This window comes from Urtica dioica, chromosome 2 (genome assembly GCF_054948205.1).
Source record: "Urtica dioica subsp. dioica isolate 48M chromosome 2, U.dioica_male_clone48M_v1_H2, whole genome shotgun sequence".
NCBI classification, from domain to species: domain Eukaryota; kingdom Viridiplantae; phylum Streptophyta; class Magnoliopsida; order Rosales; family Urticaceae; genus Urtica; species Urtica dioica.
The window spans coordinates 32889359-32961447 of NC_142757.1; the positions used below are offsets into that span (position 1 = coordinate 32889359).

At 36.7% G+C, this 72089-nt stretch overlaps 4 protein-coding genes and 1 pseudogene across 6 annotated transcripts in view; 2 read left to right on the forward strand and 3 right to left on the reverse strand.

Moving 5' to 3' along the window:
* The first annotated feature begins 22650 nt into the window (after positions 1-22650).
* LOC149404436 (LIMR family protein At5g01460) lies at positions 22651-27734 on the forward strand. The gene is made up of 14 exons (XM_089603255.1): positions 22651-23368; positions 23449-23534; positions 24497-24609; positions 24761-24871; positions 25104-25202; positions 25331-25453; positions 25702-25764; positions 25849-25913; positions 26087-26196; positions 26274-26388; positions 26509-26574; positions 26911-27021; positions 27123-27189; positions 27272-27734. The coding sequence occupies exons 1-14, from the start codon at positions 23019-23021 to the stop codon at positions 27317-27319; spliced, it is 1527 nt and encodes a 508-aa protein (XP_089459381.1). The 5' UTR covers positions 22651-23018; the 3' UTR covers positions 27320-27734.
* A 417-nt stretch (positions 27735-28151) lies between these two features.
* LOC149404437 (GDSL esterase/lipase CPRD49-like) lies at positions 28152-32236 on the reverse strand. Of its 2 annotated transcripts, none has more exons than XM_089603276.1 (6): positions 31945-32236; positions 29446-29523; positions 29033-29173; positions 28856-28932; positions 28624-28782; positions 28152-28472 (listed from the first exon to the last, which is right to left on the reverse strand). In XM_089603276.1, exons 1-6 carry the CDS (start codon positions 32053-32055, stop codon positions 28244-28246), a joined length of 795 nt encoding a protein of 264 aa, XP_089459402.1. In that variant the 5' UTR covers positions 32056-32236; the 3' UTR covers positions 28152-28243. The 2 variants fall into 2 exon arrangements, with proteins under 2 accessions (XP_089459402.1, XP_089459408.1); XM_089603282.1 differs by having other exon boundaries at positions 28624-28779; positions 31945-32235.
* On the forward strand, positions 31810-36765 carry LOC149404438 (LIMR family protein At5g01460-like; annotated as a pseudogene). Its single transcript, XR_016294175.1, has 15 exons — positions 31810-32036; positions 32149-32247; positions 32551-32624; positions 33593-33705; positions 33861-33971; positions 34204-34302; positions 34431-34553; positions 34802-34864; positions 34949-35013; positions 35187-35296; positions 35374-35488; positions 35609-35674; positions 36009-36119; positions 36221-36287; positions 36370-36765. The product of XR_016294175.1 is annotated as an LIMR family protein At5g01460-like (transcript).
* Positions 36766-37218: 453 nt separating this feature from the next.
* On the reverse strand, positions 37219-39213 carry LOC149404439 (GDSL esterase/lipase CPRD49-like). The gene is made up of 6 exons (XM_089604217.1): positions 38754-39213; positions 38544-38621; positions 38139-38279; positions 37959-38035; positions 37728-37883; positions 37219-37567 (listed from the first exon to the last, which is right to left on the reverse strand). The coding sequence occupies exons 1-6, from the start codon at positions 38862-38864 to the stop codon at positions 37345-37347; spliced, it is 786 nt and encodes a 261-aa protein (XP_089460343.1). The 5' UTR covers positions 38865-39213; the 3' UTR covers positions 37219-37344.
* A 27244-nt stretch (positions 39214-66457) lies between these two features.
* The window catches only part of LOC149404440 (uncharacterized), a 6535-nt gene continuing 903 nt past the window's right edge, over positions 66458-72089 (reverse strand). The window contains exons 2-21 of the mRNA XM_089603308.1: positions 71615-71869; positions 71402-71526; positions 71261-71305; positions 71082-71163; positions 70911-70979; positions 70540-70710; positions 70396-70461; positions 69585-69653; positions 69369-69452; positions 68919-69259; positions 68434-68567; positions 68262-68356; positions 68153-68191; positions 67959-68018; positions 67618-67719; positions 67481-67532; positions 67325-67380; positions 67147-67211; positions 67016-67067; positions 66458-66941 (exon numbers count right to left, since the gene is read on the reverse strand). Coding sequence (XP_089459434.1) covers positions 66864-66941; positions 67016-67067; positions 67147-67211; positions 67325-67380; positions 67481-67532; positions 67618-67719; positions 67959-68018; positions 68153-68191; positions 68262-68356; positions 68434-68567; positions 68919-69259; positions 69369-69452; positions 69585-69653; positions 70396-70461; positions 70540-70710; positions 70911-70979; positions 71082-71163; positions 71261-71305; positions 71402-71526; positions 71615-71869 — 2040 coding nt within the window. The 3' untranslated portion in view covers positions 66458-66863. The remainder of the gene's footprint in view (positions 66942-67015; positions 67068-67146; positions 67212-67324; positions 67381-67480; positions 67533-67617; positions 67720-67958; positions 68019-68152; positions 68192-68261; positions 68357-68433; positions 68568-68918; positions 69260-69368; positions 69453-69584; positions 69654-70395; positions 70462-70539; positions 70711-70910; positions 70980-71081; positions 71164-71260; positions 71306-71401; positions 71527-71614; positions 71870-72089) is intronic.

The following is a 72089-nucleotide window of genomic DNA, read 5'->3' on the forward strand; positions in this document are numbered from 1 at the left end:
CAATTCCACAATTTCAAATGCACACATACCACAATTCATCCTAAGATACCATAATGCACACATATCACAATTTCAAATGCACAGATTCCACAATCAAAATTCAATTCCACAATCAAAATGCAATTCACATTCCATAACTTTGAGCAATTTCTCATATGTATTTGACGTCTAATGTCACTGGTGAGGGCGGCGTATTTGCAACAATTTCTCATATGCAATTGTTGACGTCTAATGTCAACAGTTGCCTTCCAATGTCAACAATGTCAATAGTAGACGTCAATTGTTGGCACTAATGTCAACAGTTGCCTTCCAATGTCAATAATTGATGTCAATTGTTAACATTAGATGTCAACAGTTGACGTCAACAATTGACATCAGATGTCAATAGTTGACGTCAACAGTTTACATCAGATGTCAACAGTTGACGTCAATAGTTGACGTCAACAGTTGACGTCAACTGTTGACATCTAAAACTGATGAACTTCGATGACATTACTATCAACGAAGTTCATCAGTTGTTGACATCAGATGTCAACAGGTGCGTCAACTATTGACATCTGATGTCAACAACTGATGAACTTCGCCTAAAAACAATAAAAATTGCCCAGAACGAAAAGAGTCTCATTTTTTTGGCCAATCTCAAACACACCCATAATAAACATACCCAAAAACAAGGAAAAGTTTGAAAAAAAAAACTAACCTTGGACGAGGATCGGAGCTACGTGCTTGGTCGGAGCTACGTTCTTCGTCGTGACCGGATCTATGAGCTTTGGTCGTGCTTCCTTGAGCGTGTCGGAGCTCAAATCCAAGGGTTTGGGTCAGCTCAACTTTGGTAAGGATTGGGTGAGCTCAAATCTAGGGTTTTGGTTCTCTTTTGGTTTTGAGGTTTTTTTTTTCTTAGCTGCAGAGAGAATGACGAGAGAGAGATGAGATGAACAAGTTATATTAAATGATAAATGAACAAATGATATTAAATGAGGTTATTAATTATAGATATAATAAAATGGTATTAAATGATGTTATTAATTAGTTTTGAGAGGTAGGTGTGAGATTGAAAGAAAATTTCAAGTGGAGGGTAAAATTGGATTTTCACAATGAGCCAACTTGTATTTTTTGCCAAAATTATGTTTTGGTGGATTATTGGAAAAAGTTAGTGAGAAGGTGGTAGTTTGAGCAATTTCTCTACAATATATCAATAACGTGTTTAATAAGTTTTCAGAAGGATTTATCTTCTCTCTCTCTCTCTCTCTCTCTCTCTCTCTTTATCTCTCTCTCTGCGTCTGGTTCTTTCTGGAGGCATTAGAAAAAATGGACAGCAACCAACAAAAAAATGTTGGAGATAAAGGTATGGGCTTAATTTATTGTATGTTTGAGTCATTGTGTATCATTTTCTTTAAAAGTATCAAATGGGTATTGGTTTATCATTTATTTTTGTCCATATTTGTTGACATTCATTTATGTCTCCACACCAAATTTATTGTTTCTTTGAAATTTTTGTGTATTAATTTTTTTAATTGATTATGTTACTCAGCTATACTTTATAATTTTTTATGTAGTAGTTGAGATAAGTTTGTTGAAGCATTTCAAGCGCAAGGCTGAAGACTATTTTATGCCTAATGTCAGAGAGAATAAATCTAGTAAAGTGGATTTCAATCCGACCAAATTGCAAACTGATCTCGGATTGCGTACTCCGATTTTTTAGTATCATCCTAATATACGTGATCAATTTCGTCGAGCATACACTCAAATAGGCCCTTGTTAGCATCGAGACCATTCGTTTTATTTGTTGAATTTTGGGAAACAGTCAAGACGGTTCAATGTGGCTTGGTTTGATGAATACTCTAATAGGATATAATATAGTAAAGATAAAAATGCTATATTTTGTCTTTGTTGCTACTTATTCAAGCCAAATATTGGAGGCCAAGCGGGTGGTGATGCATTTGTTGGAAATAGGTTTCAAAATTTCAAAAAAAAGGAAAAAAAATTCAAGAACACGTAGGAGGTCCATCAAGTTCTCACAATCAAGCATGGATAAAGTATGAAGCCTTGAAGAATGAAAAGCAACATCTTGAATGAATGTTTGCTAGGCAAACTGAAAATATTCACAATGAATATCGACGGAGATTGGAAGCTTAGATTGATTGTGTTCGATTTCTGTTAAGACAAGGGCTTCCATTTCGTGGTAATGATGAATTTGAGAATTCAAACAATCGAGGTAATTTTATCGAGCTTCTACAGTTTCTTGCTAACCATGATTCCGACATCAAATCTGTTGTGTTGGATAAGGCTCCTGATAAACTAAAACTAACATCGCCTGATATCCAAAGAGATATTATTGGTTCTGCAGCGGCTCAAACAATAAAGGTCATTATGGAAGACCTTGGTAGTTCATTGTTCTCAATTTTGGTTGACGAGTTGCGTTATATTTCAATGAAAGAGCATATGGCAGCTGTATTGCGCTATGTGAATAAGGAAGGAGAAGTCATTGAACGTTTTGTCAGGATTGAGCACGTCGCTAGTACTACCGCTTTGTCACTGAAGGCCACAATAGACAAGTTATTTAGTAGATATGGATTGAGTGTGTCGAGATTACGAGGACAACACTATGATGGAGCGAGTAATATGCAATGAGAATTTAAAGGTCTAAAGGCACTAATTTTGAAATAAAACCAAAGTGCTTTTTATGTTAATTGTTTTGCTCATAAACTACAACTCACACTTGTTGCCCTTGCAAAGATACATGTTGAGGTGACTTCATTCTTCATTTTGGCCACGAGCATAGTAAATATTGTTGGGTCTTCATCAAAACGTTGCGATATTATTTGGGAAAAACAAAGATCAATAATTAATGAAGCAATCAAGAATGGCGAGATCCCAAGTGGTCGAGGTCTTAATCAAGAAACTTGTCTCAAGCGCCCCGGTGATACTCGGTGGGGATCACATTACGGTACATTAGTTAACTTGATCATCATGTTTTCATCTATAATCGAGGTTCTTAAAAGTATGGCAAATGATGGTACAAGCTCGGAACAAAGATTAGAAGCGAGTAACTTATTAGATGGGTGTTGTCATTTGAATTTGTGTTCAACTTGTATCTTATGAGAAGTTTTCTCGGGCTACAAACGAGTTGTCAAAAGCTCTCCAAAGGAAAGATCAAGATATTGTCAACACCATGAGCTTGGTGAAAATATGCAAGCAATGGCTACAAAAAATGAGGGACAATGGATGAGATTCTTTTTCCGATCAAGTTTCCATTTTTTGTGGAAAACACGACATAATTGTCCCAAAAATGGAGGAATCATTCATATCTCGAGGCCGATCGCGATGCAAAGCTCAAAAATTCAAAAATTTGCATCACTTTCAAGTGGAGTTATTCTACGCGATCATTGTTATGCAACTCCTAGAATTGAATGACCACTTTAATGAGGTAAACACTGAGTTGGTTCTTTGTCTAGCATGCTTGATTCCAAAGGATTCATTTCCGGCTTATAATCATAGAAACCTCATCCAATATGATTTCTCAACTTCGGAGCTTATGAGATTTGAGGATCAACTTAAGACTTACTTTTTAGATGTAAGTTCCAATGTTGAGTTCATGATTAAAAGGCATTGGTGAACTTACTCAGAAAATGATTCGGACGGGAAAAAATAGTGTATATCCTCGGGTTTATCGACTTTTGACATTAGCCTTAATTTTACCCGTGGCTACTGCCGAATTTGAAAGAACATTTTCTGCGATGCATTTTGTGAAGAACAGGCTACACAACAGACTTGGAGACGAGGTGTTGAATGATGTTTTAATTGTATACATTGAAAAAAATATATTCGATAGTCTTAACAATGAAGTTATTATGCAACACTTTCAAAGGATGAAAACGCGTAGAGGAAAACTGTAATATATATTTTTGATTTATGAAATATATTTTGGAATATTATATTATTAGCCCCCTTGTCGAAATCTCTGGCTCTGTCCCTGGGTAGACCGAGTCGGTCGTTTTTAGTCGGGGATGGATGGAAGACGAAAGTCGTTAGCTAGGTTTTGTGCGACAATGTTCATGGCGAAAGGCAAAGAGACGACTTCCATCATGCCTCAAAATTTTGGGGGTCAAGGATTGAGTGTCTACAAGACCGCGCATTTCATTCCTCAACTATTGGAAGAAGTTCATCTTGTCTATGTCAGCGGGAGTTTCCGCGGGGGCAAGTCGTGTCGTCGTTCCTCTTGGTCGATGAGAGTGATGTATAGAAGAGATAGGTTAGAGGCTTGTTCTCGCTTGGAGGTTTGTTACCTTGTGATGGTGAGGGATTCTGTGGAGCTTTCCAACTTGTGTTGGGTTGTTCTCTCAACTCGTTGATGTGCCTAGGGTGAAACAACCTTCGTGCATCTTTGTTGTTCAACGTTTGCTATTTTAGATGAGTGAATGAAGATGGACAAGGTCATGTTGTTCTTGGTGCGGAGAAATAATGATGGTTATGTGGCCAATGGGGTTCCTTTTGGCAAGTTGTTGTTATATGGGCCTTGCACGCCTCGTGGCGCCAGTGAGGTCTTCCATCTACGGGGTCATATGGCCAAAGTCCCGGATGTTTGAGTCGAGGCGTCACCTCTACTTTCACAACGATCTTCGAGGTCCTCATCCCAGAGATTGATATTGATGCGTGCTTAGGATCTTGCTCGTTGGATCCAAATAGTAAATTCTCCAAAGAGCCTTGTTTGTTCAAGTCTTCTTCGATGATGGCGTCGTGTTGTCTCATTCTTGCAACGATGTTGGTTAGCCAGTGGAGTCTTTTCGCGAGGCAGTCTATCCAAGTGTCACATTCATCGCGGGGTGGCACGAAGACAAAGTTTGTCGATAGAGCTCCAGAGGTGGCGCTCATTGAAGGGGAACCAATAATCAAGGCTCAACATCTTTTCGTGAATGCCTCAAAGTCTTTTGCGGAGGAGATGTGGTGTAATAGTGAAGAGCTTGTGGGTGTTTTGGAGTTGTCGTCATTATAGTGCCAAAATATTAATGCGATTTCTTGGATAACACTTGCAAGACACATGACTGAGTCAATACTTATCGCGAGCGTCACTTAAGGTCTTAAAGGTGGCTTTTCCGGCAGTCTCGAGAAGGTCGTGACTAATTTAGGCAAAACCAATCCATCGCTATCTCAAGAGGGTATTCAAAATCGTGATGAAGATGAAGATTGCTTGCATTTGTCACGAGAAGACTGTGGCTAATTGAGGTTGGATAAACATACACGATTTCCAAGAATCCTCAAAAGAGACGATCGACGTGGTGGTGGTGGTGGTCTTGATCTTCCTTGTCAAAAGTGGGTCTTCTGGTCACCGTCATAAACTATAAGGACGTATAAGTATACATCATTTTTGGTGATTAATGCACCTTAAATAACCAATTTAATGCGGAAAAGAATAATTATGCTAACAAGAGCTAATTATTAACATGATTATTAAATAAGATCTAGATTACTTAATTAATTAATCATAAGAAACTTCATCAAGCAACCTTATCATATAAAAAAACGAGTTTAAGAAAACTTACAGTTTTTGGCTCACGAACCGAAAGCTTTCACAATCCGTCTTAGTCTTGAACGTACAAGCCTCTACACGATCAGATCTGGAACTCCACCTTCAAGGACTCGATATGTGATGACACCAAAGTCTTCCGAAAAGTAATCTCTGAGAATGGAATATCGTATTCAGATCGCACCATGTTTATGAGAATGGAATCACGAAATTCTGAGGGGAAGGGATGAGTCAAAAATTTCGACCATCCCTAGGGTAGGTTGGACGAATTTTTCCTCTATTTTTTGGATGATTTTTGTCCAACTCTAGACCCCCTATTTATAGTGGTAGAGTGGAGAGGTTTTAGGAAACCCTAGTCTCCAATCAAAGATCAACTGTTAGATCTTTATTTAAATTCCTACTTCTCTCTTAAACCTCATATCATAATCTAGGATTCCTTTAAATAATTAATCTATTTTTTAAAAAAATAATTTCTTATTCCCTTTTAAATAGTGAGATAATATCAAATCTAATATTATCTCCTAGATATTAGGAATTTAAATAGAGAGAGAATAAAGACAAATATCTTATTTCTTTTTAAATATTATTCTCTCTTTATTTAAATCATCAAAGAGAAAAATTGGGCACTTTCCCAATATACCCACTATGGGTATTTCGAGTTTTATGTACCCATGAGCAAAATATTTCGTTTTTGGGCCTTTTTCCTAATATACCCACTGTGGGTATGGCGAATTAATTGCTTCTCCATGGGCCAAGGAATTTCGAATTTTGCAATGTCCATAAGGCCCAACTCAAAATTCAATTAATTATTTACTTGATCCAACAACAAATAATTAATTTCACTATAAACAAGTAATTCGACAAATAAACAAATTTCCGAATGTATGCTGCTAATCATATTACAACATGTGAGATTATAATAATAAAAACATTATTATTAGAAAGTTCTTATTCGTCTTTATCGAAGCCGAGTTGGGGACTAAGGACCTAGGATTTGAAGCTTAACAAATCCGATCAAAAAGACGAAAAAAGTCATTTCTCTTTTTCGATCGATTCGTCTAATCTTAGTCAATACTCTACCGTGTAAGCTAAGACTGAACTCTCTTTTAATACTAGAATTATATTTACTCATCGTAACGAGTGTCCACTGATTTAGTTAGTATGTGATCATGACCCTCCAGGTTCTGCCCGTATCGAGATAGGTCAATTTGTTCCGTTATACCTTTCTCGTTACATATAAGCCCTAAGCATCATTGCTTCCCCAGCGAAAGATTCAACCGAACGTAAGCCAACTTCGGAAGTGTGCACAATCAATCGGTTCTAGAATCAACCCTTAGGTGAGAGAACATTAACATTCTTTCAGGAAGGCTGGATTCCGTATCTGTGAAACACTTCCCTTCTACGATCATGTCTCAAGTTCCCAAAACATCCATTTATTCAACCTTTATTGGCCTTTAACGTTATGATTACTTCAGGATATTAGATCAAGCATCACTGTGTCCATCATTTGTGACCCTGGCTAGTGTGTCGTAATGGTTCTTAAACGACACATCTACATCCAAGTTATGTCCGGGTCGTACACTTACCACAAGTGCATAATGCTCCCATTAAGTGATCAACCTTCACTTGTGTTCCACATATATGACTTTAGATAAGGCTTTCCATGCGCATATCAGTCATCGACCAAGTTTTAGTTCACCGTTCGATCTCGGATGCCCAGCATGCGATTCAGTTTGATACGGAGACTATGGATGATAGTTGTTATTGATTCTGAATGTTATTAGACCTCAACCCACTAATCACATGATGCTAATAAAGTAGCTTCTTATCTTATTTTGTAATCATCATCTTCTAGTGGGCAATATTCCTAACAATCTCTCACTTTGACCAGAGAAGATAAATTATCATGAGCGAATTTATTCATAGCCATCGTAAAGATACTTTCAGAAGTTTTGACCCCAGATTGAGATTCCCATGGATTCTCAATTTTATCATACTCCACAAGTTATGTCGTTTTGACTTATATCCACAGTCCATGCTAACATGCAAGTATTCTTGACTTACCTCTTAAGGTCAAGTCATTTTGTTCTTTGTAAATCAATTTACTTTAGAACATTCTAACACTTTGCATGTTTCAGACTATACACCAGACTTCATATCTAAAGATATGAAGTTACCCTATTCGTTGGTGTACATCTATTGGTGCCTTCAACAATTTGCACCGTGGCATGCTCCGATCTCATCACCACTAACCATAGTGTGATTAAATATGTTTCAATAAGAACTTTATTAACTTCTTACATTACTTAGTTATTTATTGTGCATCCTTGTTGGTCAAGTCATATTCAATATACATGACTTTAAGGTTTTACGATTAAATAATTAAGTATCTCACTATTTCCAAAATATTACAGTGTTTTAAAACACTCATTAGTATTCTCGAAAATTTGACGTTGTCAAAAGGGCTAATTTATAGTCACTTATTGACAATGTCATTAGCCTCAACTTTGAGCTCATAACTTATCACAATAAGTATGTTTGAAACATTTATGGAACGAGTTTATCGTTTCTAAACCTCAAGTTTCAGAAATTGTTTTAGCTCAGTCAATCGTATCATCATTAAGTCTATATACACAACGGTAATAACTTTCTCAATGACACATGTATAACAATAACACATATCGATCATTCCAAGAATATCGATTATAACAAAAATCCAAGAGTCATCATGATTATAAAAGGTTCAGTAGTATCTAATTACTTAGATCCAAAGTCAACAAAACATGTTCCTCAAATGATAGTTCATCTTATTTTAAATAAGATCCCAAATGAACTGGTTCGTGGTATCAGAGAAAAGAGCAACATTGTTGCCAATGTCTCTTCTTAAGGGCTCAATCCCTTAAGTACCAATCCGCTTGTTCGAACACATTCATCGTTCAATTTATAGATCTCTCAAATCCTTCAAGCTAATAGCTTGACAGGTTGATCTACTAAATAAGGGTTTATTGACTTAAAACAAGTTAACTTGATCTTCATTATTAAAGATCAATACTTTCATTTAATGAAAGATTCTGTTGATGATTAAAGACAAGGATTCATTAATGGATGCTTTCTACTTAATGGCAAGTAATGCATACTTCCATTTATTGTACGATTTAATATCTTATTAGATTTTATTTAAGAATCTCATCATAAATGATGCATAAAATCATGTGAAGAATTAAGCTATTTTAAATTCATTCAATAGCGGCAAGATTCTAATTAAAGATGCTCCCACTTATTAATTGATTATATATGGCAAATCAATAATTAATTACACTTCCATTCATATTATTGTCATGATAGCAATATTAATCCATATTAAAGGACTCCATCATAAATGATGGTAACAATCATGCGAATGACATTGCTTTTATTATATTGTTCAATAATGACGAGATTCTTATAAAGATGCTCCCATTAAATTCAATGAACATTCATGGCTAGAATCCTTTAAAGGATACTTCCACTCAATAATATGATTCTAGTGACTAGGATGCAATAAAGGATGCTCCCACTTAATCAATTCTAGTGACTAGATTCCATTCAAGGAAGCTCTCACTTAGTTATTGAACTAGAGTGCCTAGGTTCTTATAAAGATCCTCCCACTCAATCAATGTATCATCAATACTAACTTTAAAGTTGTGTTATCTTATTATCTCTTAATCACACAAATCATTTGTCGATATGAGATCATTATTTAGACACTACCAGATCAGTTCTAAATAGTTCTTATTATTTCATAAAACACATTTATAATAGCAATTTTAATAAAGCAATAAAAGCTAATTAAAATTCTAATAGAGATTATTAACTCGGATAATATAATATTGTGAACCTATATAGTTAATGAACGAAAACACAGTCCTTCATATTCTATATTTAATTAAGGTTTAAGCATTTATGCATATTCAAATATCATAAAGGCAATTTAAGGCAATTCATAAATGAGTAAAGAAATATTTAATGACACATTCATATGTTCATAAATAATATAATAAAACATAAAGAAAGAAAAGATTCATCCTATCTGGAATAGTCATAAAAGACTACAGTCCAGAAAACCTCGGATTATTTGTGACACAAAACTTATGTTAAAAAATAAATCCAAAAATGAAAGTAATAAACTAGCGGGATATTTTAGATCTTGAACTGGAGCATGAGCTTCTCAAGAATTTGGGTTTGAATTCGACATTACTCATCAAGCTCACCAACACCATCGTGTTCCTCTAGATCTATTCTGCAACAAGAATATAAGTCTTCTCATGAATAATTATCCTAAAAAACAATTTTAGGATATCATGAATTTTTCGGTACACCACCAGCATTCTTCTTGTTCTTTTCAAGCTCGGCTATGTACAAAGGACAATTCCTCTTCCAATGGCCTTAGTGTTGCAGTAGTGGCACTTGCCCACCACTTCACGCTTATTCTCTTTTCCTTTTCCCCTTCTCTTGAAATCTCTCATTTCCTTGTTAGCGGAAGCTTTCCCTTTCGAAGTACTAGGACGTGCCTTTGATGACCCAGCTCCAGAAGACATGTTCTTCTTAGATTTCGGCAAAGAACTTTTGTCAGCATACAGAGCCGATCCTTTATTCTTTCATTGATGACTGATAGACTCAAAAGTCTGTAACTCATTCAATAGCTTAGACAATCCATACGTCAACTTATTCATGATATAGTTCAACGTGAACTGTATGAAGTCACTCGAAAGGAAATTCATGATAATTCCCACCTGAGTGACCTCATCCATCAAAGTCCCATGGAGTTCAGCTTCTGTGAAGTAATTAGTCATTTTCATGACATGATCCCTCACAGGAGTTCTCGCAATCATCCTAGTGCTAGTGCACTTACGGGTGAGTTCAATACGGGCTTGCTCGCTCTGCATCCCAAACATTTCCTGCAGCGAGTCAAGGATCTCCACAGCAGTCTCCTTACCTTCCAACTTTGTTCGCAACGCATCAGATATGCTCGCGAGTATGTAGATTATGACTTTGTTGTTAGCCACAGTCCACCTGTCAAAATCATCCTTCTGCGAGCGGGATAAATTTGATGTCGGAAAATGAGGTCTCTCTTCAGTGAGGATAAAGCGAATGCTTTCACTCACCAGCACAATATTCATATTAGACTTCCATTTCAGGAAGTTCTCACCAGTCAGGACGTCTTTCGACAACAGCGCCATAATAGGGTTCGACATGATTACTAAAATATAAAAGCACATATATATTAGCAATATGAAAAGATACAAGCTATCAATAAGATTTAGGAAAATAAAAACATAATGCAACCAAGCATGGGATAAAATACTAAAGAAAAGAACCCAATTTTTATATTCCACGATGATCCACCAATAGCCAAAGTTCGTCCCACTATGGTGGCGTAACGGAGTGCACCTAGTGAAAATCGAGAACCATCTCAGATTAGTGAACAATCGTGGTTCATGACACATCAGTTCACTAATACCAATTAATTAGGAATCTTTGACTGCATGAGCAACCACTGGTTGGATTCACGCATGAGTCAACCCAACATTTCAGCAGAAAGAGTATCACTCGAACGCACTGAATTAGCCAGTACACGCCGAACTCAACTCCCCCACTTATCGCTAGAGACACAACCTTGTTATTTGAATCAGAAAAGCCTGTCCTTAGGAGCAGATCACCATGTTTAAAAGACCGCCGATCAAGCAGGGATCTTTCATCCTCACGGTGTTGTGGCAATGTTAGAGGTCTACGACTCAATATACTTTCAGTATTATTTTTTTTATCTCCTAGCATTCACTTTCATCTAGGTGATCCACTCGAATTATCTAATCATATTATTAAAAACTCGAGTGTTTCTAAGCTACTCTTAAAAACAATTAAGTTTCGATATAACTTAGTGATTAGAAGTATCGTGACATCTAGTCTTGATTATTCAAATAGCATTCCTTCATAGAAAAAGCTTCCAGCGAGGAGGGAAGACATAGTCTTTTATAAACCCTCAAGCTTAGTCTTTTATCGGCATGGTGACAAAGCTTCTCCGATCCGTTCAACTCATTTATTAAAAACTATCCTAATCATATTAAATAAGTTACATATAATAAATGAAAGCCCATGATAACCCACAAAACAATTTTTCAAGATACATCATACATGGCAAAGCAATTAATTAAAGAAGCATGACAAAAGCATATATGGTTTTGATTCGGATTGATTGTATCCTAATTGATTCTTATAAATCTAACTTGATGAACTCAATCAAATTAGTTCATGGATTCTTGTTGAGCACATTCTATGTCTCAAGTGAAAAATAAATCAACGTCAAAGGACAACGATACCATGAAAGGACATGAAGGTACCTTACTCTATCTACCATAGTCAAGCTCTGAACAACGATACCATGAAAGGGCTGTTGGAATTGATCTAGGGTTAAGAAAAAGTTTAACGCTTTGAGCAAGCGGCAGAATTTAAAATTTTTCTTTAAAACAAGTAAAACGTTTTTACTAACCTAGACAAAGAGCAAGTACATATAAATTAAAAATATTAAATAGCATTAAATGTTTACTAACCTTTGAGAAGCCTTCTGAAGGTTGAAACGTTCGTCTTCCCTCGCAGCATGTCTCTCTTCTTTCCTTGGGAACTCGAGCAACCACGAAAGCTTCTATCACTAAAATCAGTCGAGAAAGAAAGAAATTAGTGTGTGGGCACTTTTAAACACGACTCCAAGAGCTAAAAAAACTAGGTCAAATGTGGACCTATGTGCCAAAACAAAAATGAAAGAACTTAGAGAGAGAAGGGGAGAAGGGCGACCAAGCTAGAGAAAGAAGCTTTCAATCTCTAAAACTTTGGAATGAATGAAATGAGAAGAATGATGCCTCTATTTATAGGGGAGGGATTACCTTCAATAAGGTAGTTTCCTCTTCTATAGAATATTACATATTCATGAGCAAAATTTGCTCTCCCCTCAATATAGTCACACGGCCAAAACCAATCCAAGCAAGTCCTTGGATTTGTTTTCTTTTATCTTGCTTCTCTCTTTCCTTTGTGTTGGCCGATCTCCCTTTCCTTGTTAGAGGGAATTTGTTTCCTCTTTTTTCTTTTGACAAGTATCTTGATACATTAATGCACAAAATTAGTCTCTCTTTTTCTTTAGGCTGGGCGGCCAAGACCTTCTAGAAGGGCCTTCTAGATTTTACTTCACTTGTTCATGACAACATAAGAAAAGCCCGTTAAGAATTTTCAAGTAAAATTCTATGAAATGAAATTAATCCACAAGGCCCAATGAACTTGTTATGGCCGAGTGATTTAAGTCATCATATGACCATGTCAAAAAAATTTATTGACATTCATTTCATTCTATGTCCAAAAAGACAAAATTACCCTTTAGACAATTTTCGTAAAACTAGTCTCGTTCTTGTTTTGACTTAGCTTCTAGTTTAACTATTCCTACTCGATATGATTTGTGATAGTGACCTCATGGATCCAAATGAACAAAGCTTGAGCTAAAATGCTTGGACTCAAAAGTTCACAAACCTTTTCCAAGTTTAGCTTAATGTCAACTGACTCCACTAAAGAGTTGACACTGGGAATCTCTCGGTTCAAATGAATTTATTTTCTACTCAAGAATTCAACTAAATTGTGATGAGTGGATCCACTGAATATTATATATGTTTACCCTTCATGAATATCATCAGCTAGTTGGGATTTACAAAATTACCATTTTACCCTTCTAGCTGTTATTTCCTCAACTCCTTTGTCGCTTGTTAATAAGTTAGAAACAGTGTATTGACGAGGAGCTAACAAGTCACATTGTTTCATCCAAAAGAGTCAAGACTCAATTTGGACACTGGCCAGTTCATTTATTCACATTCCAAGGAACAAAGCATGAGGTGATATACATTGCACTTCAGCAATCTTGTACATGAATTCCATATCTATGAGATCTTCACAAAGTTACTCATGACATCTTCATAACTTAGTACTTCACGAATAGGTCCTATTAAGAATCACATAGTGAATCAGAACTCTGACTTTCTCAAATGAGAATACGTAAGCTATGAAATGACATGTCTCATTTCAGGATTGAGGTAAGCATGATGCAATTCATACGTAGTGACCTCGAGACATAAGAGGTTAAATGGTTTGTTCTTATCTTGTCTCTAGAAGTGCACTGGTCAATTCAGTACCTTCGGAAGATACCTAGAAGAAATATAGAGTCTCCAACTCTCAATGTCCCATAACCGGACATCATAGATTCTCCTAACAATCGTACTGAGATCAATAGTCATTTGATCCTTAGATTGCGAATATATTGTTTTAAGCAAACCATGAAGAGTTTGTTCATGCAAATCTACATTTGTCTCTTCATGTGTTGTTAGGTTTGTTTATGGACTAAAGACTAAGGTTTTATCATAAAGCTTCACACAAGGAATAATGAATGAACGTTTCAACTTTTTATTAATAAATAAGCAATTACAAGCAAGAGTCTTTGTGAGACTTTATTACATCATATGTACAAAAGTAAAGACTACAACTCTTCTTGTGGGCACCATTGATAACAAGGGCACGGGCCTCCGAATGGGACCTATGAACCTCGGACGAAGACTCGGCGCCACACCTATTGGTGATTCACTCGATTAAATGGCACCAAAAAACAACCATGATGCAGCGGAAGCAATAAAATTACACTAACAATAGCTAATTAAAACATGGTTATTTATATAAGATCTAGATCTACGTTATTTAATGAGAGCAAGCAATATGTCAAGCAACCGATGAGAAAGACGAGTTTAAGAAAACTTACAAGTTTTTGCTCACGAACCGAAAGCTTTCACAATCCGTCTTCGTCTTGAACGTGCAAGCCTCCACCTTCAAGGACTCGATATGTGATGACATCAAAGTCTTTCAAAATGTAATCTCCTAGACAAATAGGACATACGAGTGGGCAGCTTTATCTATCTCACTACGGTCTCGAATATCGTATTCAGATCGCACCGTATTTATGGGAATGGAATCACGAAATTCTGAGGGGAAGGAATGAGGCGAAAATTTCGACCATCCCTAGGGTAGGTTGGACGAATTTTTCCTCTATTTTTTGGATGATTTTTGTTCAACCATAGACCCCTATTTATAGTGGTAGAGTGGAGAGGTTTTAGGAAACCCTAGTCTCCAATCGAAGATCAACCGTTAGATCTTTATTTAAATTCATATTTTCTTTTAACCCTCAGATCATAATCTAGGATATATTATTCCATAATATCATCCTTTAAATAAGGAATCTATTTAAAAATGCAATATCTTATTCCCTTTTAAATAGTGAGATAATACCAAATCTAATATTATCTCCTAGATATTAGGAATTTAAATAGAGAGAGAATAAAGTTAAATATCTTATTTCCTTTTAAATATTATTCTCTCTTTATTTAAATCATCAAAGAGAAAAATTGGGCACTTTCCCAATATACCCACTATGGGTATTTCGAATTTTATGTACCCATGAGCAAAAGATTTCGTTTTTGGGCCTTTTTCCTAATATACCCACTGTGGGTATGGCGAATTAATTGCTTCTCCATGGGCCAAGTAATTTCAAATTTTGCAATGTCCATAAGGCCCAACTCAAAATTCAATTAATTATTTACTTGATCCAACAACAAATAATTAATTTCACTATAAACAAGTAATTCGACAAATAAACAAATTTCCGAATGTATGCTGCTAATCATATTACAACATGTGAGATTATAATAATAAAAACATTATTATTAGAAAGTTCTTATTCGTCTTTATCGAAGCCGAGTTGGGGACTAAGGACCTAGTATTTGAAGCTTAACAAATCCGATCAAAAAGACGAAAAAAGTCATTTCTCTTTTTCGATCGATTCATCTAATCTTAGTCAATACTCTACCGTGTAAGCTAAGACTAAACTCTCCTTTAATACTAGAATTATATTTACTCATCGTAACGAGTGTCCACTGATTTAGTTAGTATGTGATCATGACCCTCCAGGTTCTGCCCGTATCGAGATAGGTCAATTTGTTCCGTTATACCTTTCTCGTTACATATAAGCCCTAAGCATCATTGCTTCCCCAGCGAAAGATTCAACCGAACGTAATCCAACTTTGGAAGTGTGCACAATCAATCGGTTCTAGAATCAACCCTTATGTGAGAGAACATTAACCTTCTTTCAGGAAGGCTTGATTCCGTATCTGTAAAATACTTCCCCTCTACGATCATATCCCGAGTTCCCAAAACATCCATTTATTCAACCTTTATTGGCCTTTAACGTGATGAATCAAAGAAACCGGTAACATGATCTAGAAGTCCATGATTACTTCAGGATATTAGATCAAGTGTCACTGTGACCATCATTTGTGACTCTGGCTAGTGTGTCGTAACGGTCCTTAAATGACACATCTACATGTAAGGTATGTCCGGGTCGTACACTTATCACAAGTGCAGAATGCTCCCACTAAGTGATCTACCTTCACTTGTGTTCCACATATATGACTTTAGATAAGGCTTTTCAGGCGCACACTTCTACATATATAGTTTTCCGGTGCGGATGACTTTTGGGTGCGACTTTTCGCACCCAAAAGTCGCACCTAAAAAGACTTTCGGGTGCGAATAGTCGGACCCAAAACTCAAACAAGCGCTGGAAAATTTTCGCGAATTTTTGTAAAGTTGGGTGCGACTTGTCGCACCCAAAATTCTGTTAAAACTTTTGGGTGCGACTAAGTCGCACCCAATACTTTATCCAAACTATTAGGTGCGACTTAGTCGCACCTAAACGTCCTAAATTTTTCCGCGGCCAAATTTTCCCCCTCTTTTTACAAATATCATTGGGTGCGACACCCAAAAGTGTCATTGGGTGCGACGACAAAGTCGCACCCAAATTCAAAGTTTTATATAAATTAAAGTGCTGCTCGGTTTTCATTCTATCCGAGCCAAAGACCGAAAACCCTTCTCTCTCTCCGATTTCTCTCCTACAATTTCTCCGACCACCACTACACTCCGAGCTCCGTCGCTGCCACCACTCCGACCAGCCCTTTCTCTCTAACCCATTCTCTAACACACATTCTCTCTCAGCCTCCGACCAGCCCTTCGACGAACAGCCCCTCCGCGACCAGCCCCTCCGCTGCTGCCCCTCCGACGAACCAGCCCCTCCGTGACCAGCACCGAGCCTCCGCTGCAGCCCCTCCGACCAGTCTCGAGCCTACCAGCCCCTCCGCTTCATTCGGTATTTTTCATAATTTGATTAGTAGTTTAATTTATAATTAGTTAGTTAGTTTGTAATTGATTTGTAATGAATTAGTTAGTTAGTTTGTAATTGATTTGTAATGAATTAGTTAGTTAGTTTGTAATTAATTTATTAAATGAAATTTGTTCTAATTAGTTTTAGGTTGATTAGTTCAATACTTACATGTTTAGGTTGTTTAGTTTTGATTAGTTTAGGTTAATTGAAATTGTAATTAGTTTAATAATATGTTTAAGTTGTTTAGCTTTGATTAGTTTAGGTTAATTGAAATTGTAATTAATTTAATAATATGTTTAGGTTGTTTAGTTTTGATTAGTTTAGGTTAATTGAAATTGTCAAATTGAAATTGTAATTAGTTTAATAATATGTTTAAGTTGTTTAGTTTTGATTAGTTTAGGTTAATTGAAATTGTAATTAGTTTAATAACATGTTTAGGTTGTTTAGTTTTGATTAGTTTAGGTTAATTGAAATTGTCAAATTGAAATTGTAATTAGTTTAATAATATGTTTAAGTTGTTTAGTTTTGATTAGTTTAGGTTAATTGAAATTGTCAAATTAAAATTGTAATTAGTTTAATAATATGTTTAGGTTGTTTAGTTTTGATCAGTTTAGGTTAATTGAAATTGTCAAATTGAAATTATATTTAGTTTAATAATATGTGTTAAATTATTAATCATGAAATTAAAATTAGTTAAGTTATTGTATAATTTAGTTTTATTTCACATATTTTTCTATAAATGAGTTGAGATTATTGTATTTTTGTTGTAAACGAGCCACGGAGGTTCTGTTTAGGGTTTAGTTGATTATTAGGATAGTTTTGGATGATTTGTATATGCTTTTAAATGAGTTTGCATGTTTTTGGTTTGTTACTATTATAGGGGAAACTCTGCCGAAATTTAGATTGAGTTTCCAGCCTATTATTCTCAAAACCCTAATTTTTTCAATTCGACTTCAAATAACATAAAATTCATAATCTCATCTTCATTCATTCTTCGTCCCGTAGCAATAAGTAATCGACTTCATTCGTCTTTATCAATTAGTAACAACTCTTAATAATTGTTAATTTTCCCTTTCGTTTAGCGAAATCAATGTCCCATACAAGTAGAGATTGGATCACCAAGAACAATCGGTTGTCCTTGTAGTATAAAATTGGAGTTAATGAATTTATCCGCGCTGCAAGAAGATTTCCGAACGATAATGGCGAATATCGGTGTCCTTGCAAGCCTTGCAACAACGTGAGATGGCACGACATTGGGGTTGTAAGGCATCATCTGCTAAACAAAGGGTTTACCCCGGGCTACACAGAATGGTATCATCATGGCGAGGTCGTGCGTTCCGTCTGTCATCTTGAAGAAGTCCCTATCGGAGAAACAGCCCAGAGAGGAGTAGGAGGAATACATGCTGCTGTGGAGGATATAAGAGATCACAAGGATTTCGACGGTGTTACGGAGCCGGCTCCGAGCGAGGTGTGTGCGGAGGAGCAAGTGGAAGACTTGTTCGCCGAGTTGGAAGCTGAATTGTACCCTGGATGCAAGGAGTTTTCGTCTTTGTCATTCTTGGTTCAGTTGATGCACCTTAAAGTCACGAACCATTGGACGAACAAGTCATTCACAGAAATGCTGCAGCTCTTGAGGAAGTCTCATCCAGCCGGTAATCGAATACCGAAGAAGCACTACGAGGCAAAAGCAAAGCTGAAGCGTTTCGGCATGGGATACGAGTTCATTTTATAGGATGTCGACCGCTACAAGTTATGGTGAAGATTCGCCACAGAGACCGGGTTCTCAAGGTCCGCCACAGGAACCTGATTCCCAAGGTACTAAGAAATCAAGGGGACCAACAACCGGCTCGACGTCGGCGCGAGCAACACATGGTGTACCCGGTGCGAAGGTTGTCAAGTGGGACCCAATAAACCAAACCTTCTAACAAGAGATAAGGAAAGAAAATAAAAAGATTGGACTATTTAACAACCGCCTCGGTGCTTTGGTGAAAGCACATATCCCGCCTACGACTCGTGATTGGAGTGAAGTGACGCCCCAGACGTTGGCTGCTATTTTGAGCGCACTTCATTCTGAGTTCAGATTTGTGTACACAGATCCTGATACCGGCGATGATCTTCCTGCGGATTGCTTTCAGAATACGATTGATCAGGCTATCATTCGGAATGCCAAGATCAGGCGACGCAACCAGAAGTCCAAGCTATCAGAGAAGTTCAGGTTGGAGTTTTACGAGAGCAAAGAAAATGCTTTGGCGGAAACACCACCGGGATATAAGAAAGAGGATTGGGAGGCGGTGGTAGACGAGTTCGCAATTGACGATTGGAAGGTACGTAATGTATGATTGTAATAAATCACAATATCTTTATCAGATTGAATAATAACACAATTAATTATTTGCAGAAAAAGTCTAATCGTAACAAGGAGAATTCGAAGAAGAAGAAAACGAGGTCGACTCAAGGATCTCTATCTTTCTTGGCTCATCGTCATTTGAACGTAAGTTATTCTAATTTTGAAATACTTAATTTGAAATAAATTCAATACTTATATTTTCATAACAATTGCAGAGTAAGGATGATGGGACTTTGGGCCCGCGTTAGAGACGTGGGATCAAAAGCACCATAATAGAAAAGGTGAATGGACGATAGATTGGGCGAGACGAGCACATGTAAGTCATATGTGATAATTACGATTACGTTACTTACATAATAATTGATTTTTGATAATTTTTTTTATGTGTAAAGGCGCGGATAGTTACTCTAGTGGCGGATCTTCGGCGACAAGAAGAAGAGCAAGACGTAGTATTTAACCAGGACGACGCAGAGGAGCACGCGATGCTAGAGATTCTCGGGAACCGTCAAGATTGGTATGTTGGAATAGGTCCAGCGGTCCCGAGATCATCTTGGGCTATTGCTCAGGCTCAGGACGAAAGCTCGTCGTCATGTTTGTCATCGCGGCGCGTTCGAGATCCAGTGGTTGGCGAGCTCCAGGCTTAGTTGGCGGCATAACAAGTCGTTATGGAGGAGATGAGGCGAGCCTCGCAACAACAGATGGAGGAGATGCAGCGACAACTGTTCGCGTTCACGCAGCAGTTTTCACCCTTGCCTTAGATGTCGCCCGACGCGATGCCACAGATGCCTCAGATGTAGCCTGGCACGATGCCACAGATGCCTCAGATGTCGCCCGGCATGTTGCCACGGATGCCTCAGACGACGCCGTCGCCTCAGATGCACCCTATGCATCAGACAACGCTGCCATCAGTTTCAATGGCAGATGCTCAGACGACGACGCCAACTTCAGCAGAGTTCCAGCGAGAGCGTACGAGCGGCACTGCACGATGAGGTAACAGCAGTTCCAGAGGAAGATTTGGCGGAAGAGGGAGTAAAACATTCAAGGAGTGGTTTACAAACCAGTTGATGTCGATTTTCAGATCGATCAACAATCACAAATATAGAAAATGAAATAATGGAGTGTTTCAAAGGAGGTTCAGAAAGGCGTCGTATAAGAAACAATTTAATAATATAGATTTATAATAATGTACGATTATTGAATACTTTTATTATTTGGGAGAAGATTACAAACGGACGAGGTGACGAACTCAACAGGTCGAGCTCAAGACCGAAGTAAAAGAGTACAAAATATAAATTTAATTGGAAACTGAGACCGAGAGCTTGCGTGTGTCGAAAATCGTCTCTTCCCCTTCTATTTATAGGCGAGATGGAACCTTCTGGCCGAAGACACGTGTTACTTGATCCACATTCCTCGCCGAGGTCGTAGTCACCCGAGACCCGGTCTTCGTGGCGTGGTCTACTCTTTGACTGACTAATCCTTCTGATCGAGGAGACGTGGTCGAGTTGGGATCCTTCGTCGAAATGGGAAGTGTCATTGGTCTTGGGCCGATCTGGTTCAAGGGCGAATCAGGCCCGTAATTGACTTCGTGGGCCGATCTTCAAACTGATTATGGGCTTTAGTCGAGTCGAAGCCCATTCGAAATAATATTTATATTTTTGGTATTTTTATACCCCCACAAAACCGAGGAAAGGGAAAGGGGGAAAAGATTAAAAAAAAGATTGAACATTTTTTAATTATTTGTCGTACATTATAATTATTATTGTAATCGAAGAACAAACAGTTAATTTTTATTATTATTATGAATATTAATTAATGAATTTTCTAATTAATAAACTATTTAGTACATATTATTTGATTACAATCATAAAATTTATAAGCATAACAAAACAAAAAACAAATTAAAAAAATACTATCGGGTGCGACTATCCGCACCCGAAAATGAAGCGGGTAGACCTTTGGGTGCGAATCGTCGCACCCAAAGGTCAATATTCCCCGCCAAATTATGGCGGGAAGACCATTGGGTGCGACTTTTCGCACTCAAACGTTTGGCGGGAAGGCCATTGGGTGCGACTTTTCGCACCCAAATGTTTGGCGGGTAGGCCATTGTGTGCGATTAGTCGCACCCAAAGGTTTGGCGGGTAGGCGTTTGGGTGCGAAAAGTCGCACCCAATGTCATTCGCGCGGACTTTTTCGAATCTCTTTTCAGACTTATGGGTGCGAATTTGAGTGCGAAAATCCGCACCTAAAAGTCGCACCTGAAAGTCTTGATCATCGGGTGCGACTTTTCGCACCCATGACCTTTAGCTGCGGACTTTTAGGTGCGAAAAAAGTCGCACCCAGTGCTGTTTTTTGTACTAGTGGCATATCAGTCATCGACTAAGTTTTAGTTCACCGCCCGATCTCGGATGTCCAGCATGCGATTCATTTTGATATGGAGACTATGGATGATAGTTGTTATTAATTCTGAATGTTATCAGACCTCAACCCACTAATTATATGATGCTAATAAAGTAACTTCTTATCTTATTTTTGTAATCATCATCTTCTAGTGGGCAATATTCCTAACAATCTTTACCCACGTTTGACGCTCTATATTAGTCCGGAGAGCTTGATATGAGGTGAAGGGTCTAAGTGTTTCTCTTGAGAGAGAGAGAGAGAGAGAGAGAGAGAGAGAGAGAGAGATTTGACGTTAGTTTGCCTTTAAAAAGAGTGAAAACTTACTTCCAATTGATAGATTGGATGAGTATTTATAGTTTTCTAAGGGTGATAGGACACCCGTATGTGATCATTTGGAGGAGGTGCCTAGGTTTGGCGAGGTGGCGAGCTCACCTGGATCATTTGGCAAGGTGGCTAGCTCACTTGCGCCATCTTGGCAGGTGGCAAGCTTGGTTAAGGTTTAGCGGGGTGACTGGCTCGCCCGAACTTTGTGGCGATAAACAGAGGTTGTTGGACCATTTTGGCAATGTGTAGGGCTTGGCCAACAGCTTTGGTGGGGAGAACATCTTGCATGGGCTATCCTGATGAGCATCTTGGCTCGTTTAGGCTTCTCGTTTTTTTTCTAAGGCAGGTGCAGGCGCCTCTGCCCGCTTGGTGGTTGGTACGGGACGCCTTGGCCCACCCGTGCGCTAGTGCGGCTGCCTTGTTCCGCCCGGAGGCTAGCACGGGCGACTTAGCCCATATGGTGTTAGTGCATGGTGAGTCTTTTCCGCGGCGGGTGTGGCTTAGGGTGTGGGACATGCGAGGGCATGCGTGTTGCTAGAAGCGGGGCATGGGAGTCGTGGAATGGTACGCGTTGCGGCGAGCGGCGTGTTGTGCGCGGTGTGGCGTTGAGCATGACGCACAATGTGATGCGCGTGTGAGACAAGGGTGGCGTAGTATGCTTGTTTAAAATTAGCATGACACAATGTGATGAATTATTCTAATCTTTATATAATTTTTTTTTATAGGACTTTCGTTTTCAGTGTCAAACTATTTGTTAAAACTAGATGCGGAATGCATCATTAGAATTCAAAATTTTTTTTTTTTCTCCTATACACACATAAAAACAAGAATATAAATTAAAAAGAAAACTCCCTCTTCCAAATCATCACTACAGGCTGTTCGAAATTCTCACGTTGAATGTCGCGAATTTACGCTAAGCACCCGTTTTTTCTCACCACACATGTCTCTAAATAAACTAATCCTTGAGGGCATTACCGTAACTTTTGAACACCACACGTCAAACTATTCCTCTCTTTTTCCTCACCGGCAAAAAAAAAAAGGGAACCTCTCTCTCTCTCTGTCTCTGCAACCGGATCGGTAGATCTATGAAATCTCAATCGAGCCAGACGAAATAGAAACCCTAAATCGGTGAATCGGAGCTCCGAAAATCGACGGCCATGGGAGATTTCAACCTCGCTCTGGTGATCGTGGCGATAGTGGTGTGCGTGATCGTGTTTCTCTTCAATATCTACCTCCTCGTGAACTACCAGCACCCGGATGACAAGAACCAAGCCTACTTCCCCAAATTCGTCGTTGTTTTCGGACTCTCTGTGGCCGCCATTTCCATCCTCATGCTCCCCGCCGACGTGGCAAACCGCCAAGCCTGCCACCACGCGATCTATAACGGCGCGTGCAATCTCACGCTCCCGATGAAGGATCTCTGGCTCGCCATCTACATTCTAGATGCCATACTCGTCTTCTTTGTCATCCCTTTTGCCATGTTCTACTATGAGGGCGACCAGGACAAGTACCGTATTCTCAATTTGACCGTCCCTCTCAGCTATCGGGTTTCGAATTTTTAATTTTATTGTTGGGATTTTTTTTCAGGACCGTTGGGAAGAGGATTAAAAGCGCGTTGATTTGGGTGGTAGTGACAGCGATTGTGTGTGCCCTTGTGCTAGGAATCTTATACGGTTAGCATGTTTGATGATTTGTCTTAGTTGGTGTTTTTGAAACAAAACAAAAATGATTATTGTGGGCATCCATTCCCATTTCTAAGTTTGCGTTTGAAACTTAAGTTTTTGTTGATGGCAAATTGTATTAGGGTTTCCTAACATTTAGTAGCCTTACCAAAACTGAAGTATGTGGTTCGTTCTTTAGGTTATTGAGGTTATCGAGCTAGTTACTTTTTGAAAGAGTAATGTAGTTTGAAATTAAGCTTGTGGAGCTCAACTCTCATTTAGAATTGTTGGAAGTTTGAAATTAAGCTTAATTTACAAAGGCTTTCCCATTTTATTGAAGCCAGACTGAGCTGATGAAACTAGAATAAGATTGTATTTAGTACTGAAAAATAAAGTTTAGGAAACTCAGGTATTGATGGTGTTGTTGATATCTCCCTTCGCTTTACAAATCTGTGATTTTTTTTTCTCCCAGAGAACCAAGGTGTAGGTAGATTTTGTTCTGTTGTATGTAAATCGTATGGCATGTTGCTGACTGACAAGTAATTAGATGTTGATGAGCTTTGTGTTTTTTTTCTTTAACCTTCCAATTTGACCCAAAAAATAGACTTTGATGAAATCCGTGTATGTTTTCATTTAACTTCCAAATCGTTAAAATGTGTAATTTAATCTTGCTTTGGATGTGAGAACTCGCTTGGACTAAGTGTTGGAAGGTGTTACATGCATCATTTCTCTTCTACCAAACAACGTACTGTGTTATTTTCTCTCTCCCACCTCCCTTGCATTTTACACGTTAGCACGTTATAGTCTTGATGTTATTTCTTTAATTTATTATTTCTTTTGTTATGTTATATCTTCATTAGTTTCTTGTATCTATGTTAATTATTTATTTGTGTAATGATGCTATTATTTATTGGTTATTTGCTTGTATATCTTGATTATATCTGGTATTTTTTTGTTTTGCTTCTTGTTTTTAGGGCTTATTGGAGAGGTGGATTTCACAGTTAGGCACTTATCTTCCACTGTAGCACCTTTTCCTAGTCAATGGCAGTACACTAGTGGTCAACCTTGTACAAATGGCGCACACCAGGTTTGTATCAGTTAGAGCATCTTATAATTCAATTTTTACTTGTGTATATTATATACATGCTCGTTTATTATATCTTTTAAGTTTTTTTAAGTAATTAAATATGTTCATTTTCTTTCCTCATTGGTTCCTCTCTCTTTCCTTCTTATAAAAGTGTTCTGCATATACTGCCCCTGCTTCGTCAGAAAAAACGTGGACCCAGCGTACAACATTTCCTGAATATGTTGTTGCCCTTGCAACCATTGTTGGATCTGTGCTTTTCTCGGTAAGTTCATTCCCGACTGTCATCATGTTTAATAAAACTTCTGCTGAAAGTTAGTATTTAAGTTCAAGTAGGAAACATGAAACATATATAATGTCGAGAATGTATGTTGTGGTCCTCAAGGTGTGGCATTACTTATTCTGCTGTTGTGGAGCAAAAGCTCTCCCATATTATATTTTAATGAAGCATTGTCTTGCAAGGAATTTCTCATTCACACCTTTTCTACACTAAACAGATATTTGGAGGTGTTGGTATTGCCTGTCTACCGCTTGGACTCATATTCTCCTTTATTCGGCGGCCAAAGGCTGTTATCACTCGTTCACAGTACATCAAGGTACATTGGCTCCGATTGATTCGCAAAACATTCTTCCAGGGACACGGCTATTCTAGAACTGTCTGAAAATAGCCTATAGTTACCTCATGCTTCCATTACTCGCTAACATTTGGTTTTAATAAACACAGGAAGCAACAGAACTTGGTAAGAAGGCAAAAGAATTAAAGAAAGCAGCTGATGTGCTCCATCAAGAAGATAGAAGTAACTCCAAGGGTAAAAAATGGCGGAAAAATGTAAAAGCTCTTGAAAAGGTATTTTACTAGTTATTCATGTATTGGTTTCAATTTTGACAGTGACAGTTGGCTTTGTTCTTTGGTGAACTTGGATTACACGAAGTATGTGAATTATGTAGCTCAAGTGTTTCTGAAAACTAGTACAGATGCAATATCATATTCATAGCTGAAGGCAGAAAGTTTCTCACTGCAATATATGAAATGCCAAATACTTTCCTATATATGATCTCTAGGATTACTCATATCACACTTGCTTATTTTGACAGGAATTGCTTCAATTGGAAGAAGATGTGAAGCTTCTTGAAGAGATGTACCCACAAGGAGAGAAGGTAATCTATTGAAAAAAAAATGATTGTTTTGCATGCTTACTAGTAGTTTCTCATGTTCCTTTTCTGTTAATTGACTGAACTCAGGCGGAGACCTCTTGGGCTTTGACAGTTCTTGGTTATTTGGCAAAACTTGTATTGGGGATTTTGGGGTGAGTACCGATACTGTTTCTTCTTTGATTATACTTCTGAAAACATGTGGATTCAACTTCAGCATCTATATTTGCTGACCGACGTTTTGTTTTAGTTCCTGTAATTCTTCGAAGGATTGGATAATATTTCCTGTTTGTTTGCTTAAATCCAAGAATTTGATTTGTGGTTTCAGGTTAATCGTTTCTATTGCTTGGGTGGCTCACATTGTCATATACTTGTTGATTGACCCTCCTCTTTCCTCCTTCCTAAATGAGGTTTTCATCAAGCTGGACGATATTTGGGGTAATCCACAGCAATAAGTGATGTATCTTATCTGTTCGGTGAGTTCATTTCTGACACGTAATTTATTTTTATGCCAGGTCTTTTGGGAACTGTGGCTTTCGCTTTCTTTTGTTTCTACCTGCTTTTGGCTGTCATTGCTGGAGCGATGATGCTTGGGCTAAGATTAGTTTTCATTACAATCCATCCCATGAAGTAAGAACATATTTTTACTCAAACATCCCTTTAATTTAAGATTTCTGTTCCCTAGAAAAGTATAAAAAGAATACAGCTAATTTTTTTTTTCCTCACATTCTTGCCCATGTATCTTTCCAGATGGGGAGCTACCCTTATGAACTCATTTTTATTCAATGTTGGCCTTATTCTCCTATGCTCCATCAGGTTAGCGTTTTGTCTATTTTCATATGTATCAGAACGTGTTGGCATCCTTTATGTAATACATCGTTAAATATTGAGGGACTCTTATTTAGTACTGTTAAGTAGAAAATAACAATCGAGCTCCGTCAGTTATTATTTTCCATATCTACACGGGAAATGATGATTGTATCTTCTGAAATGCCATGCTAAAGGAGTCTTCACTTGAATTGCATATTACATACCAAGTTTATGGAAGCACTCTCAGCAGTTGAGGGTTCTATTTAACAGTTGTTATTCCTTCTGTTATGATTATAACCGTCTCTCTCTCTCTCTCTCTCTCTCTCTCTCTCTTTCTCTCAGTGTGATCCAGTTCTGTTCTACAGCGTTTGCTTACTATGCTCGAGCAACTGCAGCGCAGGAAATATTTGGTCACACTTTACAATCTCTTCGTGGAATTAAATATCTATACAAGTAAGTTTAAATATTTTAGGTCTCCGTCCTTGATTCTGATTGACTAATAATAACAAGAAAAAAAATTGACTATGGTTAATTTCGTTTTTGTTTCTTTACAGGTACAATGTGTTTCAGATTGCCTTTATTGTTCTTGCAGGATTGACCTTTGTGTATTATGCTGCATTTGTAAGTATATTTTTATTTTGGCACCTATTGCAGATTAGGGTTTGTTCAAGTCTAGTGACATTGTTGATCATATCGAATGCAGGGTTGGAGAAGAAAAAAGCCTAGCGGGAGATTTCAACTTTCTTCTTGAACTATATATTCCTCGAAGAGCAAGCACCAACCCATATGCCATCTGGATTTTCAGGTTTAACATACATTTGGAGTGATTTATTTTTTCAGATGCGACGCCTAGTTTTGCTCTTTGTTTAAGGATGTGGAGCGGCCGGATCAGTAATTGGTTGTTTAGAATTTTGAGTAAAGGGCTGTGGGAATGGCATTTGGATGCCACTGTTTTATAATTCCTCTTGTATCTATTAATTTCTGTTGTTTGATTGGTCCTCTTTTCTCGTCTCATATTTTTCTTCCCCTTTTTGGAAATTTCCCTGTAATATATAACAAATGTCATAGTTTGAGCATTTTGATGTATGATCATTGTAATTTTTTTTTAAACAGAAATTTGAGTTCTAATTTTAGAATTGTGCGGGTTCCTTCTTTCCCATTGTTCATCCTACGGCTGTTTTTGTTGTTTTTTTTTTTGTTTTGTTTCGTTTTTTGTTTTTTTGTTTTTTTTTAACCTGAACTATACACCTCAATTACAATTTCAGAAAGAAAGAGTAACAATTTGTGTACACAGAAGACCCAACATTTACACACCAACATGAACAATCCTTCCTTCGACGGTGATAGACGGATGGCTCATGTTTGTAGCAAAACGCTCGCAAATATAATTTCTTACACGTCAATCTCTAATAACTTACTTAGTTAAATGGTTGAGCGCTTTTAAAATTTCATAAGAAGATTAGTTGCTTTATAGTGCACACAACGTCCTACGTTCATAAGAGGGGCTAGTTTTTTTGTTTTTTGTTTTTTTTAGAGGGACTAGTTTAGCGGTACCAATCACAATCACACCGAGGGAAAGCAAAGACAACAATGATAATAATAATAATAATAAATACGCAACATCAAAGGGCTTATTTGTGAATTAAATTCAAGAATTTTGATTTGATTACAACTCCTAGTCGTCAATTCTGATACCCCAATACAAGAGTCCGTCAAAATTTCCCTTGCTTACGTTCCAAGTGCTGGTGCCATCAATGGCAACCGGATCATAAGGAGAATCTTCTCCGAATTCAGTAGGCAATGAATCATAGTGCAAGCTCGGTTCCCAATCCGCCTCTTTCACAGCTTTTATTATCTCCTTCGCAACCACTTTGCTTGCCTCCGACGTAAAATGTATTCCATCTCTGTAAAATTCACGAAAGCATTAAGCGCGACACAAGCTTTGAAATCGATTTTTAATAAAATCATATAATCATTTATTGAGTTTATTATTATTTTTCATTGGTACTATAATTAAAATGACGACGTTTATATCATTGGTAGACTAGTACTCACAAAAAGCAAGCGCTACGCCAATTTTTCACTTTCTGGATTGCAGTCCAAAGATCGACTGCCTTGATTCCCATCTCATTGCACATCTCTAAGCAAGCATCGGAATATTCTCGACACAATTCGTTCGTTCGAGTAGGAATTATCACGTGTTCATCCTTGCTGCTTTTTAGGGTAAATGAGATCATTAGGAATTAAAGCATAAAAAATTGACAAAACTACAATGATAAGTAACTACCTATAAGACTGTGCGATTAGTTCCTCGTTGATAGGAGGAGCCGAGAGAATTAGAATTCGAGTGTTTTTAGAAAGATCCTGAAAAAAAATGAAAATCAAAACATTAATAGATGATCTAATAGTCTTATGATTCAAAAAAGCACAAATAGATTGACATTATTTTTATTTATTTGATTACCTTAAGATAAATAGCAATTTTCTTCATGTTCTCAACATATTCAGGTAGTGGTACATGTTGGCCAAGGCCAGATGGATGAGGCTGCACCGAATCGTTACCTCCAAAGTAGACAATCACCAAGGAAGGCTGAATTGTAGCATCCTAATTTTTTTTAAATAAATAAATTATTAAAAAATCACTCATTTTTATGTAATGATTTAGGTGCAGTAATACTATTGTATCAAATAATATAATGATTTTGTATATCTAAAATTATAATAGCAACGCGCTACGCGTTGACAGCGCTGATGCTCTCACAACAAGTGGATCTCACCCGAAAAATGGGTCACACACCTGTGAGTGCGCTGATACCAGCGCACTAACAGGTAGCAATACTCTTTCTATATTTATATTCGGTTTTTAAAATGCCGTACCTTAGGGAAAACTTTCTCGAGAACTTGAAGAGCACGCCTTGAATTCCAACCAGAGTATCCTCGTAGCACTATGTCGGCCTATGTCAACAAGCAATTCAAAATCATCTAATACTTTGTTGGAGAAATTACATAAGAGCATTTTAACGTTTTAGAAGTACAACATTTCTAAAATAGTGGAGTAATTGTCCCATTTGTCACCAATTTCATAACATTTTCTCATTTTCAACCAAAACACTAATTTGTCCCAAAATGCCACCGAGATGTCAACATTGTTGACATCTATGTCAACAATGTTGACATCTTATAGTGAAGAGAAAAAATAGATGTTGACATAGATGGTGGCATTTTGGAAAAAATTAGTGTTTTGGTGGAAAGTGGGAAAATGTTATGAAATTGGTGGCAAATGGAGTAATTTTTCGTTTTTAATCTATATTACACAAGAGCATTTTGTGTATAAATGTAACTGTAAACAATATATAATATGTTAAATAGAGTCCAATAAAAATCTATAAACAAAAATTTTAAAAACTCTAATAACATAAAAAAAAAAAACATAGTTATTTATAACTTGAAAAACACAATTTTGGTGATGAAAATTTGATGCACGTTTATGTCAACACTACCATGCACTTTTTATTTATTTATTTATTTATTTTTTTATCTCACATGGGTCTAAAAGCTATAAATGGTATATAATAGCTTATTCCAATGACTCCAGTCACTCAACTTTGTTTACACATAGCACCTGGGCCTATATTACAGCTCTCTCAGGAAAGTTAAGAACAATACCCAAAGAAAGTAATGCCACACATAAAAAATACCAAAAAAATAATAAAGTAATAGAACCCGACATTGAATAATGCTGCCGATACAATAATACCAATGAGTGGATACTCACAGCCATCCGTTCTCAGTATATTTATCGCTAAAAATGTAAAGCTCATATGACCAAGTGTCCACACGTATTTCCTTCCGTACATAAAGTGTGATAATCGTAGCCATATGTATTTCATATCTTAGCCATTAATTCTTAGTATTATTACCGCTAAAAAATGTTAGCTTGGCCAAGTGTTTCCGATAAGCTATATTAATATGTTAAAAACAAGTTTTTTTTTTTTTTTTTTTTTTTTTTATTTTTTATTATGTGTTCGATTATCCTCAATCGGAAAAAGTTAATAGTTGATGACCTGCCCACCTAATCCTCAACTAATAAAAGAAAGAGACACATTCATACGCTTTTTTTTAGAGCATTATTTAATAAACTATGTATTTTATTGGTACTTCTATTTTATTATTACTTCTTTTCGCGTGACATTCAGTATTATATTTACGTCATCATAAACTATAAAAAACTTCTGAGTGCGATTCTTTCTAATAATATTTTTAAATAGTAGTTTTAGAGATGACAATTTGACATGTTATATACGTTTGGTCCGTTATCCGATTTTATCGGATCGGGTAATATCTTTTTTTTTTATAAATGGTAATACCCGTTAAGATTTTAATAGGTCTGAGTACGGATAACGGAATAATCATCCCGTACCCGATTACCTGGGATCCGACCCGTTAACTTTTAAATATTTCTAAATAAAATAAATCATTATATGTTTACCTAATTAGATGATATATTTTGTTAAGAAACAATTTTTTTCAGTGCGATTGTGTTGCAATGAAGATAACTTAATTTGCAATGAAAACTTATTAATTTATTTATTTATTTTGAATTTTAATGTTTTTTATGTTTATGTTATAGTAGCACTTTGATATTTTTCACCTAAATTTTATTATTTTTAAACTTTATATTGTTGATGAATTTTATTTTGTAAACAGGTAAGCGGTTTTACCCGACCTGCTACTTTTTTTTTAAACCGGATAACGGGTCCAATATTTTTAATCTGCTTACTCGGCGGGTATCCCCGTTACCCGACCCATCTCAAAACTCGGATAAACAAGTCCGAATAACGGATAAAAAATTATAGCAGCTACGGATAACGGAATAGGTGTACTCAGCCTTACCCGTTGCCATTCCTAAGCATTTCTGTACATATATTGAATGTGAAAATACAAGTTATTTGAGAATTATAGAATTCAATAATGATCGAGCGGGGTGAAGAATATACACTAAAAGTAAAATACTAATTAGCAAAATAAAAAGTGTGAGAAATCATTGTCCGTCTTAGGTTGCTTTTGAAATATATAGCATAACACAAATAATCGACACTCATGTATTCATTATTTTAAAGAAAAGCTCCAAATAAGCATGGTCTTTATAGTTTTTTTTTCCTTCCTTTTTAATGTAATTAGCAATAGCAATTAGAAACCTTTAGAGAAAAGAATCTAAAGAGAAAGATAAAACCAAACAGTAGAGCAAACTTATTCAATTATTGCAATATTAATGAAAGCGAAAACGATCGAGTTAAATCCAATATCATAAACAGCGCTGTTTACAATGAATTATTCATGTATGTGAATTATTCATGTATGTATATGCATATATACCTTACGAGCGTACAAATCCGCAAGGATAGATCCCCAACCTCCATTACTGAAACTGAGTTGTACGATTGAAGAGCCAAACAGCACAATCTGAGGTCTCTTTGGTCCCACCATCTCTCTTCACAACAAAACTAACTGTCTGTCTTCTTGATCCCCTCTTTTGTCACAGACTTTTCTCACTTTTTTTCTCTCTATCTATAATATAAGGTATCTCTCTCTAGGTCTTGATGGGAGAGAATCTAAAGCTGTCAGATAATACAGGAGGCACGACGTCCTTTGATAGGAGATGTCGCAATTTAAAGAGCTGTGCGTGTAGCTATTTTAAAGTTGCTTTGTTGCATGTGCTTGTCTTCATTCTATTTTCTAATTATTTTATTTAGAAATATTGTTACAATATTTTACGCTTTCTTGTAAAGCATCCGCGTACAGTATGAATGTAAAAAATAGTAATGATGCCGATACAATAATACCAATGAGTGGATACAAATCGACACACACAAAAGTGTGATATTATATCGTAGCTATATTCTTAGTATATTTCATATCGACATCACAGCCATTCATTCTTAGTATATTTACCGCTAAAAATGTAAGCTTATTTTTTTCCAGGACTGTTGGGAAGAGGATTAAAAGCGCGCTGATTTGGGTGGTAGCGACAGCGATTGTGCTAGGAATCTTATGCGGTTAGCATGTTTGATGATTTGTCTTAGTTGGTGTTTTTGAAACAAAACAAAATTAATTATTGTGGGCATCCATTCCCATTTCTAAGTTTGCGTTTGAAACTTAAGTCTTTGTTGATGGCAAATTGTATTAGGGTTTCCTAATATTTGGTAGCCTTACCAAAATTGAAGTATGTGGTTCGTTCTTTAGGTTATTGATGTTATCGAGCTAGTTACTTTTTGAAAGAGTAATGTAGTTTGAAATTAAGCTTGTGGAGCTCAGCTCTCATTTAGAATTGTTGGAAGTTTGAAATTAAGCTTAATTTACAAAGGCTTTCCCATTTTATTGAAGCCAGACTGAGCTGATGAAACTAGAATAAGATTGTATTTAGTACTTAAAGATAAAGTTTAGGAAACTCAGGTATTGATGGTGTTGTTGATATCTCACTTCGCTTTACAAATCTGTGATTTTTTTTCCTCTCTCTCAGAGAACCAAGGTGTAGGTAGATTTTGTTCTGTTGTATGTAAATCGTATGGCATGTTGCTGACTGACAAGTAATTAGATGTTGATGAGCTTTGTGTTTTTTTTCTTTAACCTTCCAATTTGACCCAAAAAATAGAATTTGATGAAATCCATGTATGTTTTCGTTTAACTTCCGAATCGTTAAAATGCGTAATTTAATCTTGCTTTGGATGTGAGAACTCGCTTGGACTAAGTGTTGGAAGGTGTTACATGTATCATTTCTCTTCTACCAAACACCGTACTGTGTTATTTTCTCTCTCCCACCTCCCTTGCATTTTACATGTTATCACGATATAGTCTTGATGTTATTTCTTTAATTTATTATTTCTTTTGTTATGTTATGTCTTCATTAGTTTCTTGTATCTATGTTAATTATTTATTTGTGTAATGATGCTATTATTTATTGGTTATTTGCTTGTATATCTTCATTATATCTGGTATTTTTTTTGTTTTGCTTCTTTTTTTTTAGGGCTTATTGGAGAGGTGGATTTCACAGTTAGGCACTTATCTTCCACTGTAGCACCTTTTCCTAGTCAATGGCAGTACACTAGTGGTCAACCTTGTACAAATGGCGCACGCCAGGTTTGATATCAGATTAGAGCATCTTATAATTCAATTTTTACTTGTGTATATTATATGTACATGCTCGTTTATTATATCTTTCAAGTTTTTTTAATTAATTAAATATGTTCATTTTCTTTCCTCATTGGTTCCTCTCTCTTTCCTTCTTATAAAAGTGTTCTGCATATACTGCCTCTGCTTCGTCAGAAAAAACGTGGACCCAGCGTACAACATTTCCTGAATATATTGTTGCCCTTGCAACCATTGTTGGATCTGTGCTTTTCTCGGTAAGTTCATTCCCGACTGTCATCATGTTTAATAAAATTTCTGTTAAAAGTTAGTATTTAAGTTCAAGTAGGAAACATGAAACATATATAATGTCGAGAATGTTTGTTGTGGTCCTCAAGGTGTGGCATTACTTATTCTGATGTTGTGGAGCAAAAGCTCTCCCATATTATATTTTAATGAAGCATTGTCTTGCAAGGAATTTCTCATTCACACCTTTTCTACACTAAACAGATATTTGGAGGTGTTGGTATTGCCTGTCTACCGCTTGGACTCATATTCTCCTTTATTCGGCGGCCAAAGGCTGTTATCACTCGTTCACAGTACATCAAGGTACATTGGCTCCGATTGATTCGCAAAACATTCTTCCAGGGACACGGCTATTCTAGAACTGTCTGAAAATAGCCTATAGTTACCTCATGCTTCCATTACTCGCTAACATTTGGTTTTAATAAACACAGGAAGCAACAGAACTTGGTAAGAAGGCAAAAGAATTAAAGAAAGCAGCTGATGTGCTCCATCAAGAAGATAGAAGTAACTCCAAGGGTAAAAAATGGCGGAAAAATGTAAAAGCTCTTGAAAAGGTATTTTACTAGTTATTCATGTATTGGTTTCAATTTTGACAGTGGCAGTTGGCTTTGTTCTTTGGTGAACTTGGATTACACGAAGTATGTGAATTCTGTAGCTCAAGTGTTTCTGAAAACTAGTACAGATGCAATATCATATTCATAGCTGAAGGCAGAAAGTTTCTCACTGCAATATATGAAATGCCAAATACTTTCCTATATATGATCTCTAGGATTACTCATATCACACTTGCTTATTTTGACAGGAATTGCTTCAATCGGAAGAAGATGTGAAGCTTCTTGAAGAGATGTACCCACAAGGAGAGAAGGTAATCTATTGAAAAAAAAATGATTGTTTTGCATGCTTACTAGTAGTTTCTCATGTTCCTTTTCTGTTAATTGACTGAACTCAGGCGGAGACCTCTTGGGCTTTGACAGTTCTTGGTTATTTGGCAAAACTTGTATTGGGGATTTTGGGGTGAGTACCGATACTGTTTCTTCTTTGATTATACTTCTGAAAACATGTGGATTCAACTTCAGCATCTATATTTGCTGACCGACGTTTTGTTTTAATTCCTGTAATTCTTCGAAGGATTGGATAATATTTCCTGTTTGTTTGCTTAAATCCAAGAATTTGATTTGTGATTTCAGGTTAATCGTTTCTATTGCTTGGGTGGCTCATATTGTCATATACTTGTTGATTGACCCTCCTCTTTCCTCCTTCCTAAATGAGGTTTTCATCAAGCTGGACGATATTTGAGGTAATCCACAGCAATAAGTGATGTATCTTATCTGTTCGGTGAGTTCATTTCTTACACGTAATTTATTTTTATGCCAGGTCTTTTGGGAACTGTGGCTTTCGCTTTCTTTTGTTTCTACCTGCTTTTGGCTGTCATTGCTGGAGCGATGATGCTTTGGCTAAGATTAGTTTTCATTACAATCCATCCCATGAAGTAAGAACATATTTTTACTCAAACATCCCTTTAATTTAAGATTTCTGTTCCCTAGAAAAGTATAAAAAGAATACAGCTAATTTTTTTTTTTCTCACATTCTTGCCCATGTATCTTTCCAGATGGGGAGCTACCCTTATGAACTCATTTTTATTCAATGTTGGCCTTATTCTCCTATGCTCCATCAGGTTAGCGTTTTGTCTATTTTCATATGTATCAGATCGTGTTGGCATCCTTTATGTAATACATCGTTAAATATTGAGGGACTCTTATTTAGTACTGTTAAGTAGAAAATAACAATCGAGCTCCGTCAGTTATTATTTTCCATATCTACACGGGAAATGATGATTGTATCTTCTGAAATGCCATGCTAAAGGAGTCTTCACTTGAATTGCATATTACATACCAAGTTTATGGAAGCACTCTCAGCAGTTGAGGGTTCTATTTAACAGTTATTATTCCTTCTGTTATGATTATAACCGTCTCTCTCTCTCTCTCTCTCTCTCTCTCTCTCTCTCTCAGTGTGATCCAGTTCTGTTCTACAGCGTTTGCTTACTATGCTCGAGCAACTGCAGCACAGGAAATATTTGGTCACACTTTACAATCTCTTCGTGGAATTAAATATCTATACAAGTAAGTTTAAATATTTTAGTTCTCCGTCCTTGATTCTGATTGACTAATAATAACAAGAAAAAAAATTGACTATGGTTAATTTCGTTTTTGTTTCTTTACAGGTACAATGTGTTTCAGATTGCCTTTATTGTTCTTGCGGGATTGACCTTTGTGTATTATGCTGCATTTGTAAGCATATTTTTATTTTGGCAGTTATTGCAGATTAGGGTTTGTTCAAGTCTAGTGACATTGTTGATCATATCGAATGCAGGGTTGGAGAAGAAAAAAGCCTAGCGGAAGATTTCAACTTTCTTCTTGAACTATATATTCCTCGAAGAGCAAGCACCAGCCCATATGCCATCTGAATTTTCAGGTTTAACATACATTTGGAGTGATTTATTTTTTCAGATGCGACGCCTAGTTTTGCTCTTTGTTTAAGGATGTGGAGCGGCCGGATCAGTAATTGGTTTAGAATTGAGTAAAGGGCTGTGGGAATGGCATTTAGATGCCATTGTTTTATAATTCCTCTTGTATCTATTAATTTCTGTTGTTTGATTGGTCCTCTTTTGTCATCTCATATTTTTCTTCCCCTTTTTTGAAATTTCCCTGTAATATATAACAAGTATCATAGTTTGAGCATTTTGATGTATGATCATTGTAATTTTTTTTTTTTTTTAAAAACAGAAATTTGAGTTCTAATTTTAGAATTGTGCGAGTTCCTTCTTTCCCTTTTTTTTTTTTTTTTTTTTTTTTTTTTTTTTTTTCTGTAAGCTAAATTTTACACCTCAGTTTCATCTTCAGAAAAACAGAATAGCAATTTGTGTACACAGAAGACCCAACATTTACACACAATCATGAGCTATTCTTCCTTCGACGGTGATGGAAGGATAGCTCATGTTTGTAGCAAAACGCTGGAAAATATAACTCCTTACACGTCAATCTCTAATGACTTATTTAGTTAAATGGTTGAGCGCTTTTAAAATTTCGTAATGAGATTAGTTGCTTTATAGTGCACACAACGTCCTTCGTTCATAAGAGGGGCTAGTTTTTTTGTTTTTTGTTTTTTTTAAGAGGGACTAGTTTAACGGTAAACACTCATACCCTCCAAATAAAAGATGGATACCAATCACAATCACACCGAGGGAAAGCAAAAACAACAATGAAATAATAATAATAATAATAAATATGCAACATCAAAGGGCTTATTTGTGAATTAAATTCAAGAATTTCGATTTGATTACAAGTCCTAGTCGTCAATTCTGATACCCCAATACAAGAGTCCATGTCCCTTGCTTACGTTCCAAGTGCTGGTGCCATCAATGGCAACCAGATCATAAGGAGAATCTTCTCCGAATTCAGTAGGCAATGAATCATAGTGCAAGTTTGGTTCCCAATCCGCCTCTTTCACAGCTTTTATTATCTCCTTCGCAACCACTTTGCTTGCCTCCAATGTAAAATGTATTCCATCTCTGTTAAATTCACGAAAGCATTAAGCGCGACACAAGCTTTGAAATCAATTTTTAATAAAATCATATCATCATTTCTTGAGTTTATTATTATTATTATTATTTTTCATTGGTACTATAATTAAAATTACGACGTTTATATCATTGGTTGTCTAGTACTCACACAAAGCAAGCGCTACGCCAATTTTTTACTTTTTGGATTGAAGTCCAAAGATCGATTGCCTTGATTCCCATCTCATTGCACATCTCTAAGCAAGCATCGGAATATTCTCGACACAATTCGTTCGATCGAGTAGGAATTATCACGTGTTCAGCCTTGCTGCTTTTTAGGGTAAATGAGATCATTAGGAATTAAAGCATAAAAAGTGACAAAACTACAACGATAAGTAACTACCTATAAAACTGTGCGATTAGTTCCTCGTTGATAGGAGGAGCCGAGAGAATTAGAATTCGAGTGTCTTTAGAAAGATCCTGAAAAGAAGAATGAAAAACAAAACATTAATAGATGATATAATAGTCTTCTGATTCAAAAAAAGCACAAATAGATTGACATTATTTTTATTTATTTGATTACCTTAAGATAAATAGCAATTTTCTTCATGTTCTCAACATATTCAGGTAGTGGTACATGTTGGCCAAGACCAGATGGATGAGGCTGCACCGAATCGTTACCTCCAAAGTAGACAATCACCAAGGAAGGCTGAATTGTAGCATCCTATTTTTTTTTAATAAATAAAATATTAAAAAATCACTCATTTTTATGTAATGATTTAGGTGCAGTAATACTATTGTATCAAATAATATAATGATTTTCTATATCTAAAATGATAATAGCAACACGTTGACAGCGCTGATGCTCTCACAACAAGTGGGTCCCACCCAAAAAATGGGTCACACACCTGTGAGTGCGCTAACATCAGCGCACTAACAGGTAGCGGTACTCTTTCTATATTTATATTAGGTTTTTAAAATGCCGTACCTTAGGGAAAACTTTCTCGAGAACTTGAAGAGCACGCCTTGAATTCCAACCAGAGTATCCTCGCAGCACTATGTCGGCCTATGTCAACAAGTAGAGCAAACTTATTCAATTATTGCATTATTAATGAAAGCGAAAACGATCGAGTTAAATTCAATATCATAAACAGCGCTGTTTACAATGAATTATTCATGTATGTATATGCATATATACCTTACGAGCGTACAAATCTGCAAGGATAGATCCCCAACCTCCATGACCGAAACTGAGTTGTACGATTGAAGAGCCAAACAGCGCAATCTGAGGTCTCTCTGGTCCCACCATCTCTCTTCACAGCAAACTAACTGTCTTCTCGATCCCCTCTTTTGTCAGAGACTTTTATCTCTTTTTTCTCTCTATCTATAATATAAGGTACTATCTCTCTCTAGGTATTGATGTGAGAGAATCTAAAGCTGTCAGGTAATACAATCCAAGGAGGCACCGACGTCATTTGATAGGAGTTGTCGCAATTATTTAAAGAGCTGTGTCATGGGCTTAGTTTGTTTGACTAAACCACGTTGGACGGGTTAAGTCGGCCTGGAAAGCTAGGCGAAGAAAGGGAATGATGGTCGGAAAACGGAAACGAAAGTGTTTGTAAGTGAGAAATTTGTATTATGCCTCGAATACAAAGAATGTTGGGATGATTTCTGATGATCCACGAAATGAAATGACCTCTCTATTTATAAGTAAAGAATGCTCTAGAATCCTAAGGGAAAAGTACAAAAATGCCCATTTCTAGCATGTTCCCTATGAGATACATTGAACCTAGACACATTCTAGATGGTTCTTGAGTCTTGAGAGACCTTCTAGAAGGTGGGTTGGGCGAAATTCTCTTTGGGCCTTGCAGTTTCTTGGGCCCAAATGTGTCTTGGGTCAAAACCTCCATGGAAAATGAGGGCTCCATTGGGTCAGCCTGATCACGCGGCCCAGCCAACTTTATTGGGCCGTGACATTTAGCTGTGCGTGTAGCTATTTTAAAGTTGCTTTGTTGCATGTGCTTTTCTTCATTCTATTTTCTAATTATTTTATTTAGAAATATTGTTACAATATTTTACCCTTTCTTGTAAAAGATCCGCGTACAGTATGAAGATAAAATAGTAATGCTGCCGATACAATAATATCAATGAGTGGATACAAATCGACACACACACGCGCATTTTCTTCTATATATAGTAAAGTGTGATATTATATCGTAGCTATATTCTTAGTATATTTCATATCGACACCACATCCTTTCATTCTTAGTATATTTACCGCTAAAAATGTAAGCTTATTATGACAAAGTGTCCACACGCATTTCCTTCTATACATAAAGTGTGATTATCGTAGCCATAAATTCGTAGTATTTCATATCGTAGCCATTAGTTCTCAGTATTATTACCGCTAGCTTATTATGGCCAAGTGTTTCCGATAAGATGTATTAATATGTTAAAAACAAGTCTTTTTTTATGTGTCCGATTATCCTCAATCGGAAAAAGTTAATAGCTGATGACCTGCCCACCTAATCCCCAACTAATAGAAGAAAGGGACACATTCATACGCTTTTTTTTAGAGCATTATTTAATAAACTATGGATTATTTTTATATTTTTATTACAGTAAAGTTGACAGTAATTAAGTGGTAACCTTTATGTATTTTTATTATTACTTCTATTTTATTATTACTTCTTTTCGCATGACACTCAGTATTATATTTACGTCATCATAACCTATAAAAAAAACTCCCGAGTGCGATTCTGTCTTAATTTTTAAGTACCATTTTTAGGATGATAATTTGGCACGTTATCTGCGTTTTTGCCCGTTATCCGATTTTATCGCATCGAGTAATATCTTTTTTTTTTGTAAATGGGTAATATCCGTTAAGATTTTAACGGGTCCGAATACAGGTAACAGAATAATCATCCCGTACCCAATTACATGTGATCCGACCCGTTAACTTGTAAATATTTAAAAATATAATAAATCAATATATGTTTATCTAATTAGATGACATACTTTTTTTTAGGAAATAACTTTTTTCAGTGTGATGACATTTCAATGAATATGACCCAATTTACAATGAAGATAACCTAATTTGCAATGAAGATTATTTATTTATTTTGAATTTTAATGTTTTTTATGCGGTAGTAGCACTTTGATATTTTTCACCTAAATTTTATTAGTTTTAAAGTTTATATTGTTGATGGATTTTTATTTTGTAAACCGGTAAACGGGTAAGCGGGTCTACCCAACCCGCTACTCTTTTTTAAACCGGGTAAGGGGTCCAAAAGTTTTTAATCCGCTTATCTGGCGGGTATCCTTGTTACCCGGCCCCTCTCAAAACCCGAATAAACATTTATGTACAGGTATTGAATGTGAAAATTTAAGTTCTTTGAGAATTAAACAATTCAATAATGATCGAGCGGGGTGAAGAATATACACTAAAAGTAAAATACTAATTAGCAAAATAAAAAGTGTGAGAAATCATTGTCCGTCTTAGGTTGTTTTTGAAATATATAGCAAACACAATTAAGACACTCATGTATTCATTATTTTATAGAAAAGCTCCAAATAAGCATGCAATCTTTACAGTTTTTTTTTTTCTTCCTTTTTAATGTGATTAGTGTTACCAATTAGAAACCTTCAGAGAAAATAATCTAAAGAGAAAGATAAAACCAAACAGTAGAGCAAATTTATTCAATTATTGCATTATTAATGAAAGCGAAAGCGATCGCGTTAAATCCCAATATCATAAACAGGAACAACGATATTCCCCTTATTATATCTCCAACCCTATTATTTTAAAAAGAAGTCTTGTTTACAATGAATAATTCATGTATGTATATGTATATATACCTTACGAGCGTACAAATCCGCAAGGATAGATCCCCAACCTCCATGCTAAAACTGAGTTGTACGATTGAAGAGCCAAACAACACAATCTGAGGTCTCTCTGGTCCCACCATCTCTCTTCACAACAAAACTAACTGTCTTCTCGATCCCCACTTTTGTCAGAGGCTCGGAGACTTTTCTCTCTTTTTTCTCTCTATCTATAATATAAGGTACTATCTCTCTCTAGGTATTGATGGTAGAGAATCTAAAGCTGTCTGGTAATACAATCCAAGGAGGCACCGACGCCCTTGGATAGGAGATGTCGCAATTTAAAGAGCTGTGTGTAGCTATTTTAAAGTTGTTTTGTTGCATGTGCTTGTCTTCATTCTATTTTCTAATTATTTAATTTAGAAATATTGTTACAATATTTTACGCTTTATATATTGTAAAACATCCGCGTACATCAGTATGAAGATAAAAATAGTAAATTGCCGTAAACCAACGATTAACGGTGATACTAAAAGGGTAATTTGATAAAAGTATGTGTAAAATTACACCAAATTCTAATTCTAATTGATGTTGTAGATAACTATGGTTTCTATGACTAAAATACTTTCTTATCTCATTTCTTTTATTTTCCCTTACATATTCTTTCTCTCTCTCTCATGTCTGGATCTCTCTCACGACGACCCAAGTGAAATCACAAAAAATTACCTTCTCCAACCATCTCAACACTTTGGATCTCCAGTGATATAAAGTGATTGTGGACGTAAACGAACCTTAACCTCTGCCGCATCGTAATGGGTATGTGTTTATCTCTATTCTATTACACTTTCCAATGGTCTTCGAAGTGATTTGTGGTGAAACAGCTAAGATTTGACTTTAGTTTTGATTTTTTGTGAAAATTCATTGATTCGAAAAAACTGGTGGCAACTCTCCGCAACTTTACTGATATCGGTTGTGGTTATTTTTTTTCAAGACAGACTTGATGAATGTTTATAAATTGCAATAGTCCGCAGGCCACTACAAAACACCACATCAGAAACCAGTTTGTTGTCGTAACTTGCGGTCACCTGCAGTTAGTTGTAGTTGGTACGAACGAGAGTTATTATGAATTTAGAATTTAATGTTGCATGTTTAAAAATGTAGATTTTCGTGGTGTAATTGTTATGTTTGGAATTTGGGGTCTTAAAGATGGTGAATTGACTACGTTTTGAGAGAGTACTACTCATGTTATGGAAATCCGTAACAATATAAAGTTTAGCGAGTTATTGGACAAGCTATACAGTCTACTTCATGTGGATAAGTTACTGTTTGATCTTAAAATTAAAGTTTCATATAGAATTCGTATGGCACAGTTACTTACTACATTAAGAATGGTCAAAATTATTTGTTATGTGTCACTCGAATTGAGAAGATGGTAATCCATGTTCGCCCACCTGTCCGTCTTCGAATTGAGAATATCTTGAGGATATCGGCCTTCGTAAGTGGGCTCGCGCATACTTTCTCGAAAATATGTAAAAAAAAATATCGATTGCATATGATGTCAAATATTGCTTAATAGTTGCTTACCAATATAATTTTGATTTGCAGATTTAATATTAGGGAAAATAACATATTTATACCCTGTGTTTTAGTGAAATGTCGAGTTTAACCCTCGGTTTTCAAAAATGTCGAGTTCATACCCTCTGTTTAACAAAAATGACGAAATTAAACCATCTGTTTAACTAAAATGAAGAAATTATACCCTGAAATAGACAACAGTGTCACAAATATTCTTTTTATTGACTTTTCATTGACGTTGACTATAATATTTATATATAAACACCAATTATATTTATTCATTCACGCCATATATGTAATTTATTTAAAAACTAAAAAATAAACAACAGTCTCTTAATCGTGAAGAACACAGAAAGAGGCAAAGGGGTAAACATCGTAGTTGATAGTCATCAAAATCGCATATTCGAACAGAGAATCCAGGATTTAGAGTTACAATTCGAACACGGAATTAAGTCATTTCTTAGGAGGTATGAGTTTTATTATTTAATTTCAATTTAAGGCTATTTTTATTTCAAAATTGAGAATTTGGAAGTTAGGGCACTGATTTAGATTTGACTTGGTTTTTCTTATATAAGACTTAATATCAATGAAAGGGAGATTTGTGACGCTGTTATTTATTTCAGGGTATAATTTCGTCATTTTAGTTAAACAGGTGGTATAATTTCGTCATTTTAGTTAAACAGAGGGTATGAACTCGACATTTTTGAAAACCGAGGGTTAAACTCGACATTTCACTAAAACACAGGGTATAAATGTGTTATTTTCCCTTAATATTATGACTAATAACTACGCTGAAATCTTCAACAACAAAACAAGAATTGCTCGTACCTAACCGATCACGACTTTGTTCTAATACATTCGGTTCACAGTACAAACATGGTTTTACTAACGTAGGGAGGAAACTTTCAACCAATCAATAATCTTGTCGCCGCTTACAGAGGCGGATCTTAAATATCATCGTGAGTGAGCTGGGCATTATATGCCTCGTCAAATTAGTGGCAATGAGTGTGTAGTTATAGATGAAGGTGATTATTACAAAGTTGATTTGGCAAGTAGAATCTGTTCGTGTGGAATTTTTCAAATTATTGGAGTTCCTTGTTCTCCTGTTGTGGGTTTCGCACGTATTAAAGAGATAAATGTTTATTCTTTTTGTCATGCTGTTTATTTTGTTGACACATGGCACAAGTCATACTCGGAACCAATATATCTTGTTGGTAATGAGAATGAGTGGGATGTTCCAAGAGAGCTTAAGGACATGGAAGTAAAAGTTCAGCAACGTAAAAGATTGGTTGGTCGTCCTCAGAATAGTAACGCTAGAAGATGGAGGGTTAATCGTTACCATCTCAAGATTGGGTGGTTACACAACGCAAATGTGGAAAATGTGGCGGTCGTGGTCATGATCGAGCTTCATATAACGCAAGACCATGATATTATTTTCACGGAGTGACTTAATTCAAAAATTCTGTATAATTTTGATTGAATTTGGAAGATATTTTGTTGTCTTTATGAGACTTATAAGACTTAGTACTCTTTGAATGTTTATTTTATTATTTTCTCGACACTTCAATTAAGTTTATTTCGGCTATGTATACCACAGATCACCGGATTCTTTGACTCTTCGTCACTGGTTACTTAAAGACGCCAAAACACTTATGTCTTGAGAATTCGGGATATGATTTGAGCGGAAAGTGATTCACAGATACGAAATCCAGCCATCCTGAAAGAAGGTCAATATCACTCACCTAAGGGTTGATTCCAGAACCGATTGATTGTGTATTTGTCGTAAGTAAGTACGAAAGAATCTTTCGCTGAGGAAGCAACGATGCTTAGGGCTCATATATATGAAGAGAGGTATAACAGAATAATTTTTCTTTCTCGGTATGAGTTGAACCTGGAGGATTAAGCTCATAAACTGACTATATCAATGGACACTCTTACGATGAGTAAAATATAATTTTAGTAATAAGAAGAGTGCAGTCTTGGCTCATTTTATGGAGTTTCACCAAGATTGATGAATCGATTAAATAAGAGAAGGGACTTTTTCGTCTATTTTAATCATATTTGTAGGAGCTTCTGTTACTAGGTCCATAGTCCCCGATTCGACTCTGATAAAAATAAATAAGAACTCTCAAGTAATAATAAGATTTATTATTTACAATCTCACATATGTAAATTCTCTTAGCAACATTCATTCGGAAATTTGTTCATTTGCCGAATTAAATATTTATTGTGGAACTAATTATTTGTTGTTGGAACAAGTATTTAATTAATTGAATTTTAAGTTGAGCATCATGGACATTGTAAAATTCGAAAATTCCTAGGCCAAGTACACCTATGTTGGCCGCCTACTATAGGGTTTAAATACTTAATATTCTCTCTTTGATTAATTGATAGATTTATGGAAAAAAAAATCGGGTTACTAAATAAATAAGAGAGAGAATAATAATGGTTGAAATATTCTCTCTCCGTTAAATAAGAAAATAAAATATTGTCTTTTATTCTCTCTCATTGATGATTTCCTAATATATAGGAGATGATAATGGTTGATATAATCTCTCCATTAAATAAGGAAATAAGATATTATCCTTATTATTCTCACATATTTAGATTCCTTAAATATATATGAGAAATATAAGGAAATATAATATCCTGAATTCTGATAAGATGGATGAGAGAAAAAGTATGATATGTAGTCAAGATCCAATGGTTCATGTTTGACTACAAAATAGGAAATAATATAGAAGAATAAGGCAATCCTAATGGCTTCCTAAAATATCTCCATCCTACCACTATAATTATGAGTCATGGAGAACACAAAAAAGACACACGTGTGATACACTAAAAACAAGATGAAAGATTCGACCACTCTCTCTCTGTGGTGGTCGATTTTTCTCTCTCCCTCTCCCTTGGAATTCGTGATTCCTATCCCAAAAATACGACACGACCCGAACTCTTAAATCGGTAGTCGTTGTGAGATAACAAGAGAGCTCACACTTTATTCTTGTTCATTCAGAGATTACGGCTTGGAAGATCCAAACGATGAGGAACCAATCGCCATTCCCGGAGATTCAAGATCGGAGACCAAAGCTTGAAGATCGTGTAACTGGAGCTCGGAATTGGATCTTGAAGAACTCGATTGGAAGTTTCTGAGCTGAACCCAAACCCGTAAGTGTTATGATATTCCCTTCATCTCTTATAAATTGGATGCTTGAATTGCTCTCTAGTGTTTACTACTCATTTAAACAAATCTAGATCATATAATTAATTAGCTAGATAGCATAATTATTTATATTCTGCATGGTTATAGGGATATGTATTCCCAATAAGGGTATTTCACTAACAGTTTGGTGTCGGAACGATTGCTCGTGACCGATACCAACATGTTTACCCCAACAAGAAACACCTATGACATTAGACTTTGATACCAAAGGTCTATTGCCCATTTTCCTCTATAAAATTCCATCTTGTTGTTGTTGATGTCCGACAACGGAATTACACCCATCAAATGCTTCAGGGTCTTGATGCAATACATACCATGATCGTCGTTGTAAAACAAATACTATCTTGTTAGTTCATTATACCAGATTCTCCATAAGATTTACCATAATCACAAAAACCATACTTAAATTTATGTGTCTATGAATTGGCTATTTTGAATGCTAGTGAGTCCTTCAATGTAAGTACGTCTCCTAAAGTTTCAACTTTTTCCAACACTTTCGGTATCAATGTGGTGAGTGGTGTCAATACTCGGAATCAAATCAACACTGAAGATCCGTCGACGGTTCAGCCCAGGGCTGGACCCTGAGGCTGCATGTAGGCTGGGTGAGGGTGTCACCAAACGCCTGACGTCGCCGACCTCCAAAAAATGGTCATGGGTCTGTTCTGTTCGTCACATGTGAGAGTAAACAAGCGTGAACTAGTGTAATGCAAGCGTGTATGGAGCAAACGTCTTCTAAGCTTGAAAGCATACTAGAGCGGATTTAGTGAATTAGAGTGAGGATCCCAGAGAGTATGAGCGTTCTCATGTTATGAATGGCTTGCTTATTGTGAGTTGAGGACTCTTATTGATAGGAGTTGGAGCAATGTGAACTCACGGACTTTCCATCGAGGCGGGGCCTATGTGACCGTCAGCGAGGCCCGCGGAGCCGTGACATGAAGTAGGCGGAGCGTTGGACTTCTAGGCGGAGCCTAAGCGCTCCGGGCGGACCCCTCGTGTGGATTCGCCGATTTGGTCCGTGAGGCCTGCCAGAATTAGGCCGGGCGTCGCTGGAAGGTTTTGTGAATACCTGGGCTTCGCCCTTGCTGTCCGCGGAGCCTGCTCCTTGAGAACCGAGCTCTGCGTGTCTCTTTGTCGAGGCTTCAGGGACCCACTTGAAACCCGCACAGCCTGCCCTAGTGGGTTGGGCCTTGCTTGAGGCTCACGGGGTCCACTCGGACCCTTTGTGATGCAGTCTGGCCTTTTGGGCCTCGTTGGAAGCACACGAAGCTTGCCTCGTGCGGGATGGGCATCGTATGTGGCTCGTGAGGTCCGCTTAGGCCACGTATAAGGTTTGGACAGACTTGGGCTATGATTTCATCGTATTTTTTTTTCGGTGGTTGATTTTGACCATATAACAAGTGGCTTTATGGTCTTGCCAATCGCCGCTCTTGATGTGGAATCGGAATCATAAACTGTGATCTGTCATCCCGAAATATCTAGCTCGCAAGCGAGCTAATGCATGTGCTCGTGGTTGACGATGAAGTAGATTTCGGTCACCGCGGATCAAAACTTGCATCATCTCCTATTACCGGTTTCATAATCACATCATCATCCAAAAGCTCTTCAATAGTTTTTGGTTTCTCTCCTGTTGGGTGCGTCTTCTTTTTGTCTTTCTTCTTCTCATTCAAAACTGATTTCGACGTTCTTGGCCATGAACACCGCAGGTCACCACAACATGACGCAACTCACCGCATGTAATAGACACCGCAGTTTGCCACACTAAAGATCAATGACATCAATTGTACCTTTAATAATCTCTCCAATGAGCCATCTCTTGAAACTCTTTGCCCTTATTGGATCTACAATATAACGCAAACAAAAATAACGAATGATTCTGCGAACAAAAATATTTATAATCAATATTTACGTGTTCTCCGCAAGAGTCCGCAATATATCGCAACCCACCATAAGTTCCCAACCTCAATATTTATTTAAATGTTTATGTTTTCGCCTCAAGCCAACCACAAGTATCCACAAACCTAATCTATCAAATCCACAAAGCCTAACTACTTTAAACCAATGAAATCCAGGCACTGATCCAACCCAAATTATGCCTAATCTATCAAGTCCAGTCGACGAAAATCCAAACCTAACCCTAATATATCAAGTCAAACACCAACACCAATCCAGTCCAAGAATCTGACATTAAAGTGTTACAAAACATTAAATCTCTTTTACGTACCTTTTTCCGATGAGGATTCGATGAAAGGAGAGCTCAGGCGGATGGCGTGCTTGCGGCCGCGCGGGATGGCGATGCGAGGTGCAGCGACATATGGCACAAGTGCAGACTGAAATAATGTCGTCCTCTGCGGCGTGCAGTGGGGTGTGGTGGAAAGTTTGGTGCGGTATATCGTCTGCTATGTTCATGCGTGCCATAATGAGAAGAAAAAGAGGGAAAATATTAGGGGTTTAACGTTTTATTTGAAAAGTATGTGTCATGGGCATTTAAGTCAATCTGCACATATATTCCATATTTTATATTTTTAGCACATATCAATTGAATATCAACTCACTATCGCACATACTTTGTTAAATTTCCCTACCAAAACATAGCATTATGTATTTACCTGCAAAAAAAAATAAATAAATAAAAAATGTTGCCAAGATTATCCACATCTAAACTTTGGGTATCTTTGTCACAATTTCCTCAAACAAAATCTACTACTCCTTTCTATCTACACAAGTTTTTTTTTTAGAAATTACTTTTATCGGTGTTATTTAGTTGAAATATTTTTGAGGAATCGACACAAATAATATCATCTCAATGTCACTTACCATATTTAGCCCAAAACCAAAAAATTGACAAAAGTAATACCAAAGTTTAGTGAGAGAAATAAATGTTGACCCAACTAACCTCAATCCTATTCTCAACCCCTAGAAGTTCTCACGCTAAAAAACTGAGACCCATTTGTTTTCCTTCTTCTTCCTCACGCCCAACAAAACTGAGATGATATTTTTTTTGTTTTCCTTCTTCTTCCTCTGAAACCCATTTGAAACTCAATGTTTTTATTCTTCTTCATCGCCGGAATCTGCACACGTTGTCGCCGGAATCTCTTCTTCTTCCTCTGAAACCCATTTGAAACCCAACTCTCAATGTAATAATGATAAACTTATCTAAAACTCAAGCTTGAAGTTTGTTTTCTGAAAATCAAAAGTGGTTGTTCAATATTAAAGATCCAAGCTCATCTTCGTTCAAATCAAAGATCCAAAATTCTTCAAACAAATTTTGGTAAGTTCTTCCTATCTTTAACATACAAGAACATGTTTAATGGTTTTGATTCATGTTGAAATAGGTTCCATTGTGTTTGAGTGAGATTTGTTTGTCAAAATGGTGTTTTTTTTGTTGAATTCCTGATTTTTCCAGGGTGTCACGAAGTGAATCAGTTCGTGACACTAGTGTCACGAAGTGGATCCAGTTCGTGACACTTCCCGATTTTTCCAGGGTGTCACGAAGTGAATCTAGTTCGTGACACTAGTGTCACGAAGTGAATCCAGTTCGTGACACTTCCCGATTTTTCCAAGGTGTCACGTACTGGATTCACTTCGTGACACTAGTGTCACGAACTGGATTCACTTCGTGACACTAGTGTCACGCACTGGAAATAACAATTTTACCATGTTGTTGATGTTTTTTATTCTATTCTTTCATAATTAAATAACAGTTGATACAATCACGATGGAGTCGAGTGATTGCAGTTCGTCAACACGCCGGAAGCCGCGCGTTTCAGGAAATATAGGAGGTGGTACCGAGCATCGACGACCTCCTCCTTCATGTTCGTGTGGTCTAAATGGAGTTGAACGAACTTCCTGGACTGCTGATAACCCTGGAAGACGATTCTATGGATGCCCCGAGTATAAAGTTTGAATATGTTTCTCGTTATCCTAGAAACCGTATAGAAATCTTATAAATAAGGAGAATCGTGTTTGTAAATAAATATTCTATGGTTTATGGTTGTGACAGATAAAGAAATCAAATGGAGTATCAGAGTTCTTGGCCATGAACACCGCAGGTCACCACAACATGACGCAACTCACCGCATGTAATAGACACTGCAGTTTGCTACACTAAAGATCAATGACATCAATTGTACCTTTAATAATCTCTCCAATGAGCCATCTCTTGAAACTCTTTGCCCTTATTGGATCTACAATATAACGCAAACAAAAATAACGAATGATTCTGCGAACAAAAATATTTATAATCAATATTTACGTGTTCTCCGCAAGAGTCCGCAATATATCGCAACCCACCATAAGTTCCCAACCTCAATATTTATTTAAATGTTTATGTTTTCGCCTCAAGCCAACCACAAGTATCCACAAACCTAATCTATCAAATCCACAAAGCCTGACTACTTTAAACCAATGAAATCCAGGCACTGATCCAACCCAAATTATGCCTAATCTATCAAGTCCAATCGACGAAAATCCAAACCTAACCATAATATATCAAGTCAAACACCAACACCAATCCAATCCAAGAATCTGACATTAAAGTGTAACAAAACATAAAAACTCTTTTACGTACCTTTTTCCGATGAGGATTCGATGAAAGGAGAGCTCAGGCGGATGGCGTGCTTGCGGCCGCGCGGGCTGGCGATGCGAGGTGCAGCGACATATGGCACAAGTGTTGACTGAAATAATGTCGTCCTCTGCGGCGTGCAGTGAGGTATGGTGGAAAGTTTGGTGCGGTATATCGTCTGCTATGTTCATGCGTGCCATAATGAGAAGAAAAAGAGGGAAAAGATTAGGGATTTAACGTTTTATTTGAAAAGTATGTGTCATGGGCATTTAAGTCAATCTGCACATATATTCCATATTTTATATTTTTAGCACATATCAATTGAATATCAACTCACTATCGCATGTACTTTGTAAAATTTCCCTACCAAAACATAGCATTATGTATTTTACCTGCAAAAGAAAATAAATAAATAAATAAAAAATGTTGCCAAGATTATCCACATCAAAACTTTGGGTATCTTTGTCACAATTTCCTCAAACAAAATCTACTACTCCTTTCTATCTACACAAGTTTTTTTTTTAGATATTACTTTTATCGGTGTTATTTAGTTGAAATATTTTTTATTTTTATTTTTGTTACCTTGCACTATTTTAGTTGAATTTATGTTTGTTTTAAACATTTCAATGGATAATACTTTTTTTAAAACTAATGCAACAAGCCTACGGTTTTTCATAACTTTTTAGGATCATCGATCCTGAAAAGCTTTTTATATCGTGAAGTAAGTATTTTTTTTTCTTCTCTTTATACTAAGTTATTTCACCTAATTTTATTAAGTTTTTAAAGGCAAAAAAAAAAATGACTAACGAGCTGAGAAAAAAAAATAAAAATAAAAAATAAAAAAAAATAAAAGTAAAGAGATGTACAACAAAACGAATTCTCATTCTTGTACTAAATTTTTTAATGGGTTATATAGGTATATAGCCACACAATTATAGGGGAATTTGATTTTAGCCAACTTTCTGTTAATAGCCACAACAATATATTTACAGCATGTTAAAATACTTTAATGACCTCAAATAATTCCCGCCCATTTTCACTCCATAATTAAAAAAAAAAAATCGTGCATTAATCCCAGTCAAATCCCGCTCAGAATTTTCAACCCATTAATCAAAAAGGAAAAAAAATTAATCGGCCATAACTACATCGCGCAAATTAAGGGATACAATTAACACAGGATATTAAACCATCTGACCAAACTCAAATCTTCACGCAGCCAAAAAAAAAAAAAAAAAAAAAAAAAAACCATCTCTAACGAAAATCCTAAGAGGAGAGGTGAGTCTCGGTGTTGGAACGGCGATGCTCCTGCGATGAAGACTCTCCGTCGCATGTAAAGAAGAAGAATTGGGAAAGAGAGATGAAAGTATGGGTGTGTTTGTACATGATACTTTTTGTTTATGGATTGTTCTTCTTCGGTATGAGCTGGTTTTTTCCGTTGAAATTAGATTCACAATCCAGTAAAGAAAGATGAACTACATTTCAGAATCGGAGGGAAAAAAATGGTGTTCACGTGCGCGCTCTCTTCCCGTGGCTCCACAGTGTTAGGAATTCTTGCCCACGAGAAGATACTTATGTAAATTCTAGTTGAAATTATTAATAAAATAAAGTTTGACATTTATTATCTATTTGAATTGAAAGCGTTATTTCTTATTTAATGAGATTTATTAAGCATTCATTATTCCATAGCCTCCGTATCTAACTGAGTCACGTGCTGGGCACCTGAGTTCGGGCGGTGTGCTAAAACATGGTCGATGACTGATATACGCCTGGAAAACTATATCTAAAGTCATATATGTGGAACGCATAGGTGAAGGCTGATCACTATGTGGGAGCATTCTACACTTGTGGTAAGTGTACGACTTGGACAGGTCTTGGTGTAGATGTGTCGTTTAAGGACCATTATGACACACTAATCGAGGCCACTATGATGGTCACAGTGAGACTTGATCTAAATTCTGAAGTGATCATGGACACTGGGTTATGTTACTAAGCTCTTTGACTCATTCGCTAAAAGGCTATTCATGCTAATCACAACTTATGTCTTGGGAGTTTTCTCAGAGCATATTTCGAGTGGGAAATGATTTACAGATACAGAATCCATCCTTCCTGAAAGAAGGTTAATGTTCTCTCACCTAAGGGTTGATTCCAGAACCGATAGATTGCGCGCACTTTCGAAGTAAGTAACGTTCGAAAGAATCTTTCGCTAGGGAAGCAACAATGCTTAGGGCTGATATGTATCAAGAGAAGTATAACGGAATAAATTGACTTCTCTCGATACGGGTTGAACCTGGAGGATCTTGATCACGAACTGACTATATCAGTGGACACTCGTCACGATGAGTAAATATAATTCAAGTATAAAGGAGAGTTCAGTCTTGGCTTACAAAGTGAAGTATTCGACCAAGATTAAACGAATCGATGGAAAAAGAGAAATGACTATTTCGTCTTTTTCATTGGATTTGTTAAGCTTCTATTACTAGGTCCATAGTCCCCGATTCGGCTCTGATAAAGGCGGATAAGAACTTTCGTATAATCATGTTTATCGTTATTCATCTCACTTGCTGTAATTATGATTAACAGCATTAATTCTGGAAAATGGTATTCGCATAATTAAATAAATATTTATGGTAGAATTGTTTATTTATTGTTTGATCAAGTAAATAAACAATTATTAATTATTTGTTTATTGTTGGACCAAGTAAATAAATGATTAATTGACTTTTAAGCAATTGGGCATTGCACACATGAAAAAGTCGAATTAGGGTTGTGGCAGTAGGAAGTTGCGCAAATCTCCTTGGCCGTGTGCCATCAAGTTCGAAATTTTCAAAATTGGTATTTACCAATATTTTCTCTTTAGTTGTTTAAATAAAGGAGAGAGAATATATAAGATATTGTCTTATATTCTCTCCTTATTTAAAGGAAAGTATTTAGCATAATATATGAGAATATATTTAAAGGGAAATAATATATTCTCCTTTATTATCTCACTAAATAAAATATTCTCTATTTAAATAGAGAATAATATCGCATAGATATTGATCTGATGGATGAGAGAAAAAGTATGATTCACTTGTTGAGATCCAATGGCCTAGATTTAATCCACTAGTGTGAACACAATAAAAGGAAATAAAATATTCTGGAAGATTCCGTGAATATCTCCTTTTACTATTATAAATAGGGGTTCATGAGAAGACAAAAAATAAGTAATTTTTTTTTAGAAAAATTCGTGCATCCTAGCCTTCCTTGGCCGTGCACTTCTGCTTCTCTTCCCCTCGGAAATTCGTTTCCATTCTTAGTAAAATAAGAGCGAGATCTCGAAACACCTAGTTTCGTGATCTAGTGAGATAAAGACTGTGCCCACTCATCTTTCTTATTCGCCTCGGAGATTACGTTTCGGAAGACTAAGGTGTCATCCTCGAGTCCTTTATCAAGACGACGCAAGGAGTACGAGATTGGTTTAGGAGCGTTCTGTAGCTGAACCGAAAAATCAATGTAAGTATTCGTTTTCTCTTAAATCGGTTGCTTGACATATATGCTCTCGTATATTTTTAATTAACGTAAATCTAGATCTTGTCATATAATCAATTAATTAATTAGCTCATGATTAGCGTAATTAATTATTTTTTCCGCATTAATATGGTTATATGGGGGAATCATCCCCAACAAGTGGTATCAGAGCTAGTCGATTTACTTAATTAATTGATTCGTTCATGTGATAAAATTTAATATGGTTTGAATGAATTTATATTTTGATATGAAGTTCATGCAATTGAATATATGATTATGTGAATTGTGATTTGTGGTTGATCGTAGAATTTTTTATTATCGCTTTTCTAGAATTTTGTACACCCGAAATTCAAAGGGTATATGATTTTTTGTAAATCTATTGTTATTATTATTATTATTGTAATCCGACGAGCGACGTTCTTGATCACGACGATCGGCGAGAGACGGACCCACAACGAGGAGTGATAAAGGGACCATCGGAGGACCACCACGACGGAAGGAAAATCCCGCCGTGAAGGCGGAACAAGAAGAACGCAAGGGACGGCCAAAAGACCGCCCCTGCCTCCGTGCTGCACCTCTCGGCCGTGCAGCCCTCCTGGCGCACGGCCCGATGACTCAGGTCGAGTCCCACCGTGGCGGGTGGGCTCGAGGATAATCCGGACTTGGGCCCGGATGCCCGGTGGGCCTTAAAGCCCACCGAAAATTTTAAAAAAAAAATTTACCGAAAAAAAAATTAATTTTTTGAAGTTTTATTTAAATTATTTATATGGGCTGGGCCCAAGTAAATATTATTTAAAACATTGAAAAATAAATGATTTTGATATCGATTTTTTTTTCTAAAGGACATATGATTGGGCCTTGATTCAAATAAATTATTTTTTCGATAAACTATGAAAAATTAAATATTTTTTATAATGATTTATTTTTCCATTGAGACATATGATTGTGCTCAACCAATATCCATGAACCAATGTGATTGGGTTCATCTCGTTTTAACTTTATAAGAGTCAATTAGGATACGATCAACACAAATCAAACCATGCTTGCTATGCTTGTTTATTTAATTGCTTTGCCATGCTTGTATGCTATAACTTAGATCATGTATCGTATGTTAATAGTTGTCATGGGCTTTCATTCATTAAAATTATCTAATTGGATTAGGATAGTTAATTAATGAATGAGTTGAACGGATCGGAGAGCTTTGTCACCAAGCCGATAAGAGGCTAAGCTGAGAGGTACTTAAGAAGACCTAGTGTCTCACATTCTCTATTGGGAGCTTTTCTGTGAAGGAATACTATTAGGATAATCAAGACTAGTGTTGCGAAAATAACTCGCGCACGCAAGCGTACGTGTGTCGCTCAAGTATTATATAATGTAAATTCGAGTATCATACCCACAGAGACTAGTGAAACAACGATTTCCTAAAACTTGATGCTAATTAACTCCAAATAATATTAAGAAAAAGTTGGTAGCAAGAGTAATAATAAACTAAAGCAGAGAATTAAATACGAGTTTTGCAAGAAGAGAAGGTAGGGGTCACGACTTCACCGGAGCTAACTAGGTCGGGGGTTTCGGGTTTGAACAACAAAATCTACTCCTATGGATGCTAATCTCACTCTATCAAACTTATTCACTAGCCTCTCTCGAGTGTTCTCGCAAACCTATGTAATTGATGGATTATTATCCTCTCGGCATCTAATCCTATTAAAACAATCACACGCAATGAAACAAGAGTTCAAACGATTACATAAATTACCTAGATTTTCTAACCTAGGATCAACTATGAAGACATGAACAAAAGCACGATTATTTACTCTATCTCGAGCAGCTAAACAATCCTAGATAACAACTCTAATGGTGATCAAGCATTAGAAAGCATAAGGAACAATTCATATCAAGCAGTCCATAATAATGAAGCAAACAATAATTATCTAACCCCAACAAACCCCCCAACCATTATCAATCCCGGCTACATCGTAACCCCATAAGAAACTTAGCCTCTAATGGTGTTCATAATCAACGCTAAACATAACAGAATAATTAAAAGCAATAAAATAAAGATTGAAACCAAAACAGAATTCATATTAAATAAAATTGATGTTCAACAACAATTTAGAGAAATAAAATAAATAAAAGAAGAGAAGAAAGAAGAACGAATGAAGTCGGAGAAGGAGAACTCGTCGGGTTGTCAATTCCATTAAAGAACGCTTTTTTCCTCTTTCAAAAGCTCTCAAGAACAACCAAACAATAAAAGAGAAACTTAAACAAAATGGAAGATGTGTTTTTGAGAGCTTAAAGTCGAATATATAGGTCAATGGGTGATTTTCGGAGCATATTGAGCCTTTGGAATGGTTCAAATAGCCCAAAAACATCAAAAATGGAAAGAAAATCCGTCAAAACCCGAAGGAACGCACGGAGCGCGTGTCAAATGCTCGCGGCGCGCACTGGTAGTCTGGAGATCCTCGCGGCGCGAGGATGCTTCCTGACGCGCGCACTGTTTTTATTCGGCTGTATCTTCTTGCTCCAATGTCCGATTTTCACAAATAAATATGCGTTGGAAAGCTAAGAGATAGCTCTATCCAATGGTGGAAAGAATTTATCCAGAATCATCACTTCAGAATCTCAAATCATGCATAAGAAGATGCCATGTTTTTTTGTTAGCTCTAACTCGTCCGAAAAATCTTCAAATCATCCCAAAGTTGCTCCATTGCCCTCAAAACACTTTTAGATCATGAAAACCTACAATAACAAATAAAAAAAAAAACAAAATATATCAAAAACACTTAAGGATTCGCTTCGATTCAAGTCCGGGAACGAGCGATTTGTACGTATAAAACGCATTCATCAACTAGAATGTCACAATTTCCTAATGACTAAGCTATATCGAAACTTATTGGTTTTAATGGTAGTTTAGAATCACTCGAGTTTTTAATATGATTTAGTAAACACGAGTGTATCACCTAGATTAAAGTTAATGCTAGGAAATTAAAATACTAAAAGTATATTGAGTCTTAGGCCTCCAACATTTACACAACACCGTGATGATGAAAGATCCCCTCGTGACCGGCTGTTTTCTAAACATGGTGGTCAGTTCCATTCGGAAGGGCTTTTCTGATTCCAATATCAAGGTTGTGTCTCTGACGATAGGTGGGAGGGTTGATCTCTGTGTGTACTAGTTACGCTAGTGCGTATGAGCTAGATTTTTTTCACTGAAATGTTGGGTCGACTCATGCATGAACCAACCGGTGGTTGCTCATGTGGCCAACGATTCCTATTAAAATGGTAGTTAGTGAGCATAGTTATGAAGGTACATGTACTGTGATTGTTCACTAATCTGAGATAGTTCTCATTTTCACTAGGTGCACTCCGTTACGTCACCAGAGTGAAACGGACTGTGACTATTAGTCGAATTACCTTGGAATATAAAAAACTGGGTCTTTTAAATCTTTAGTATTTTTCCCCGTGCTTATGCATTATGTTTTTTATTTCCTAAACTTATTTGAGGAATGTTTTTTCTTTTCAATAGTAATTTATGTACTTGTATTTTATTAATTTCAGCATGACTTCGAATTATAATCCCTTGAAGTATATTATGGATAACAAAATGAAGTCTGGTGAATGCGCAGTTCTCTATATGAGAAACATGTCGGATTGGATGAATCAAGCCGCCTTTCGGGGCACAAAGATTGATGAGACAACTCGGGTTGAAATTATTCTGAATTCACTCGCCGAGGAATATGCCGACTTTGTCATTTTCTTTCGTGGTTTTGGCCCGAATTATAAGATGACGAAGTTTCAAAGCGAACTTCTTTCTTGGCATGATGGTTTGATAGAGTATGCTTACCATCAGGTGCAACTGAATTTGGCACCACAGCCTCGTCCACCTTCACCAGAAGATTTACCATTAGAGAATGTTCTCGTAATGAAAAAGTCATCACTTATAGTGATTCCTGATGATGATGACATCAGCCCTGAGTCGTGTGAAGGTAATGTACCGTTCACTCACTTACATGTATTAGAAGCATTATATGCTGGAGATTCTCTCTCGTCCTTGATAATTGATTCGGGGACAACTAATCATGTTTATACAACCTTACATGTGTTTGACTCGTGGGAGGAACTAAAGGGAGACGAACTACAGCTTAGAGTGGGGAACGGAGAGTCCGTCACGGCTAAAGCTTTAGGAATAGTTCGACTCCGATTTGGAAATAAATATTTGATATTAGATTCAGTTTATTTTATACCTGGGTTCTGTAGAAACCTAATTTCAGTTTCTGAATTACTTAAACAAAAATTTTCTTTATCTGTGAATGAGAAAACTATGAGTGTTTCTTTAGATGGAAGAATAATATGCGATGCCTTATTATATAATGGTTTATATGTATTAACTCCTGAAAATAAATGTTCATTTAATGCTGAAATGTTTAAAGTAGCTAAACCCACATCTAATAAGAAAATTAAACCGTCTAGTGATGAACAAACCTATTTATGGTACTTAAGACTTGGTCATATAAATATAAAGAGGCTAGAGAGGCTTTCAAGGCTTGGGCCGTTGAAACACCTTCAAGTGGGAACTCTGCCTGTTTGTGAATCCTGTATTGAAGGAAAAATGACCAAGCGATCTTTTGCTGGAAAAGGATTAAGAGCCACCGAACCTCTGCAACTTGTTCACTCTGACGTCTGTGGACCAATGAGTGAAATTGCGAGAGGCGGTTATGAATACTTCGTCACATTCACTGACGACTATTCTAGATATGGTTTCATTTACCTAATGCAACGAAAATCTGAAACTTTTAGTAAGTTCAAAGAATTTCATGCTTGTGTTGAAAACCAATTGGGTAAGACTATTAAGACCTTTCGATCGGATCGGGGAGGCGAGTTCTTAGACACTGAGTTCACCGATTACTTGCTTGAGCATGGGATTGAGTCGCAATTATCGGCTCCTGGTAACCCTCAACAAAATGGGGTTGCTGAAAGGAGAAATAAAACTCTATTACACATAGTAAGATCCATGATTAGCTACTCTTCACTTTCAACATCTTTCTGGGGTTATGCATTGAAGACTGCCATGTATATATTAAATCAAGTTCCTTCAAAATCTGTATCCGAAACACCCAAAGTACTATGGAATGGAGCACCTGAAGGTTTGCGTCACTTCCGTATTTGGGGTTGTCCCGCTCATGTCTTGAAAAAAAAATCGAGCAAGCTGGAACCAAGAACAAACGTTTGTTTCTTTGTTGGTTATCCAGAAGACAAAAGGAGGTATTTTTATGATCCTATTGATAGGAAAACATTCGTTTCAACTCATGCTACTTTTCTTGAAGATGATTATGTTAAAAATCATAAACCTCGAAGTACAATTATACTCGAGGAAACTGTTAGACCAACCCCGAAGACTAACGTCCAAGGGAATCCATCTCCACCTACAATTGTTGTGAGAGTGGGAGATGAAGAAGAAAACACAAACGTTGGTCCAAGTGCTACACTGCCCCGTCGTAGTGGGAGGGTCTCTAGAGAGCCCGACCGATATCTTGGTTTTGAAGCAAACGTCGTTGCCTTGGATGCGAACGACGACGACCCCGTGTCATTTAATGACGCCATGGTCGACTTGGACAAAGAAAAATGGCTAGAAGCCATGGATCTAGAGATAGAGTCTATGCACTTGAACTCAGTTTGGACTCTTGTAGATGCACCCGAACAAATTAGACCGATTGGGTGCAAGTAGATCTATAAGAGGAAGAAATGAGCTGATGGACAAGTCGAAACCTTTTAGGCTAGACTTGTGGCTAAGGGTTTTACCCAAAGAGAAGGAATCGACTACGACGAAACCTTCTGTCATGTAGTCATGTTTAAATCCATCAGAATTCTTCTGGCCATTGCCACTCATTACGATTATGAGATTTAGAAAATGGACATAAAGACGGCATTCTTGAATGGCTATCTGGAAGAAGAAATCTATATGGCTCAACCAGACGGATTCATAGAAAAGGGTCAAGAGCACAAAGTTTGCAAATTATTGAAGTCCATTTATGGACTCAAGCAAGCGTCTAGATCCTGGAACCAAAGGTTTGATGAGATGATCAAGACCTATGGTTTCGAACAAAACCTTTCTGAGTCTTATGTTTACAAATACTCGAAGAAAGTAGTTGTTTTCTTAGTCTTTTATGTAGACGATATCCTCCTTATAGGAAGCGATATTAAAGTAATGTCTGACATAAATGAGTGGCTGGCAAAGCAATTCCAAATGAAGGATTTGGGGAATGCTGCCTTTGTTCTAGGAATCCAAATCATTCGTGGTAGGAAGAACAAACTACTAGCTCTGTCTCAAGGTACTTATATAGATAAGGTACTTTCTCGCTTCTCGATGCAAAATGCCCATGGGGTGTTGTTGCCAATTCGTTCAGGAAAATTCCTGTCGAAAGAGCAGTGTCCTAAGACACCGCAAGAAGTGGAGGATATGAGTCGAGTTCCATATGCCTCAGCAATTGGGAGTCTGATGTATGGCATGTTATGTACTAGACCCGACATATGCTATGCAGTGGGAGTTGTTAGTAGATACCAGTCAAACCCTGGTCAAGAACATTGGGTAGCTGTTAAGCATATCCTAAAATATCTTAAGAGAACTAGAGACATGATGCTTGTATACACAAGTAATGACTTGGTAATACAAGGATACACTGACTCTGATTTTCAGGCAGACCGTGACATGTTGAAGTCAACGTCTGGATCAGTGTTCACTCTCTATGGAGGAGCGATTGTCTGGAGAAGCGTTAAGCAATCTAGTATCGCAGACTCTACTATGGAAGCTGAATATATTGCAGCTTCCGAGGCAGCCAAAGAGGCTGTTTGGCTTAAGAATTTCTTAGCCGAACTGGAGGTAGTTCCTAACATGAACGAGCCTGTGCAACTCCACTGTGATAACACTGGAGCCATCGCAAACTCGAAGGAACCTCGCAGCCATAAGAGAGGAAAGCATATAGAGCGAAAATACCACCTTATAAGAGAAATAGTTCGAAGAGGAGACGTGGCCGTCGTGAAGATCTCGACGTTGGACAACATCGTGGATCCAATGACAAAGGGACTATCTGAACATGTGTTCGTGAAACACGTGGGAGGAATGGGCCTTAGAACCTGCCATATCTTCTCTAGGTCAAAGTGGGAGATTGTTAGGAATTCTTGCCCACGAGAAGATACTTCTGTAAATTCTAGTTGAAATTATTAATAAAATAAAGTTTGACATTTATTATCTATTTGAATTGAAAGCGTTATTTCTTATTTAATGAGATTTATTAAACATTCATTATTCCATAGCCCTCCGTATCTAACTGAGTCACGTGCTGGGCACCTGAGTTCAGGCGGTGTGCTAAAACATGGTCGATGACTGATATACGCCTGGAAAACTATATCTAAAGTCATATATGTGGAACACATAGGTAAAGGCTGAGCACTATGTGAGAGCATTCTACACTTGTGGTAAGTGTACGACTTGGACAGGTCTTGGTGTAGATGTGTCGTTTAAGGACCATTATGACACACTAACCGATGTCACTATGATGGTCACAGTGAGACTTAATCTAAATTCTGAAGTGATCATGGACACTGGGTTATGTTACTAAGCTCTTTGACTCATTCGCTAAAAGGCTATTCATGCTAATCACAGCTTATGTCTTGGGAGTTTTCTCAGAGCATATTTCGAGTGGGAAATGATTTACAGATATGGAATCCATCCTTCCTAAAAGAAGGTTAATGTTCTCTCACCTAAGGGTTGATTCCAGAACCGATAGATTGCGCGCACTTTCGAAGTAAGTAACGTTCGAAAGAATATTTCGCTAGGGAAGCAACAATGCTTAGGGCTGATATGTATCAAGAGAAGTATAACAGAATAAATTGACTTCTCTCGATACGGGTTGAACCTGGAGGATCTTGATCACGAACTGACTAGATTAGTGGACACTCGTCACGATGAGTAAATATAATTCTAGTATAAAGGAGAGTTCAGTCTTGGCTTACAAAGTGGAGTATTTGACCATGATTAAACGAATCGATGGAAAAAGAGAAATGACTATTTCGTCTTATTCATCGGATTTGTTAAGCTTCTATTACTAGGTCCATAGTCCCCGATTCGGCTCTGATAAAGGCGGATAAGAACTTTCGTATAATAATGTTTATCATTATTCATCTCACTTGCTGTAATTATGATTGACAGCATTAATTCTGGAAAACGGGTATTCGCATAATTAAATAAATATTTATGGTAGAATTGTTTATTTATTGTTTGATCAAGTAAATAAACAATTATTAATTATTTGTTTATTGTTGGACCAAGTAAATAAATTATTAATTGGGTTTTAAGCAATTGGGCCTTGCACACATGAAAAAGTCGAATTAGGGTTTTGGTAGTAGGAAGTTGCGCAAATCTCCTTGGCCGTGTGCCATCAAGTTCGAAATTTTCAAAATTGGTATTTACCAATATTTTCTCTTTAGTTGTTTAAATAAAGGAGAGATAATAATATAAGATATTGTCATATATTATCTCCTTATTTAAAGGAAAGTATTTAGGAGAATATATTCTCCTTTATTATCTCACTAAATAAAATATTCTCTATTTAAATAGAGAATAATATCGCATAGATATTGATCTGATGGATGAGAGAAAAAGTAGGATTCACTTGTTGAGATCCAATGGCCTAGATTTAATCCACTAGTGTGAACACAATAAAAGGAAATAAAATATTCTGGAAGATTCCGTGAATATCTCATTTTACTATTATAAATAGGGATTCATGAGAAGACAAAAAATAAGTAATTTTTTTTTAGAAAAATTCGTGCATCCTAGCCTTCCTTGGCCGTGCACTTCTGCTTCTCTTCCCCTCGGAAATTCGTTTCCATTCTTAGTAAAATAAGAGCGAGATCTCGAAACACCTAGTTTCGTGATCTAGTGAGATAAAGACTGTGCCCACTCATCTTTCTTATTCGCCTTGGAGATTACGTTTCGGAAGACTAAGGTGTCATCCTCGAGTCCTTTATCAAGACGACGCAAAGAGTACGAGATTGGTTTAGGAGCGTTCTGTAGCTGAACCGAAAATCAATGTAAGTATTCGTTTTCTCTTAAATTGGTTGCTTGACATATATGCTCTCGTATATTTTTAATTAACGTAAATCTAGATCTTGTCATATAATCAATGAATTAATTAGCTCATGATTAGCGTAATTAATTATTTTTTCCGCACTAATATGGTTATATGGGGGAATCATCCCCAACACACAGCCTCAACGCCTACATGTGGAACACCATGATTCGAGGTTGTTACATGGTCGGGATTGCAAAAGCCTGCGAGAAGGCTCTGACGCTCAAGGAAGATGAGTCGGTGATTTGCATGACGAGGAAGATGAGTTTCAATGGTTATTTGGTTGTACAGAATAGGATGATTTGTTTTTGTTCGGATGGTGTATATTCGTGTAAATATAAAACATATATACAGTATATTCGTGTAAATACAAAGCATATTTACAGTATATTCGTGTAAATACAAAGCATATTTACAGCATATTCATTGTAAATACAAAGCATATTTACAGTATATTCGTGTAAATAAACTGAAAAAAAATCTGAAAATATTTTGGACGGTCTAAAATTATGAATATATGGAAGACAAAATAATATCAATAAATGAAGAATATATTTACAGATTTTATCCATAATTAATTGCCACGAAAATAGAAACTAATTAACTAAAGTCAACGCTGAAAACTTCCAAATACATAACAATAAATGCGCTGGAAACTTTCAAAAACTGCTGGAAAATTCAAATTTCAAATTTGAAAACTTCCCTATTCGGTTTCAATATTTGATTCGAAATTTAAAAAAAAAAAAAAATTGCCTAATTAAAATAGCGGCCGAATTAAATGAGGGCAAATGTGTAAAACTAATTCAATTAATAAGATGTCACGTAAGCAAGATGGCTATTTACGGGAAATTAACGAAAGATTGGCTAAAATCAAATTGCTAGTGTTTAAGATGGCTACGTAGCCAATTATTTATTTTTTAATTGTATCACAAAATTGTTTATATATTTTATGTATCATTCTATTATTATAATAAGCCTATTTTTTACATGTCAACCCCTACGTTGAGCCACATATAGATAATTAGAAATATAATTAATAGATAATATGATGTAATATTATACAAAACACGTATTCTTAAACTAATTTTTTTGGGGTATAACTGTAAAATATGATGTAATATTTAGAGCAAAACTAAAATTTAGTATAAACATTTTATGTAAAAACCACACTATTTTAGTGTTAGCATTGGACGTGCGTGAGGGGATAGCAAAATAAATTTGTGTCACTACACAATTGGTGTAAGCGCTTGCAGTACACATCATATTTTCGCCTTAACTTTGATGATAACGATAGAACTAACTGAAATAAGTAAAATCTGCAACAATCATGAACAAGGCTTTCAACCACAGATCATCGTAATAAACAAAAGAATTAATCCCATTTTTACCCCCGAACTCGTACCTCGGTTACATTTCGTTCCCTGGACTCGAAAATGTTGCAAAACTCATCTCACAACTCAAACACGTGTTACAAAGCTCCACTTCCGTCAGTATTTGGACGTTAAGTTTCACGTTTTGATGACGTGGCAAAATTTTAAAGGGTATAAGAGTATTTTCTAGTATTCTAAATACTTTTAATATTTAAATATTGTTATAAGATTAAATAATTAAATATTTCTATTATTCTCTCTCCTCTCTCTCTCTCTTTCCTTTCTTCTTCTTCTTTTCTTCTCTGGATTTTTTTCTTTCCTGGTTCGCGTGTTTGGACAACCATATTCAGTACAAGTTTCAACTTCAAGCCACAATATCAAAATGACAGAATTAATATTAAATACCCAGGCACCACTCCTTTTTTTTTAAGTCGCACAACATTTTACTCATTCGTTCCTTCGCATTTGATTCCTTTCAGATCTCATATTTTGGCACTTAATTTTGGAGCCAAACCCAACTTCGAACTTTCTTCATTTCAAATTGAACTCAATTTGGCCTTTGTTTCGTAACCACACAAAATTTAGGGGTTTCGGGTCCTGGCTCCATTTTGATCTAAGAACAGGATTGAAACTGAATCTGCATGAAGAAATCGATGTTCTTCGAGTCTGTTGAATGGATGAGAGACTAGATCGTATGAACGAGAAATTAGATTCTAAATTTCTCTATATGGAAAGCATTTAAAACCTTTGAGACCATGTTTTGGAGGGATTGCGAGAGAGAGAGAGAGAGAGAGAGAGAGAGAGAGAGAGAGAGAGAGAGAGAGAGAGAGAGAGAGAGAGAGAGAGAGAGAGAGAGAGAGAACAAAGATCAAAATGGAGGACCGCCTTGTGGTCAGGTTCGAGTTCTCGTCGTTGGCGATTCAGGTGTGTATCTACTTTCTAACATTTGATTGTTGATTTTTACTGATCTTTGAGATATTCTCAGAAATTTAGGGTTTTTAGGAGACTTTGAATTTGTTGATTTTTTCTTTGCGTCAGGTGTTGGAAAAACGTCCCAGCTCGACCGCTCCGCCGATGACTGCGACGAAGCTCTCGCGATCGAAACCGCCCATTTCAAGACTCTCCTCTGCAAAGGAAAGTTGCTGATGAGCCTCAACAAGTACGCCTCGCGGCTCGATTGCTTCCGAGCCGCCCAGCTCTTCGGGCCCCAAAGCTCCTCCGAGAGCCTCGACACCCAGCTCGAGAAGTGCAAGAAAAGGACTCCCTGTCCCGGACCGGTGAGTGCGCGCAAGATGGGAGGCTCGGTGATTTGGGTCACGCGAGGAAGCAACTCTGCGAACTGGCTTTTTTTCTTCTTATTTTCTCGCAGGTGTGCGCGTGGGGAGAACCAGGAGAGGAAGAAGAAGATAGAAGAAGAAAAGAAAGAGAGAGAGGAGAGATAATAAAAAATATTTAATTATTTAATCTGCTTAAATATTAAAAGTATTTAGAATAATAGAAAATACTTTTATACCTTTTAAAATTTTGTCACGTCATCAAAACGTTAAACTTAACGTCCAAATACTGACGGAAATGAAACCTTGTAACACGTGTTTGAGTTCTGAGTTGAGTTTTACAACATTTTCAAGTTTAGGGGGCTAAATGTAACGAAGGTACGAATTCAAGGGATAAAAATTGGATTTATCCTAAACAAAATGTTTTTAGTTAATAATTCATACGTACAGAGTATAAGAGATGGAAAATTAAAATAATGAATGTACATGAATATTTCGAACCATTGCCATATAACGTTCTACCTCCAACATATACAAACTCATACACAAAAAAAAAAAAAAAAATGAAATGATTTTACCTTTTTTAAATATATATATATGGGCTATGGTATTTTTTTTTTACCCTCCCCACACCATGGCTACAACTACTACCACAACAACAGTAAAAGGCTACTTTATTTTCACCTTTGGATGGATAAACACTACTGCCAGGGGCAAACCTGTATTTTTTCTTATTTCCCTATATTATGGTTGCCATTGTCATTCTCACGTGTCTTGTATAAACAGCTTGAAAATGTTGTCCCCTAACAGCAAAGAGAATGAAATTGAAATAATGTTATCCGATTTATGTTTTAGCTTCCGGACATCATCCCTTCTCCGGCGTCTCCGTTTTCGTCCTGGCTTGAAGCAGCAGTTAGCTGCTGTTGCAACTGTGAAAATGTTTTATCATTTCATCAATAACAAGTTCGAGCGTAGGATTAGTGTAGTTGCAATAATAACTCACTCGAATGTATTTCAACTGTTCAGCCGTAAGTTCATCAGCCAGACTGTTCATCCTGCAAAATCCTCGGGATTAGCATAAGTGCACACCAAGGCTATATATATATATATACACATTCAAAACGACAAACAAACCTTGTGGAAAGCTCTGAGATCTTCGAGAGCAGCAACCGCTCCCTCTCTGAACCCTGTGTTTCAACCTATTCACATAAAAACAATAGTGGTTATACTATATCCAAGTCTGATTTAGTCGTAAAAGATTACAAATCCCATGAAATTGATTGTAGGGAGATATAGATGAAAACACGCTTACAATTCCATTGTTTTCTGGACTGCGCGGCAGAGGCGGCAACTTCCCATTTGCAGTCGCTGATTTAAAACGAATAAATAAATTGATAGTTAAATAGGCACTTTATCAATACAAAGACATCAAATCAAACATCGTGAAATATATTAGTGGTTTGCTCACCATCTGCCATCTCAGCTGGTTGCATGCTGTTTAGCAAACTCATAATGATATCCTGTGAATTGACACAAAATCATGAACGAGAAGATTGAGTAATTTTGGTAGTGGGAAAAGGGAAAACTCAGGCAACCTTTTTTTACCTGTTGAATTGATGTCTGCTGGAAAAGATTCTGAAGGTGAGGCATGAGAAGTGACGCAGGTACAATGTTACTACTCGTCTCCTTCACGGGCTGACTCGCCGGCTGAAATCATAATAATGTTTGTTACGCATATATCAGGTCAGCACTGAAACATAACATACGACTCTTATGTGCCAGAAGGCATAAGCATTGGCAGCCAAAGGTCTGAAACAGAATGAGAACAAATTTATTGAAATATTACAAAGAAAATATATTCTTCCATGAACGTCTACGACAAGTTCATCATGGTTGTAATCCTATAAGCATTACTCAGGTAAGTGAGAAGAGATTAGCATACGAACCACTTGGTTAGATTCAAAGATCCATTCACCCACACTGGCAGATTTTCGCAGAGGTGATCCCTAAAATTGTGAGAACATCAAATATATGAGCGCCCAAATTTAGGTTACATCCTCTAATATTGTAGGGTTCGGCGGATTGACCAATTCAAAGACATAACTGCATAAAAATAATCACGTAACAAAATGCCAACTACCTGAGAAGAACGGCGTGGAACCGAATTCAATGGAATATCCTGAGACAGAGTTACAAGTTAGTGAGACAGAAATTGCAAGACAAGAAACCTATGAGAATAAACTACAAACCTTTACGAGATCTAAATTTTCTGATGTCACTGAGAATCTCCCTTTAATCTGGACAAGATTTCCTTTCGACTTGTCATCCAAAGAATCTCTATATCCTGCAGAGAGGAAAAGACTCCGTGACGTAAGGCTTCTATGAAAATAGCGATGATAAACATCTGAAAACAAAATTCACCTCCAGAAGACTTTATGGGGGCTGATAAACTGTTGGCTGAAGCTCGATTCGGAAGCATCAATGGGCCACTAAAGCTAGGTGTTCGTCTTACTTCACTATGCACCTTCTCATTTGAAACTTTATCATTCTCACCCCTGAAATCAAAGCAACAATTAGCTGTAATCCAAGATACAGGGATCAGATATACCCATTAGAAGGTAAAGAAAAACAAGCAGATGTAGAAATAAAATGTACTTTGTCATGAATACGAAATCAGTCTACAATCTGTCAATTAACCCCTAGCCTGGAATATTGAAGAATGATCTTATGATTACCAGCATGAAATGAGAATATGCTAATTCAATTATACAGTACATGGCATTTAGTCCCCATTGAAGGACCAGAGGTTCGACAAAATCTTCTTAATATCATCCGTAACAGATGTCACAATTGAGAATAGAGAGAGAAAACAAAAAGAAAAAAACAAATATAATTTAATGATTAACCTTTCAGAAATGCGACCCCTCTCTGATGCTGAATGAGTTAGTACAGAACCAGGCATAAGTGGACCACTATAAGTTTGGCGAACTTTCACTGCCTGTACTCTAGTTTTGGCGGTCACTTTTTCTTTTTCGGATGTTGATGTTGTTGCCTCTGTAATTGATCCATTTTTCTTCCAACCCCTTTTCTCTTCAGCAATAGATTCATGTATATCAGATTCAAGAATCTTGCCTTTTTTGTTTGCATATTCAAACTCCGTTGATTTATCGCTACTGCTTTGTCCTTCACGAATTGGTTCATCGTTTTTATTCAATTTACCAGAAACAGAGTGGCAAAGAGGTCCATCCTAATTTATAAACACATCGTCACCAGATTTTAGGTTTAAATACTCAAAATCGATAAGTGAACTGCAATTACTTTGCTATAATCTCAAATGGAAAAATAATAATAATTACCTTAACAATAGAAAGTGATTTAATTTTTTCTTCTTCTTCATACATCTCTTGCAAATCATCGTCATCGTCATCGTCATCTGGCACCTATCATTGAAACGGAATGATTTTAAATAATTTCCGTCGGATAAAAGCCTTTGATAATTTTAAAATCAATAAATGCAAAAGCATTGTCATTGTCTATATCTTGAAGTACGTAGATAACAAGTTATAGCATACCATGGAGGCTTGAGCTTTTAAATCATTTAGATCGAAGTTCCAGGCACTGACTCCGCGCTGATACTCGCTCTGAACAAATAGGAGAATTGAAACAGACATGAGAATAACTTGTGAAATAAAAGGGTACTGGCTAGTTAGGTTGAAAAAACCCGATTGTTTATGTTTAAATGTCCTACTTAGCCATGAATTTCAGAACAGATGGGTACTCTAGAGGTGGCATAGTCTCTCACTGGAAATCAGGCCTTAACCACCTTTTTTTCTAAGGGTCTCTTAGGAAAATAGCCAACTTAAACATTTGACATTACTAAATAGCCAACATTTGGTAAATCTTAGGTAAATAGTCACTTTCAAACGTAAATCTCAAGTTAAATATCACTTTCATATACCAAACGTCGACTTTACTTAAGATTTACATCCGAAAGTGGCTATTTACCTAAGATTTACCAAATGTTGGCTATTTAGCAATGTCAAACGTTTAAGTTGGCTATTTTCCTAATTTTTTTAAGAAACAAATATTTTTTTTATTAAAACTGAGCACCCCGATTGAATTTATATAATAAGGTTACATGCTCATTTCGGACCATTACATACAGCTATATCTCTCTCTCTGTCTTTCTCTCTCTCTTTTTTCAACCTAGACCATTTTCGTTAACTACAATTTGGTTATCTTCTTCTTGGCAAGCTTCTGTTTGTGTATTTTCAAAATTATCTTCCCTTTTTAATCCCATGTTGAAACTCTCAGTTCGCAGCGCAGTTGAATTCATGTTAAGCAAGTGAGAACACTAGTCAAGGAATAACCAAGTCAACAAACCTGAGACAATGCCTCTTGCTCTGCCGAAGGCATCTTTTTAAGTGCTAGTTCGGCTGCATCTTTAAGCTGCAAGGTTTTTGTGAATCCAAAATAAGAATGACAGTCGATAAATTTTGCATGTTAATAGGTCCGTCCGAGTGCTACCTGAAGAGCTTTCACGCGATTCCAAAGGGGTGGCAAGTCGGCAAACAGCTTTTTTATAGAAAGCTCTGGAGACTTTGCACTCTTGAAAAACGAATGCTTCATCAATTTCTCTGCTGTTGGCCTCTTTGTTTGATCTTTCACTAAGCACATTGCCACCATTTCTTTAAATGACTGGTCACAACTGGACATCCTCTAATTAGAATATTATTCTACAAGAGAAAACCTATTAACGACATGCAATTACATTTAAGGACATGACCACCTTCTCTAAAACCAGTGGCACAAGCTTAATTAACTAGTCTATCTCAAAGGTATTCTCACAAAATCAAATCACATGTGTAAATCTCTCCTTCCAGAAAGAAGCTCAGTACCTTAGAGAATCTTTTATCACGGTCATAATCAAGACCAGGAGGAGCGTTTTGAATGGTCATCAAGAGAACCTGTGGGGAAAAGCAAAGTACGGATCCTTGGGTTAAAATTCAATACCACATTTAATTCCAGGTACTTTTTTAAATCCAATCTTATAGTGTGTCTTACAATACCTTCATAGGCGGGTATTTTGAGAAAGGTGCATGACCATGAGCTAACTCTAGTGCCGTTATACCGAATGACCAGATATCAGCTCTGAGCAACAAACAAGTGGGAGAACATTCCTTAAATAATAGAATTGAAAACCAAATTCCAAAAAAAAAGGCGCTCTTGCACATCATCACCAACTTACTTGGAATTGTAACCACTTCCAGGTTGCAATACCTCTGGTGCCATCCTGATATACAGCAAACAAAAGTCAAATGTCAACAACACACACACAAATATATATATATATATATATATATATGGAGAGAGAGAGAGAGAGAGTTACCAGCATGGAGTTCCTACAAAAGTGTTTCTCGAGCGCTGTCTATCACCAGCGTCAAACATGCATGCTGAGACACCAAAGTCAGCAAGCTTTACAGTCCCATTCGTATCCAGCAATATATTCCCAGCCTGCAAGGAGATGTGAAAAATGAAAGCCATCCAATCGCAATTCCAAATGAAAATGTGGATTGGATAGAGAAGAACGAAGAGAGCAAACCTTAACGTCTCGATGAATGTGTCCTTGGCGATGAAGGTACTCCAAAGCCTTGAGGGTTTCCTTGAGAATGGAGGCAATAGCTGCTTCCTCAAAGCCTTCTGGATAGGCAATCTTCATGAGGTGCAAACAAGAGCCTTCTGCCATGAAAGGCATAACCACCCAAAGGTTGCGTTCCACAACAAAAGAACAGAAAGCCTTTACAACATTTGGATGGTCTATCAAGATCATCGTTTGAGCCTCCCTCCTCATGTCATCCTGCAACACATCAAAACTGGCATAAATCACACAAACTGTGATCTATATTCTGAAAGTGACACTGTTTATACAGCGATTTCTAGCTGCTACTACACAACCATTGACAAATATGTACTATATGGAGTGACGAGTCAATTATAATTTTTTATTAGATTGCAGATATATAGCTTGACAAAACTCGTAGTCACCCAGAAACAATATTTAGCTCGACGGATACATG

Coding starts and splice junctions, on each gene's coding strand:
- LOC149404439 (XM_089604217.1), bottom strand. CDS start 38,864: ATGGTGGGACCAGAGAGACCTCAGATTGCGCTGTTTGGCTCTTCAATC. Junction 38,622..38,753: donor CAGATTTGTACGCTCGTAAG/GTATATATGCAT, acceptor TTGTTGACATAG/GCCGACATAGTGCTGCGAGG. Junction 37,568..37,727: donor TGGCGTAGCGCTTGCTTTGT/GTGAGTACTAGA, acceptor TGAATTTAACAG/AGATGGAATACATTTTACAT.
- LOC149404437 (XM_089603276.1), bottom strand. CDS start 32,055: ATGGTGGGACCAAAGAGACCTCAGATTGTGCTGTTTGGCTCTTCAATC. Junction 28,933..29,032: donor AAATTGCTATTTATCTTAAG/GTAATCAAATAA, acceptor ATTTTTTTTCAG/GATCTTTCTAAAAACACTCG. Junction 28,473..28,623: donor TGGCGTAGCGCTTGCTTTTT/GTGAGTACTAGT, acceptor TGAATTTTACAG/AGATGGAATACATTTTACGT.
- LOC149404436 (XM_089603255.1), top strand. CDS start 23,019: ATGGGAGATTTCAACCTCGCTCTGGTGATCGTGGCGATAGTGGTGTGC. Junction 24,872..25,103: donor TTGGATCTGTGCTTTTCTCG/GTAAGTTCATTC, acceptor TACACTAAACAG/ATATTTGGAGGTGTTGGTAT. Junction 26,197..26,273: donor CAAGCTGGACGATATTTGGG/GTAATCCACAGC, acceptor TTTTTATGCCAG/GTCTTTTGGGAACTGTGGCT.